Source organism: Castanea sativa, chromosome 10 (assembly GCF_040712315.1).
Source record: "Castanea sativa cultivar Marrone di Chiusa Pesio chromosome 10, ASM4071231v1".
Lineage (NCBI taxonomy): Eukaryota > Viridiplantae > Streptophyta > Magnoliopsida > Fagales > Fagaceae > Castanea > Castanea sativa.
In genome coordinates, this window is record NC_134022.1 from 15276203 (window position 1) to 15348291 (window position 72089).

Genomic DNA, 72089 nt, shown 5'->3' on the forward strand with positions numbered 1-72089 from the left:
AAGCTGCTCTAAATAGTTCCAAAGGTTCCGACAATTCTCAGTAATATAACCCACATCCTGATGATACTAGCAAAAGAGGTTCTGATTCCGTTTCGTAGTGTCCCCCGCCCTCTTACTGAGCCACTTGAAGTAGGGTTCCTTGCGGACTTTCTCCAGCAATTGGTGCACTGGTTCTCGGAATACGGTATTAACTACTTGAGGAATGGCTGAACCAGATTGCCCAGAGAAATCTCTCCTTGGCTTATTGTTATGGTACCTGTCCGACCTGAAATCCCTTCTCTCTTGAGGGATAACCTTTGCATTACCCTTACCTTGTTGTTGATCTTCCTCAACCCTTTTGTACTCGTCAATGCGATCCATGAGGCGACGTACACTCAACACAGGCTTTTTGGTTAGAGATTTCCTTAAATCGTGATCAGTTGGGAGGCCCACTTTGAAAGTGTTAATCACCACTTCGTCAAAATCACCGTCGATTTCATTAAACATTTCCCAATATCTGTCAGAATACGCTTTCAAAGTCTCACCCTCCCTCATGGCCATGGATAACAATGAGTCCAAAGGCCGAGGGACTCTGTTGCATATAATGAATCGAGATGCGAATGCCCTAGTGAGTTCCATGAAAGAATCAACAAACCCCGGCTTTAGTCCGTTAAACCATCTCATAGCAACAGGTCCTAGGCTAGAGGGAAAGACTTTGCACATCAAGGTTTCATTCTGAGAATGTACCGCCATCCTCTGATTAAAATGGCTCACGTGTTTGACTGGGTCTATCCTGCCATTATAGATGGTGAAGGTGGGCTGAGTGAACCGCCGTGGGAGCCTTCCCTTCTCGATCCTATGTGAGAAAGGTGACTTGGAGAGTTGGTGCAACGCTCGGCTCATAGCATCGTTTCCCAAGCCTCTTGAGGGAAACTTCTTATGCTTACGACTTGGAAGCTCATCCTTCTTGTAAGAGAAGGTTTTGCTAGGGGGAGTCCTGGACCTTGGACTGTAACTACTTCCTTAGGACCCCCCAGAGGAAGGATTAGACGGAGGTGAAGCCCGCCTTCGTCTGACACAGCGTAACTTTTTCTTAAGGTGGTCAATCTCCCTTTGCATGGCCTTGGCATCATCCTCATGGGTGGCCCTGCTTCCACCATGCGAATGGCTTGCATCAGGATGTACTGTATGTACACTTCCCTCTCGATCCCTCCGACACTCAAGATGTTCAAAATGATCTTCGCGCTGGGACCCCTAAGACTCTGCATGATGCGAACCTAAGTCTGCCATGATGTTCCAATTCCTTTAACACTAGATTCCCACGGACGGCACCAATTGTAAGTGCACAATTTGTACCCGGTCCAATCCCTAGATGGACTCAGGCCCAAAGAATCTTATACAATGAAATTTGTAGAGTATGAGTTTGAAACCTGGGTTAGGGATATTGGAGAATTGATAAACAGGCTAGAATACTGCAATCTATGCAAATAATAGATGAATATGACAAAAAACTCTCCTCTGACGTAAGCCGATGACCACTTGTATGGCCTTTCTTTCTCTAAGCAAAAGATTACAATTTTTTGTTTCCAAAAGAGGTCCCCCTCCTTCTTTCCTCTCTCGTTTTCTTATAACCTTCTTCTTCTTCCCTGTTTCATCCACGTGTAATACAGATTTTCCTCCTAGATACTTGTCACATCCACCACCTTCTTAAAGTCTTCAAATAATAGCTGGAAGGCTGAATATTACTGTTCAAATGTCATTTCTCCATTAATGCGTTCAGGGAGGTAGATGCAGGGCATTTAATGCGGTGGTAGCAGCTTTTTCCTCAGATATTTCTCACACGTTCCTCCTTCTAACGAGTGCTTGGATCACGCCTTTACCCAACAGATCTTCCAGAATTCTGTCTCTAAATCCTTTAGCACGTCCCATGGCCTTTACTGGGCCTGTCCGAGGAGATACTCCTCCTCGGACAACTCCTCCTCGGACAACTCTTTTGCCTCTTGTAGCGCGGAATGGCCTGTGGGCCTCGAAGACTCTGATTGAACAAACTTATACCAACTAACCAGGCACAAGGCCCAAACGTGCATTTAAGCATTTTTACCCTCTACAAAAATATTATTGATTATTATATGGCTCACTATTAACTCCATGTTATTATTTATCATTAGCAACTTATTAGTTGGACATTTGTGAAATTTTTTGTGACTTTAACTTGTTGTTTTAAGAAGAGAAATGTCATCTCCACAACACCTTTACAACAAATTTTAAATGATTTGTTATTAACTATTACGTGTGTGCAAAAAAGTAATTTAAGTGGTAGGTTCAAATTAGAACCATTACCTCTTATCACTTAGGATTTCTTATAAAAATGTTGTAAAAGTGTCACTTTGCTTTCAAAAATATCTATACAATTTGGCTTAGATTTTATTATATCATTTCTAGATAATTTTTGTATAAATATTATACGATGTCATGAGCTAATAAGATTTGATCCACTCATTTTCATATTGGATGAATAGGTTTCTGATAACTTCAAATTCTAGAGGATTATGAACTTGAGCTTTTACTTTTTATTGTGATTGAATAGCTAAATTTTTTACATTCCTAAATTTGGATCCAACGATATGGTTAAGGGATGTATGAGTTTGGTTTAAGTACAAATGTTGCCCCATAAATTAAAGAATTAAAATTTTCTATCCCACAATAAATGTTTCATTTTATATTCCATTAATCACATTCTACTACATCTTGGTTTTGTTCCTTATAAATTAACGAGAATTTAAAATAAGAAAAAAAAAATTCAAATTCATGGCATACCATTAGTGGAACATAAAATGGGATAAGGGGTTTGATTCTTTTTCTAAAATATTCTTAACTAATGCTCATTGCCTTAGTAGTTAGTAATGATATTAACACAGGGCACATGAATTTTTTTTTTTTTTTTTTATCATTTTATCAAGGCTGGGACATTTATTATAAGGGTAAATTTTAGGTATAGTTTCTTAGATGTTTTATTTTAGATTTCTCAGTTGAATCCAATCACATGATTGCATTGACTTGAACACTAAAAGGGAAAAAGTTTCATCTTTCTTAAAAAACAATTAAATTATTTTTTTTTCCTAGAAAACAATTGAATTATTCAATTGCATGTTTCATCGATCAATACAACCACATGGTTAAATTGAATTAGATAACCTAAGTTAGGGCACCTAAATATATGTATAAACAAAAACGTGTCTCTACAGCAGCATGCATGTTGTGCATGCACGCTTTAGGATGGGCTGGATCGTCTGGATGAATATGTTCATATTCAAAGGAAGCTCAGTTCCGGGTTAAGGCTTCTATTATGCCATAATGTGAAAATTTTGAGGCCCAAATTTCCAAGTCCATTTATGCTAGGCTAATTTGTTCTGGTTTGGTTTAACAAAGGTTATATTCCAATGGGAAAACCCGTTAAGACCAAGGCCTACTAGGCTGAATAAAAATTTCACAACTTTAAGCGAAAACAATGAATTAAAATTTCTGACATGTTGACCTGAATAATAAAAATGGCGCTATTAATGAGTGACTGTGAGTCATCTAAAAATGATATTACTTTAGTCACAACTTACCTTCTCATTAATCTGAAATTGGTTTGCTAAGCATTAGAATTGGCTTTCCTTACCTGTATAAATTGCTTAATTCCTTTACACTTGAGGCACCTTAAGATTCTGTTATAATGATTCTCCATCCTCCATCTTACTACCTGTTAATCTCTCTGGTCAACTTAAATCCAGGTATTCAAATTCATCGCCATCCTGCTAAAAAAACAATAAAACAATCAACTAGTACTAGACTTGTATCCCAAAAGGCTTTTAGATAAAATAAATAAGAGAAATCAAAATCCATTGTGTTCTCTTTAAGTTTAGCATCTATATAAGTTTAACATCTATATAATATCTAAAAATTGAAGTGTAACATTTATTATTATCATACTCCTATTGAGCCACATCAACATAGCATTTTGGTACATTTCAATTCAGTTCAGTTCACTTTGGTTCATTCAGTCTATTTTGATTCAATCGGTCCACTTTAGTTCATTCAATCAATTTCGATTATACTTTACACATTGGAAGTATTATCTTCTAAGATAACGAGTGCTTCTCTTGTTGTGATAAAGAAAATGTCAAATGATATGCAATATGACATAATCGACAATAGTCATATGACATTCAACTATATTCATATTAAATTTTGAGTTGTCTGAAATGCTGTGGTACTAAATTCATCATAAGCATAAAGATGATCCTAAGTTCAAATATTGACAAACAATTGAGACATTGTGGTCATAGATTTTGACAACATTTATCTCGTCTGAAAATATAAACAATTTATAGGATTCTAGCTACAAATATTTGGCATATAGTATGCATTTGAATAGAGTTTGCGTTTCAATGTTTACGTTTTCCTTTTTTATTTATTTATTGAGAACAGTATTTTCATGTGATTGTTGTTTGTCAGTGGGTCCCATGCACTGTGCATAGGACCCACTACCTCTTTGACCAACAAAGTTTGCATTGAAATGCATCACACCAGTGGGTCCTGTGCACTATTCACGGGACTCACAAACCTCTTTTTTCAGCAACTTTTTTTATTAAAAATAGGTTCCACAACACTATTCACACATTTAAAAATTATTTTGCTACAGTATTTTCAGTTTTCAGTAAAATAAGCGGTATCTAAATGGACTCATAATCTATGATGCAAAAATAATTTTGGTATCCCATATAATAGAAACTAGAGAGGACTATAAAAAATATTAGTTAGATGCATACCATTCATTTTAAAAAAATTTCTATAGTATTTGTTGTTTCAGTTTGAGACCAATATTATTTAATTATACTTTTTATGAAAAACTTGAGAGCAACCTAGGCAAAGTTTTCCTTTTTGACTAGTATTATACAATAATTGAATTTAAAATGCATTATGTTTTCTAGAAAAAAAAATAAAAAATAAAAAAAAAGCATTATGTTTTCTAGGATTTTACAAAACTTCAGCCAGAGGGCTAAACTTTAAGTCCAATCTGATTCACCTTTGTCATCTTTAATTTCATCTTTATTTGTTATCTGATTCACGTTTTATTTTTATTTTTTTGCCAAAACTTATTTGTTCATCTTTCAGCAAATCTTTTACTTTATTTGTATTTTCAGCCAATACACGTTCTTTCGTCAAACCATATATTTTTCCTTCATGGTCATCACTCCAAATTCTTCCTTTTACATTATAATGTAGAAAATGGAGCCGCTGTGTAAAACTGAGAAATTGAAATAATATCCACATCTCTTCCACTATTGATAGGGCCTTTGGGTTGGGGTGTGAGAACTAAAATGTGGTCTTTTTATATTTATGTATTAATTAAATTAAAATTTATTTAATATTTTAATATTATAATATATTTCATTTTAAATCTTATTTTCTTGCCATTTGTTATGCAAATTGACTAATTAAAATTTTGCATTCAAGTTCTTCTAATATCTCATTAAATCAATAATATAGCTAATCCACTTAATCTTTTTTGGACATTGTCGATCTTAAATATGATTAAATTTAATTTAATTTTGAAAAATTTCTTTCTACAAAAGCAACTGTATCAGGTATTGTTAGTAAAATTCTATAAGCAATACATATATTTGGAAATGAATCTAACCTTTTTATATAATTTAGTATGTCAATTTGAGTATATTCTTTTATTTGTAAAATTTCTTTTAAAACTTTTAATTCTGAAAATAAATCTAAACCATCAATATCATAATAATCATCAAGTTTGAGAAAAGATTCAAGTTTATAATAGTATTTTTGCAAACTATCATAAGCACAGAGTTCAAACGGATCACTCCTCAAATTGGAGGAAGCATGAGCCACCAACAAAAGGATTTACGAGTAGAACTAGTGGAGAGAAAAAATGAGAGAGGCGGAGAGCAAGAGCTGAGAGAGAGAAGCGGAGAGCAAAAGTGAGTGAGAGAAAAGATACGAGTAAATTTTAGGGATTTAAGATATTTTATTTGTTTTGATTTGAAATTGTTTTGTGGATAATTTTTTAGACCGGATTTACATTTTATATGTTGAATTTTGATTTGTCTAGAGGTTAAGGATAATATTTTTGAGATAATTGATTTTTTTTAGACCAAAGAATTTTTTGGGTTACTAATATTTACAAGAATATTTCAAATTTTTTGTTCTTTGGTTACAAAGATGTATCAAATTTTTTAAAGTTTCTTCTTAAACTTTTATTTTTTTTTTCTAATTTTTTTTTCAAAATTTTAGGGCCTCCTTCCTGGAAGCCTTAAACAATGACCTTGGTGGAAGGGGCGGCTTAACTAGAAAGTCAATTAACATGCATTTCGGGATACACATCAACATCAACATCTACATCTGACCAGGTGGTAAACTTTTTTTTTTTAATTATGGAGTGGTTGAGAGGAATATTACATATTGACGCCCATTACTGCCTCATCAGTTACTAGCTAACTCACAAACCACTTTTTTGATTGCGAAAACCAGCTCTGGTTTATGAAAATCATGGCTCAAACAAGTGGCACAGAAGGAACCCTTGTTTTGATTCCTATACTCCTTCTACCTCTCCTTTTTCTCATCCTCAGGCATTTCAAAATTTTATCTTCACCATTCAAGTCCCCACTAGTTCCTCCTGGTCCATATCCATGGCCAATCATAGGCAACATTCTCCTACTGGGAAGCAAGCCCCATGTCACTCTAACCCAACTTGCAAAAAACTATGGCCCACTCATCTCATTGAGGCTTGGAACTAAACTCATGGTAGTGGGATCATCACCTGTTGTTGCCAAGGAAATTCTCAAGACACATGATAGAGTCCTATCCGGCCGCCATGTTCCTAATGTGTTCTCATACATGAGGTCAGAACTCGACAATTTATCACTTGGATGGTCTCTTGAGTGCAGTGGTCGATGGAAGTTTTTACGTGCTCTTTGCCGAGCGGAACTGTTCTCAAGCAAAGCCTTGGAGTCTCAAGCACGTTTACAAGAGAAAAAGGTGATGGAAATGGTGGAACTATTAGGCACAATGGATGGTAAGGTGGTCAATATTGGAGAAGTGATATTTGCTACTGTGTTTAACATGTTAAGTAATGTTCTTTTATCAAGTGATTTTATCAGCTTGAGGGATGAAAGTGTGGGTGGAGGGTTGAAGGAACTCATAAGGAAACTCATGGAGGTGTGTTCTGCCCCAAATGTATCCGATTTTTTTCCAATTTTAGATGGATTTGATCTTCAAGGTCAAACAAAGAAGACCCTGGATTTAATTGGGAGGATCAGTTTTACATGGGCAGATATCATCAAAGAAAGAAGAGAAAGAAAAGGAAGTACTGTTTTGCAAGACCAAGACTTCTTGGATGTTATGATTGACAATAATTTTACAGACAAGCAAATCAATCAATTGCTCCTGGTTTGATCTCTCTCTCTCTCTCTCTCTCTTTATATATAAAAACTATGTGTTTATGTAATTGTGTCCATAACACATATTTCATATTATCAAAATAAAGAAATCTAACATAATCAATTTATACTTAATTACAATCAAATTAAGAGCATAATTTAAGTACATAAAGTTTAAATATGTAATTTGAATCCTCAAAATATAATGAAAAATATAAATCAATATGAAAATGTTAAAGAATATAGAAATATACATGTAAAGTTGTATACATATCTCACTTTCTTGAATGCTTTTAAAAAAATATATGTAGAATTCTACTCTTCTTCCACTCTTATTTTAAGTACCTAAATTTTGAGTTTATACAAAAACTTCGAGAGATGAGAAAGAAATGTTCACGGACACTCTAAAATTTGTAGACTTTAAGTGCTCAATGATAATATAGATCTAACTTTTTTCAGAATAAAATACACAATTGTTGGAACAGTTGACTATGAGTAATTGAGAAAAAATAATAAATTTATGAGTGTTAGTTGTGTTCACTGTTCACAATCAACTATTGCGAAACTTGTTTGTGAAAAAAGTTGCGTGCTTAAAATTAGTGTTTGTACGCGGAGTAAGTCTAGTATTATAACTAATTTCACAACTTTACTACAATTTTGACATGTGATAACTAGTAGGTGATGGAATCATGATTCACGTGAACTCGCTATTTTATTTCTACCATTTACAAGTCGCGACGTAAATAAATTGTGGTAAAAATTATGAAATTTGATGTAATAGAAGACTGTATACAAAAATATTGCAGTTTTTTTTTTTTATAATTATATTGTGTGCCCTGCTAATACTTCCACAAAAGAGAGTCAAGGCAACACAAACACTTAAATTTTTTTTTTATATGAAAAAAATATAGCCTTACGTCGGACCCACAGATCACTATCATTTGTTTAGGAAAAGAAATGCGGTTGTTAAGTGATTGCTACCTGCACTTAAAAATGTGTGCTTCGTTGTTTGAAAATATACGTAAATATATGTGTGAAAAAAAAAGTATAAAAATACGAAAATGTTGTTTAAAAACTTTTTTTTTTTTTTGAAATTGTGTGCCAAACATAACCTAAGTTACTTTATTTTATGGAAGTGAACTCATTACTGCCAGAGGGGGCAAAATAGTAAAATGGTTCTAATACGCACCAGCTCCCCCCAGTGCTTCCAAGTTCCAAGTATCAGGACACATTGAGTCCTTGATTTTGGTCTCTTTCTTAACCTACCTTTTGCCTTTTCTAATTTGTTTGTGGAAATTTATTAGGTAGTTTGGGGGATATTTCCTCTCTCTCTCTCTCTCTCTCTCTCTCTCTCTCTCTCTCTCTCTCTCTCTCGTATGGAGGTGAGCACCATGATGGGTGAGATTTATTTCTATGCGAGAGAGAAAAAATATATTTTTGAAGTATTTAATAATAATCTATTATTTGTTACAGTGCACATAATTTAAGGATTATTTATGGTCAATATCATAATTAACTAGGCATTTTTCTTATTCTCTTTCTTGAGTCTGCTAGGTTATTCACTAGCTTTGCTTATTTATTTGCATTGACAAACCAATTGATAATTTTTTAGTTGTGTTCACTGTTCACAATCAACTATTGTGAAACTTGTTTGTGAAAAAAGTTGCGTGCTTAAAATTAGTGTTTGTATGTAGAATAATTCTAGTACTACAATTAGTTTCACAACTTTACTACAATTAGTTTCACAATTTTACTACAATTTTGACACGTAATAACTAGTAAGTGGTGGAATTATGGACTCACGTGAACCCACCATTTTATATCCACCATTTACAAGTCTTACTTTAATAAATTGTGACAAAAATTATGAAATTTAATGTAATAAAAGACTTACTCTTGTATAAAAAAATATAACAGTTTTTTTTTATAATTATATTGTGGGCCCTGCTAATACTTCCGCGAGAGAGAGTCAAGTCAACACAAACACTAATTGTTTTTATATGAAAAAATATAGCTTTACGTCGGACCCACAGATCACCATCATTCGTTTATTCATTAGTGTCAGAGGGGGCAAAATAGTAAAATGGTTCTAATACCCACCGGCTCTGCCAGTGCTTCCAAGTATCAGGACACATTGAGTCCTTGATTTTGGTCTCTTTCTTAACCTACCTCTTGCCTTTTCTAATTTGTTTGTGGAAATTTATTGGTAGTTTGGGGGATATTGCCTCTCTCTCTCTCGTATGGAGGTGGGCAGATAGTGGGTGAGACCCATTAGAAAAAAATATATATATTTACGGAGTATCTAATAATAATCCGTTATTTGTGGTCAATATCATAATTAACTAGGCATTTTACTTGGTCTCTTTCTTGAGTCTCTACTATGTTATTCACTAGCTTTGCTTCTTTATTTGCATTGACAAACCAATTGATAAGCATACATATGTTCTTAAGATAGCACTTAATTTTATCATGTATTGGCAGGAGCTCTTTTCTGCTGGTACAGACACTAGTAGTTCAACAATTGAATGGGCAATGGCAGAACTAATTAAGAATCCAGAATCCAGGAAAAAAGTTCAAGAGGAACTTGCGACAGAAATCAAACAAGATGTGGTAAAGGAATTCCACCTACCTCAGCTAAACTATCTACAAGCATCTATTAAAGAAACCCTTAGGTTGCACCCTCCGGCACCACTACTTCTACCTCATCGTGCTATTGAGTCATACCAAGTGACAAGCTACACTATTCCAAAGGATTCTCAAGTTCTAGTGAATGTTTGGGCGATTGGGCGGGACCCCATGTACTGGGAAGACCCTTTAGTGTTCAAACCAGAGCGCTTCCTCACTACAGCTCTGGATTTCAAAGGGAACGATTTTGAATTTTTACCCTTTAGTGCAGGAAGGAGAATCTGCCCTGGTCTACCAATGGCTGCGAAAGTAGTACCCTTAGTTCTTGCTTCATTAATTCACAACTTTGATTGGTCTCTTCCTCATGGATATGATCCTAAGAAACTAGACATGAGTGAGAAATTTGGAGTAACTTTGCAAAAAGAACAGCCTTTACACCTCATTCTTAAAGTTAGAAAGTAAAGAAAACTGTTATTCCAGTTTCCTCATCATGTGTACTCTTCAACTTTCTCTGGTAATAAACATGTAATCTATGTGACTTGGGTCATATGTTACTAAGTTATCATTTGACTGTATCTTTATAAAGCTGGTTTATTTTGTTTCAAGTTATTTAAAAGTTGAAAATTAATTTATGTTTTCAATGAGTTGCCTTAATGCACTTCCTCATATAGGGATGTAAATGAATCAAGTTGATCATGAACAACTCGGACTTGGCTCGATAAAAAGCTTGTTCATGTTTGTTTGTTTATAAATAAGTCAAACTTAAGCCTTAGTTTTAGGATTGTTTAATAAACAAGCCGAGCTCAAGCAAAAAAATTTGTTCACAAACAAATTTGGGAGCTATTAAACTTGATACATAACAATTCAAGCAAAAGCTTATTTATAAGTTTATATGTGTTAACTGAATATACTTATTATATATATCTTAATAATGACATAGCCAACATGGGACCACTACCCACTACCTTAATTTGGGTTTGACTTACTTCTAGTACTTTTTTAACTGGAATCTCCTTTTATTTTAATAAAAAACTGTCACATCACCCACTAACTAAATAAAATGTGGAGATTAAAGCCCACTACCCCTTACTATTGTGTATTTAAAATAAAAGGAAACCCCCAGTTAAAAAAGTACTGAAGGTAAGCCATACCCTTTTTCTTTCCCTCTAAATTGACTAAAAACCATTTTAGACTATAGTTACATTTAAAAATTAATTAATTAATTAAGTGAGTCACATATGATCCTTCCCTAACTATCAATCATCTAAAATAAAGTTATGAAACATGTTAGTATTTTCTCATCATAATAGTTACAAACAAATATTTTTCTAGTTCATCACCATCTAACGTGAATGTAAAAATTGTATTTTGAACAATTTCTGAAGCTATAATCAAGGAATGATGAATGAATGAATTTAATTATGTAAAATTTTAATTCAAATAATCCCTAATCATAAATAAGACTAGATACATAATAAAATGAGTATGATATTATTTTTTCTCTTAATTTTAGAGATTTAAACATTTAATAATGTAGTTTTTTTAAATCTCAAGCTCAAAATCTTGACTTGAACTCAAGTTTGAGGTTGATATTAAGCTTAAGTTTGGCTTGTCTAATTAATCAAGCCACTCAAGTTTGAGCTTAATATTAAACTTAAGCTTGGCTTGACTAATTAATCAAGCCAAGCCAAGCCAAGCTCAAGATTTTTGGCTTTCCCACGACCTCAAGTTCAAACACTACTTTTAGACTTGTCACAAACTCAAGTCAAGCTTGAACATGCATTACTCGACAAAGTTCGGCTCGTTTACTGTCATAAACCTGATGAGATCCTTATGCGCTGCAAACAATGCTAATAAACTGCTAAAATAATTCCCATCAGCACCTATTATGCTGTTGGATTGACTGTATAATGTGAATGATTATTGCATCACATTTTCACTAATACAATCTTCCTTTTACTCCCTCTCTTGTCTATCTAAAATACTCATTTTAAGAGGCCTTCTGAGAACCGTTGCCATAAGGTAGAATTCAAAAACTGAACTGCAAGCAATCTTGAACCTCATGTAACATCAACCTGACTCAAACCCAGATAGCACATAGCCATTAACTAATAAATTTTTTATTTTATTTTTATTTTTTGATAATTAAAAAGAAAAATATTCACCTATTAAGATGGTGGATTGAAGAATAATGAGTTGTAACTAAACACAAATCAATGAAATCATATCATATCATATATAACAACCCAGTTTCCGACTACGTACATCGTTCGTGAGTAACCCTCCAAGTCCAACCAAAACAATAGAATGGAAAATGACTGATAAAAAATTTCAGCTTACATAAAAAATTAAAGAATAAATACAAATTGACTCCAATACGGTTTTCGTTGATTAAAAATTATAACACGTATTTTCACAACACTTTTTTACTCACACGTATTTCTATAGCACTTAAACAATGTAATTAGAAATCTCTTACCAGACGCAAATCTAAGCTGCAACAACTGAAATCAAGAACGGGATGTATGAAGAAAAGAAAAGCTGCAGCAATCAAGTTCGCGGGGAATAAGAGGATGAACTGACTACAAGTCTACAACATCAATGGGTGCCCTTGCGGAGACTGTAAAAAGTTGAACCAATGAATGTGATTTGCAGAGAAGTGAAAATGGAAGTTGATCCATTATCTTAGAAGCAATAAATTCCGGTGATGGGTTGTAGCACAAACAACAATCTCGTTCTCGTTTACTCCACTTATTGCCAGTTGCCCTGACTTTGTCACATTCATCTATTCATTATGACAAGTATATTAGATTTTATTACATCATTAATTAATTTAGATAGATACATTGATGATGTCATGAGTTAATAAAATTTGATCTACTCTTCTTCAAATTGGATGAATAGATTTATAATAACTTCAAACTCTAGAGCTTTTAGTTTTTATTGTGATTGGATAATGATTACATTTTTTACATTCGTAAATTTGGCTCAAATGATATGGTTAAGGGATTTATGACTTTGGTTTAAGTACTAAAATTTCCCCATCATAAATCAAAGAATAAAAATTCTTTATCACAAAATAAGAGTCTCATTTTATATTTCACCAATCACATTATGATATATCCTGTTTTTATTCTTTAAAGTAATCAAAGTTTAAGACAGCATATGAGAATAAATGATATTAACACATAGCATATGAGAATTTTTGTAAAACACTTTATCAGGTTTGGGGCATCTATATATATAATAATAGATGAAGCTAAGAGAAACTCAAATTAAAACTCCAAATTAGAGTTCCAATTTTGCACCATGTATCCTAAATTATTTACTCTTAAAGAATTTTATTTCTTAATTTTAGAATTAAATGTGGAACCACATCATAAATATTCATTTAAGTGAGTTATTAAGTACAAAAATTAAAAAGTATAGAATAAATAAATCGTAATAAATAAATAAATAAGTCTTTCACAATAATTAAAAAAAAATTATGGACAATTTACCTTTTATACCTAATAATATCCTTACAAAATGACTATCAATAGCATTTAAATTATATATATATATATATGAATTATGTTATGCATCTTATTGTATATCTTTAAGTGTATCTATGTTTATGCATAGGATTATAAGCTAGTTTATCATAAAGGCAAACTTTAAATATAATTCCTTAGATATTATATTATAGATTTCTCAATTGAATCCAACCATGTGACGGTTCCAGGAATAATTTTCAAGGGGGTCAATTAAATTTGTGTTGAAGAAGTTGACAAGAACTTCTCTATAGATAATATTTTCTTATTTCATCTTAATCAATAAGAAGATAAGATTAGATATTTTGAAGTTAACAAAAGTTCTGTTAGGTAGGAGATAAATCTTGTGATACATTGATTTCCTTATCATAAATTTAGTAAGAGAATAAATGAGAAACTATAAGTTCATTGGACATATTTTTTCTTATTATAATGAAGATATTTTATTTCTTAGAATACTCTAATTTATTATTTATTAGTTATTGTTTTTACTCTTTTCAATTCTTTTATTTGATAATTCAACTCAATTTTGGCAACTTATTGGTTTTTGTAATTCATTAAGAAGAATTTTTGTTGTGTTTTTTTTGCATTACTCTATTAAGAATTCAATAAAACAATACAATAAAAAAAATTGTCATCACTCCCCACTGTCCCACACCCTATTTCTACTACCTCACACTTAATTGTTTTTAAGTGTTTACACTTTATTACTCACTTAATAAAGATTTAAGATGAATAAATTACTAATTTTTGTTGTTGGACCTTTTTTTCTTCTTCTATATTATAGATCAAATTGGTTTGTTGTTGGTTTTTTTTTTTTTTTTTTTTTTTGGGTCTAAAAATGCCAAGATAAAGGTTAGTGTTGAATTGGTTCGTTGTTGGGCTTCTATTAGGAGGTTTAAAATTTTATTTCATTGGGCCAAAACAAAAAATTACTAAAAGTCAAGGGATTCATTTGAATCCCTAAAAGCAATGTGGCGCCGCCACTAATCCAACCATATGATTGTACTGACTATAACACTTAAAAAAAAAAAAAAAGTGTCATCTTATTTCAATAACAACTAAATTTAACAATACATTTCATTGATCGATATAGCCACAACCACATGGTTAAATTGAATTGAAGAACCTAAGTTAGGAACCTAAATATATGTATAAACAGAAACAAGTCTCTACAGCAACATGCATGTGGTGCATGCACGCTTTAGGATGGGCTGGATCCTCTGGATGAAAATGTTTATATTCACAGGAAGCCCAGTTCTGGGTTAAGGCCTCTCTTATGCCATTATGTGAAAATTTCCAACTCCATTGGTGCTGGTCTAATTTGTTCTGGTTTGGTTTGGTTTGGTTTGACAAAGTTTGTATTCCAAGGGAAAACCCGTTAAGACCAAATCCTACTAGGCTGAATAAAAATTTCACAACTTTAAAAAAAAAAGAATAAAAATTTCAGATATGTTGACCTGAATAATAAAAATGGTGCTACAGTGTTAAACTGAGAAATTGAAATAATATCCCCATTTCCACACAAAACTTCTACTATTGATAGTCAATCAACTTGCATTTTTGGATTGACATCAACATCTAGACCACCGGGTCAATTTTTTTTTTTTTAATTTTATTATGCAGTGGTTGAGAAAAATATCACACATATTGACTCCCCCATTCCTGCCCCATCAGTATCGGAAACAACTTTTTTAATTGCAAAAACCAGCTCTGGTTCATGGAAAACCCTCAGACAAGTGGCACAGAAGAAATGCTTGTTTTGATTCCTATACTTCTTCTCCTGCCTCTCCTCCTTTTCATCCTCAGGCATTTCAAAATTTTATCTTCACCACTCAAGCCCCCACTAGTTCCACCAGGTCCATATTCATGGCCAATCATTGGCAACGTTCTCCAACTGGGAAAGAAGCCTCATGTCACTCTAACCCAACTTGCACTAAACTATGGTCCACTAATCTCATTGAGGCTTGGAACTACACTCATGGTAGTGGGGTCATCACCCGTTGTTGCCAAGGAAATTCTCAAGACACATGATAGAGTCTTATCTGGCCGCCATGTTCCCAATGTGTTCTCATACATGAGGTCAGAACTCAACAATCTATCACTCGGATGGTCTCTTGAGTGCAGTGGTCGATGGAAGTTTTTACGTACTCTCTGCCGAGCTGAACTGTTCTCAGGCAAAGCCTTGGAGTCTCAAGCATGTTTACAAGAGAAAAAGGTGATGGACATGGTGGAACTATTAGGCACAATGGAAGGTAAGGTGGTCAATATTGGAGAAGTGATATTTGCTACTGTGTTTAACATGTTAAGTAATGTTCTTTTATCTAGAGATTTTATCAGCTTGAAGGATGAAAGTGTGGGTGGAGGGTTGAAGGGACTCATAAGGAAACTAATGGAGGTGATCTCTGCCCCAGATGTATCCGATTTTTTTCCAATTTTAGGTAGATTTGATCTTCAAGGTCAAAAAAAGAAGACCCTGGACTTAATTGGGAGTATCAGTTTTGCATGGGCAGATATCATCAAAGAAAGAAGAGAAAGAAAAGGAATTGTTGTTTTGCAAGAACAAGACTTCTTGGATGTTATGATTGACAATAATTTTACAGACAACCAAATCAATGAATTGCTCCTGGTTTGATCTCTCTCTCTCTATGTGTGTGTGTGTGTGTGTGTGTGTGTGTGAAATTAGGAGATGAACAAGCTCAAGAGCTGGAAGAGCATTTCTTGGGCTCAAGTTTACAAACTTGATTCAAGTTAGCCAAGCTGAGCTCTAAGTATCAGGACACATTGAGTCCTTGATTTTGGTCTCTATTTTAACATCCTCTCCAATTTGTTTGTTACAGTGCGTATAATTTAGGGACTTTATATGGTCAATATCATAATTAGGCATTTTACTTTATATGGTCAATATCATAATTAGGCATTTTACTTTATATGGTCAACTTATAAGCATACTTGTTCTTGAGATAGCATTTTTATCATGTATGCAGGAGCTCTTCTCTGCTGGTACAGAAACTAGTAGTTCAACAATTGTATGGGCAATGGCAGAACTAATAAAGAATCTAGAATCCATGAAAAAAGTTCGAGAAGAACTTGCAAGAGAAATCAAACAAGATGTGGTAAAGGAATTCCACCTTCCTCAGCTAAACTATCTACATGCATCTGTTAAAGAAACGCTTAGGCTGCACCCTCCTGCACCACTGCTACTACCTCACCGTGCTATTGAATCATACCAAGTGACAAGCTACACTATTCCAAAGGATTCTCAAGTTCTAGTGAATGTTTGGGCAATTGGACGGGATCCCCTGTACTGGGAAGACCCTTTAGTGTTCAAACCAGAGCGCTTCCTCAACTCAGCACTGGATTTCAAAGGGAACGATTTTGAATTTCTACCCTTCAGTGCAGGAAGGAGAATCTGCCCTGGTCTACCAATGGCTGCGAAAGTAGTACCCTTAGTTCTTGCTTCATTAATTCACTTCTTTGATTGGTCTCTTCCTCATGGATATGATCCTGAGAAGCTAGACATGAGCGAGAAATTTGGTGTAACTTTGAAGAAAGAACAGCCTTTATACCTCATTCCAAAAGTTAGAAAGTAAAGAAAACTGGCAATAAACATGTAGTCTGTGATTTGGGTCATATGTTACCAAGTTATTATTTGGCTGTATCTTTATAAAGCTGGTTTATTTTATTTCCAATGCTTTAAAGTTAAAAATTAGTTTCTGGTTTTAAAGAACAGGTCTGAAGCCGCACTGCAAACAATGCTTATATACTGCCAAAATAATTCCCATCAGCTAATAATTTTTGTATCACATTTTCACTTTTATATTTCTTGTGAGAACCATAGCCATTATTTAGAATTCATAAACTACTCTCTTTTTCTTTTTTGATAAGTAAAAAGAAAAATAGCCACCTATTGGCTATTACGGGAATGAAGGATTGAAGAATGAGTTATAACTAAACACAAATCAATGAAATCATATCATATATAACAAATCCAGTTTCTGACTACATGGATGAGTAACCCTCCAACAAAGACAATAGAATGAAAAATGACTAACAAAGAATTTCAGCTTACATAAAGAATTAAAGAATAAACACAAATTGACTCCAAATACTAGTGTCTGAAATCTAGGAATCTGACCTGCAAGAACTCAGTATCAACCTACAGTATTCATACAAATAATTCTGACACTATGGACTGACAATCTTATCTGCAACAAAAGAATGAAAGAATGATGACAGGTTTCCTACCTACAAAGAATTCTGTATCCCTCCCTTTCTGTATGCAAGAACGGAATGAAATGTAATAGAATGTATGAAGAAAAGAAAACCTGCAGCAATCAAGTTGGATGGGAATAAGAGGATGAACTGCCTGCAACATCAATGGGCGCCCATGCCGAGACAGTGTAAAGAGGCTGATCTAGCCAACCTAAAGTAAGTGCCACTCCATCTTGCCCTTGCTTCTTAACACTAAAGTTCTCACAAGAGTACATCTTCAACAGCATTTGGCTCTGAAGCATTTCCCTCTCAGTAATTCCCAAGCATCGAAATCCTCCTTGCTCTATCAACTTCCTCCACTTCTCAAACCTCTCATGCCTCTCAAACCTGTCCCTTCCTTCACAAGCAACAATGTTCCTAATTTCACGCCCAAATATCTCCTCTATCTTTAGCCTCACCGAGCTGTCCAAGGGAAGGCTAGAACCAATAGAGTCAAATATGGCAGAGTAGTATTTCAGTGAATTGGACACTCTTGTTTCCAACCTGGGGTCATTGTGTTCAGCTTCTTGCTCTGCCATAAGGACTATCGTGGGGTTTGTGCTTCGAATCAGTCCCAAAAAGTCCCTGAGCGCTCCTCCAGTTCCATCATAAAGCGTCTTGTGCATTTGGAAAATACAATTCACAGCCACACTCTCTTGCTCCTTCACATGAAGCATCCACAGTCTCACATCTTCCAACCTGTCCACCACCGGATGAAACTCGAAAGGCAGGTTCAATGCCTCAGCAAATCCAGCAAGCCTATCTCCTGTTTCATTTAGCTCTTGTTTGGACTCACCAATACCCGTGATTCTAACATGGCTTGGAGGATTAGTCCTAGAAGCTAAGCTCTGGAACAAACTAGGCCACTGAAGCCCTTGCTTAATGTCGAAATCTATAATGTGAACCCTGTCTTTCCCTTCAAAAGCCCTCAACAATATTTCATTTGAAGTGAAATGAAGAAACTTCGGAATTGGGCTCACCTGGTTTAAAAGCCTTAATGCAGTTCCAGATTCATCATCCACCCGATCAAGCTCCCGAGGTGCATTAATATGGAAAAATTGAGGCCAGAGCCTTGTGACTCGTATTGCTAAAGCTTCAGTATAATAAGTAGACAAACGGCTTATAGGGCTTCCTTTGGGCGAAGCAAGCTCACCCAATTTAGCTATAAAATGGTGAATAGCTGCAGTATTCCTTACTCCAATTGCTTCAACACAAGCTATAAGTAAGCTGACAAGCTCAAACCCCTGGTGCTCCACTTGGTTGTTGTTGTCCTCCTCCCTAGCCTCCACTTCATTGACATCATATGAATAAGGATTCCTATTAGACCCATTTCCCACTTCTTGTTCTGAGACATTCTCATGTAACCTAAGGCCCAAGCTTTGGCTCTCTGATGAAGTACTCGAACCTGAGGCTTCCTTCACTGGCCCATGGCTTGTCTCACCATCCTTCTCACCAAGGTCTGTGACTGTAATCTCAGTCACAACTGAGTTCACCCAAGGATTGTTTGACAAAGGTTGTTGAATCACTTCACCAGGCACATAACAAACCCTCTCTTCATCCCCTGAACATGTCAGAGTAAAAGGAACTTGAGGGGGGTTAATAAGGCCTGTGAAATTTCGCGACACCTCAAAACTTGGTTGAAACCAAAAGTTCCCAGCACCCAATTGACCTAAACTCAAACTATCACCTCCACCTTCAAGAATGTCATTGCTTTTCCCATTATCACTGCTACCCCTTTTCCTCTTGGCCCTGCTAATGCATGACTCGTCAACTGATCCTTGCTCTGCAAACCTCTTCTTCTTCAAGCTCTTTCCTTTCTCCCCCCAAAACTCATCTTTAATCTCTCTCTTGGCAGCTTCAATAAATGCAGTCTGAGCATTGGTTGTTTGAGCACTTGTAGCCAAAGGAGGAAGCCGGATGTTCTGCTTAAGAGAACAAGTGCTGGTCTTGGATTCAATTGGCTTCTCAACCGAGAGCCCAACCGGCCTAATGGGCTGCGAGCGTGAAGTGTCTTTGCGAGAGAAAGTACATGGTAAGTCCAATCTCTGTGTGCTCATTGAAGGCAGCTGGAAATGGCAAGCTTGGAACTGTGCAGGTGCTTCACTCCTCAATCTATGCCTCGGTGACAGCAATGTGGAACTAGAACACCCAGCCAACATCCTCTCTATAAACTTCCTCTATTTTTTTTCTTTGTTTTGTTAACTTCAAATTCACTCACCCTATATATGTTTGCTTTCTATTTCTCTCTCACTATCTCTCTTTGTTTCTATAAATTTGTTTTTTGAAGAATGAAATAATTGGGTTTTTTTTTTCCTGTACGAATTCTATGGATTTATATGAAACTCTTGAGTGTATATTTTGAAAAGAGAAATTCAGAGAGACAGACTATATGTGAGTGTGTGAATTTTTAAGAAATAAAAACAATAGGAATCCGATGAAAAACAAAAGCTTTCACAAATTCGAGTGTTCCTATATAAAATATATATATATGAGAGTATGCAATGAATAACACAAGTATAGAATATGCAAATACCCCACCCCTAAAAGAATTAAAGAATTGATAAACTAATTTAAAGACCTACCAGAAAATGATCATCGGATTCCAAAATGTTCAGAGAAAACTCATTGGGAAAAGCTATGATTTTTCTTCTCAACGGAACTCACAATATGAAGGGAAATATAGAAACATACTTGCTCATGGAGGAAATCCTGAGAAATTATGAGACCCAGTTCAGCATTTGAAAAAACCATGAAGTACACCATAGCTAGAACTGAATGAGAAAAAAAAAACCCAGAATTCCAAGCTCTGAAAAGACCCTTTAAACATGCATGGAGAAGAAGAAGAAGTTATTAACAGCACAAATACAGACCTCTCAGCAGCACTCAGTACCCAAAAAAACCATAACCAATAAGACACTTGTGCTTTTATATACTGACACCCACCTTTCTTCTACTATATCCCCTACTCACTTACTCTACCACTATACAGCAATAACTACTAGTAGCACTACCGCTGCCATGGCCGTCTCTATCGTTTGCTTTTCTTTCTGTGTTTGTAAATGACTACTGATTTGATTTTACAAGCATTGATGGACAAAAGGAAAGAAAAAAATGATGGTTGCGTGAAAAGGATGTTGGAGGAAACTTCGTTTTGTGGCCGTTGGATAGAGAGATCACACGGTGAAGAGTGAGAGTCTATGTGACCGTTGGAGGGTTGTCGGTGAAATATGACCGTTGGGGGAGGAGAGAGAGAGAGGTGTGCTTAGTGTGTACGGACAGTAAGGGTTCTTGGAATTTTATTCCTCTTTTGGGTTCAAGACTTGTTGGTGTTTTTGGGTATCTTACTGTCTTTGGTGTCAGTCACGTGGCCCACACGTGCTTGTTCCCCCAACTTGACCGTTGGGTTTACATCATCGTTTGGCTTTTTGTTTATTACTATTATTTTTTTATTTTTTATTTTTTTTAAATCTTTCGGGGGGATTTTCATGGCTAAAGATAAGCTAAGCTGACACGTGGTCGATAACAAACCGCCATTAAAGATTTTACCTAACTTTTATAAAAGTGAGTTTTGACAAAATTAGCTTCGGTCCAGTTTTTCTTTTTTATTTGTCAAAATATTTTTTATTGTTTTTGTAATTGTTGTTGTTATTGAGTTTTGTACTTCGCTTTAAGCATCTATAATGTGCGGCGTCACTTTCGGCAGGGGATTGATACTATCTATACTATTGTAATAATTGAGTTTCATACCATAGAAAATAAATAAATAAATAAATACACACGTTAATTGGCCCACACGTGACACACGAAGTCTGGGTCTCATATGTGTCAGTGTGATATTAAGTAGTGGTACAAATAAAGCAGTTAACCTATATAAAAAATGGGAAATGTTAATAAGTACTGTTTTTGTTTAGATTTTCCATTATAAAACTCATTTTTAAAAAAAAAGATAAAAATTGTCAAAAAAGACTGTTATTACTGCCAAAAAAAAAAAATGGTTGTTAACGGGCAACTAACACAACCCATAAAAGATAAAGATACATCTTAGACCCTTACTATTCAACTCATCTAGCTTTCATCTCAAAAAAAAAAAAAAAAAGGTCATCTAACACATTTTGATGGTTTTAACAGAAATTTCCGGTTTCTCTCTCTATCACATTATTATAACTATGAAAAAAGAGGGAGAGAAAATAAAAATATTAATTGCTCTAATACCAAAAAAGAAAACAGACAGAGTAATTGCTCAGAAGAAATGGTCATCCAATTGTAGTTAAATGAGACATGCAGTTGCATTTTGCAGTAGCCTCAAACAATATTCTGGAACCCCATCATATGAGCAAAGCCTAAGCCCTACGAAGGACTAAGGGTCATAGTCTCATAGACTACTACTAGCTAACGTTCTTTGACGAAAGTGATCGTCCTATTTGATGAGCATGCAAGAATAATAGGTGTTGAGTGGTAATCCGTTGAGCTCGGGCCCACACGAGCATGAAGAATTTGCCATTATGGGTTGTCACTTGGCAAAGATTTATAACGAACGGTTATACGAGGACTGAAAATAAATAAAAATGACAAATTACCTTTTGACGAGACGACAATGCCAAAGCCAAATGCAATCCATTTTTACATTTAGCTCTCCTCTCACTCAACCTTCTAAGACTTTTAGGGAAAGGAAAAATTAAAAACTACACACACACACACACACTAGTTCAATGGGTAAAAACAAAAAAGTCCCAAGGAATATGTATAAAAATGGGACACCATGCATCGGTACTGTCTGTCTATGTACTAGATGTTGGGCTCACATCCAGCAATAAGCATCACCGTCCCGGTCCCACCAAGAGCTTGTTGGGCTAATAAACCCAAATCATATTCTTAGTATATATGTCCCCCCCACGGAACCCACAATTTTACCACAGCCCCACCCAATTCTAGATTGTTGGGCTAATAAACCCAAATCATTTTCTTAGTCACAAGTCTCTATCCGGCCGTACAACTATAATTTTTCCACAATTTAACTAAATTAGTTATTTCTTTTTTAATCATCCATACATGGTAACATCTATAGCTCACAAACAATTAAACAAGTTAACCTTCTCAGCCATGGTAAGTCGCAAAAACAGAACATACCACTGCTGCAATTTTGAAGACAGATACTGACAATGATTGTTCTTCTGCCCATTCTGTTAAGGAATAATTATGTTCATCTCCTCAAATTTCATGTATTTCACCCAAACACCACAACCAAAATGAAATCCCATACTTCTTGTATGACTTCATATTTTAATAGAACAAAATATTCAAGTGACTAGTTTTCTATAATTTTGGAGTTTGTTTGCTAAATCAACTCCAAAAACAAGGCTTCTTGTTTGCTGGTTAGCCCAAGTTCATTTAGCGTCAAAGCACTCTCCCCATCACTAAAAGCACGCCTAGGGTATGGCCTCACCTGTACCACCAATGACATTATAACACACACAATAAGTGACAATTCATATAAAATCATCTTTAATTCATTTTCCAAGATTTCAGCACACATAAACGAGTAGTGAACATTATTTTGCACTACGAGAAAGTAACCATGTATCCAGCATAAACTGCAGTAATTAGAAAGCATAGGGTTCACTCCCAGGACTCAAAAGGCATATAGTATAGTACAGGGTGTACTTACCAGTCTGTAAGTGCCAGGTTTGACCCCTCTACCAACATCTATGAAATCAAAAAGAAACTGCAAAGCAAACAACAGTGCATGTTCAGCAAAGAGATAATAAGTAATGAAGCAAAACAATCATGCCATCACAGAATTTACCTGTAGCTTGTCAGACTTGAGAAATCGGCGTCCATGGCGGCTACCATCTGGCATCCGTACTAGAAGCGTAATAGCACTTTCATCATCCGATGCTGGTTCCTGAGGCAGAGAAGCTTCTTTTGCAGCTAACTGTCTCTCCAACTCCTGACAACAAGAATCATAAACACTGCAGCAATAAACAACTTGGAAAGCAATATTCACTTCAATGTCTTTTTTTTTGTTTTTATAAATAAGTATTCACTTCATATTGTTTACTGTCCAGAAAATAGCACAAACCAACAGTCAGGTGTAATTTGTTTCTTAAAAAAACTGGGATGTACTGATGAACAAACAAGCAGGGTATGCATATATTCCATTAAAATCCGATAATTGTAAGCACAACATTATGAATAACAACCTTAAACCATCTGAAAGAAAAAAAGGGGTATTGACAAACTAAACACATTCCTGCTATCTAACATAATTGAAACTAAATTCAAAAACATTTATCACCAAGGATAACCTCCCAAACCATAACTTAAACAGAGAACTTCCTATCTTATTGAAAGCTTTTGCTTCTGCAGTCACTTCCTATATGAAAGGAGAACAAAAAATTATAAATATATTATTAATTTCAAAGACAACATGTTACTCTTAATAAAGTATAATTCAAATCTCAGTTTACCTACAAAATAAAAATCAATGTAACCACAGTCAAGTATCATTAATAGAAACGTCTACCAAAAAAAAAAAAAAAAAGAAAGAAAGATGGTCACATTTCTAGCTAAGTTCACCAAATATAACAGATATTGCTTATTCCAATATATGACACAAACGAAATGGATGTACTCTACCTAAATTACATACACAACCAAAATCAAGTTGTATTACAAAACTCTAACAAAACATAAATAACATTACCTGCTCCTCCTCCAATTTCCTGCGAGATTCTTCCTCCCTTTGTCTTTCTTCTTCACAAGCAGCTTGTCTAGCTGCTTCCTCTTCTAAACGACGAGCTTCGGATTCCTCCCTGGCCTTCAATTCTTTTTCTCTGTCAGCTTGCAAAGCTGCAAGATATTCATCATCCTGCACGCATCAGACCAACATAGAACCAATGAAAGTTAAATCGCATTGCTTTTGGTGGCACAAATTTCAAACCTTTATTTACAGTCAGAGCCCCAAAGTAAAACCTGTTGTTCCCGTATCAAGCGCTGAGCAGCCAGAGAGGGTGATGGAGGACGAGGTATCCGATGGGGATAGTGACTCTCAGCATGCATAAACTGATGAGGTCCATATCCAAAATGATATCCAGTCCCTTCAGGAATTCCACCAAACATGGCAGCCTCCAGCATGACTGCTTCATCATGCTCCTCAGAAGAAATCCCTCCCCACTTCAATTTTGGGGGAAAAAAAGGGTCAAAAACTAGTTGTAGCAAAACATTTGAGTAACTATGAATGATAAACTGAAAGCCGGAATTCTTATTGAGGTTTAATAGTAAAACCAATGTTATATTAAGATACCTCATCGGAAGGGAAGGCATTTCTATTGTGCTGTGGATGATTACCCACATCATGTCGTCCAGGACTTGATGGTGGGCTAGCCTCAATTACTTCAACATCGTCAGAGCCAAAAGACACACGCCGGGACCTATGCCTGACAAGAGGTTGGTCCTCCACATCTTCAGCATCCTCTTGGATGGATGAGCTTCCAGGCTCCAACCTAGATTGATCACAATACCAGCATCATATTCCTCCTCCCAACAGTATAAATCAAATATCATGAATTAAGGAATGGTTCACCACCATTGTGGCTGGTAGAGAGAGAATCCATACACATTGTCAGGGCAAGAAACCATATATTGCCCTATGAGACAATGGATGCTTTCATCCCTCTTTCATCCTTTCCTTTTCTATGGTTACCCAACATCAATACCAAATTAACTAGAACCGGAATCAGTGTACCAGGTAAAGCCAATTTTAAGTTAAGCTTTAAAAGAATGACTTTTTACTCTTGATGGAACATAATGAATGATTGTTTCAATGCCACCTATAGGCAAAGGGGTGAAAGCCAGACAAAGGTTTATAATAAAGTAAGAAAGAAAGTGTGTGAACAACTACTGAGCAGCAACAAAGGACAGATACCTCCCATTCGATGCAGCAAATTCTCCTAGCTCAACCTCAGCTGGCTTAGAAGGCCCCACATTTGAAGCTACAGAAATTTCTCCTTGCTCACGCAATGCTTTCTCTTGCTGTGCTGTCTGAAATCATTCTATGTTAAAGGGGACCAAGATTCCATTTTAAATTCAAAGACAGACACAGTGTAAAAGAACACACCTTCAGGGACAATGAAACAACATGTGCAAGTTCAGCATCCTCCATGTGAGATTGGCTTTGTGTTGGAACTGGGTCAGCTAAGTCCTGCGTCAACATAGGTATGAATTTAGTACCGACAGAGAACATGGAGGCCATGCTTGGGGGCAGTGAAGGTTAGCGTCACATACATTGTGTGCACCCTCAACCTCTCGTCTTGAAGCCTCAATGGCAGCTCGAACCATCTCTTCTTCTATGTCATTACTATAGTCAGGCAAATTTTCATATTCGGGAGCACTTGGCCCAATATTTCTGTCATGAGAACCATCACCTAGAATATCATCCTTTCGTTCACCCCGCTGTGCAGTTGAGGCAGCTGAAACATCCTCATTGTCTTCATCATCAATTATAACAGTCCCATGAGTATCTGGGCCATGTGCATGCACAGTTCCAGTGACATCCTCAATGGTAGGAGCAGGTCCAGAGTGACCAGCTGGCTGATTGTTATCTTTTACCTCTATGGGAATCTCCCTAACCTCTCTCGGATGCGTCACAATGGGTGCACGGTTTGGAAATTCAGAACCAATATCGAAAAAATTTCTACGGAACTGTGGATCAAGACGAGAAAATGAATTTGTGTTTATAGGTGCAGAAAGAAGTGGTAAACGAGGTCCCTGTGGTTCAATTTCATCGACATCCATTAAGTCATCTTGAGGAGCAGCAACTGAGGTTCCGTGTATGCTGTACATGAAAGAATGAATTTTGACATCAACGCTAAGGTAGGAAGCATGAACCATTGCAAAATGCAGTGTGTAATTATTGAAGAACCAAATTTGATACTCATTGTCTTCTAACAAAAAAAAAAGATACTTTTTGAAATGATAAATAACAGGAAATAAAACTTACTTTGCTGGTGTGTTTCTATCTCCTTCAGTAAAATGTGCATTCACGGCTTCGTTGAGATTGCCACCATGCTCCTATTTGTAAGCAAGATAGCAGATATTGCAGACGTGTAAAAATTAAGAACTTAATTGCTAAACAATTAGAGTTAGTCAAAAACTTGGTTGTATAAAACATAAAAATCTCATTCCAGGCTGTGGGCAGGGGCGGCGGCACTTGAAGGCCAGGGTGGTCACAGGACCACCCTGACCTGAAATTTTTTTTTTTTTTATATATATAATAATTTAAAATTTTATATTTGTCTACCCTTCAAAAAAATATTTTGGGAACACCCTCATTTTTTTTTATGCCAATAAAATTAAACTTTGCTCCATAATTTGTTCTACTTAACAATATATTGGGGCTTCCAAGCAAAAAAAAAGCCCAAAAAAAATTATAACATAGCAAGCCCAAATGCCCAATAGACCCCAAGAAAAAAGCCAAAGATCAATCTCTTTTATTAGATTGTGTAATTTATGCTTCTTAAGGAACACCTGAGAAAAATTCTTGGAGCCGCCACTGGCTGTGGGAGTAAGTTTCGTTTCTTACTTTCAAGTATTTACAATTATTCAAGTACAGCATACACTAATTGAGTTGCTTTGTAATTATGTTGGTCAAGCACTTGGGGGTAAGGTTGTTTGTGAAACACCTCTCCCAGAACCCAGACCCCCACAAAAGTGGGAGCTTCGTACACTGGGTACAACACCACTTATGCTTCATAATTTTATTGAGTATATCAATATAACAAGTCATAAAAAATACAAATTTAAATCCAACACCATTAGAAGAAACCTTAATACATTTATCTTCCACCATACAAAATTTTCGTAAGCCCATTTCTTTAATAACACTCAAATGCATAAATCACCATTAAAACGAAATTCATCAAGGACACCAAGGTCAGCCCAATACTAAAAACCAATCAAATATTTTTCTGGCTCCACTCTCTAAAATTGACCAAAATACCTCAAGTCAATTATCATCAACAATAATACCATACCATCCCAAACAAACTAAAATCCCAACCCAATAAACCATACACACGCAAAAATGTCAAATATAAACAAATTACCAAACTAAATTGCCACGAAATGGAGACAGAAACCCTAATCAAAGTCTGGGCTCAACATTAACGAAAATTTTCAAACACTTATATACGTCAAATTGGGAATCGAATTTTCCAAGCTTAAGAAAATAAATTTCGATATATCTGACAAAATTAATCCCAAAAAATTCATCGGTAAAACAATTTACAAAATTATAGGGAACAAAAAAAAAAACCACCTCGAGTTTTTGAATAGCGATGGCTTCCGTCGCGCCTGTGATGTTTATGAAGGTATCGATTGCTTCCTGATTAGGCGTCGCCATTAAAGGTAAGACTTTCTCGGAACTCAGAAATTTTTACTGTTTCGGTGAGGAATTTTCTTTCGGTTTCTTGGAGAAGAAAGAAAGGAAATGCTTGTACTTTAGGGGAAGGAACTTTATATATGTGTGTAGTGTGGGAGTTTATAAAAATAAGATAAAATTGTTAATATTTTTTTTTTAAGAGAAATTGTTAATATTAATACTATTTGGTAGTAGGGAGTGGTGAAAAATAGTAAATACTTGTTCTAGATACATGCTAAGGTGAAGCGTGAACGACTGAAAGTGCTTGGGTGCTTCTAGTAGTAACTTGTGAAGTGTTCTCACCTTCTACAATCTTCTATGGAATAGAAAATAAAATAAAAGGATTTTATGTCACTAATATACATGCAACTATACTCATATAGTGTGTCGATATATGTGTAACGGTAGAGATGGTATTTTGTGTCACAAGAAGTGTGGGATCTATCTCACGTGAACCGAGTATTAAATATGGAAGAATATGCGTGGATTGGATTCATAACGGTGATACTAAATATTGTATCCTTTTATAAAGAGATGTGCATGAATTGGATTGGGTCAAACTAATATATTCTGAATCTAATCTATTATGTGTGTAGAAACCAACCCAACTCAACCTACAAGGTCGAGTTGGATTGGGTTGGGTTTGTGAATTATGCTTATATATTTTTATGCACCCTAAAATAAAGGTATTCATGAATTATTAAAGCATTTTTTTTTAAAAAAATTTATTGCAAAATAAAGATGTTCACTTTCATATATCAAATTGTATGGACTCTCTTATTATTACTCCTATATAAGTAATAAAATCCCCGTTTTACCAAAATAATAATAATAATGTATAGCAACTTTCGTGTGTGATTTATCTAAAATTGTGCAATTCTTAAATTCTGTAGTCCCAAGAAATGTGGCCAAACACCTATCGCATTTGATAGGATTGAGTGATTGACTCAACCTTGGATCCCTTTTATTCTTTTCTCAGATTTCCCAACGTGAGGAAGTGGTTAACCCACGTGACTACCAACCCACCACCTCGCCAATTCAAGAACAAAGTTTGGTATTTATTCCATGTCCAAAACGAGCCCCTCCTCATTTTCTATTTTTACTGCCAATGATTTGGGTTTTAATGTGCTGTCTCTATACAAAATCATGTGAGTTTGGTTTATAATTAGTAGTGTGTTTTATTACCAATTAAAATTTCGCACGATAGATGCATGGGAATAGAATCATTTCCCCCAAAATGAAAAAATCTTGTTTAAATTATTCATCTCTTTTGGTTATCATGTCTATTTTCAATCTTGTTGGCAACATTGAGGAAATAAGCACAGAAAAATGGAATTCCATTCAATCATTTTCGTGGTAATTTTTGTTGGTAAATAGGATTGGAAACTAGTTGAGTTGCGTAATAAAAGTTCAAGTATGTTCTTTTTTATCTTTTTCTTTTTTGAGAATGTTCATTTCATTTTATTTAAACATAAGTTAAGCTAAAGCTTATCATCAAATAAGATTAGATATTCAAACTTGGTTCATTTTCTTGTCAAACAAACTTCTGACTCTTTTTTTTTTCATATATAGTATAATAATGACTAAATTTCTTACCCCTTCACAAATATGAATTTTACAACAAATGAAATCTATATTATCCATAAACTATAATTACTAATTTGATATTATTTAAACTTATTTACAAAATTACATAATTCATTCTTAAGTTTATGTAAAATTATAAATACACTTTTAGACAAGTATACAATTAAATCAAGCTTGCATGTTCACTAACATATTATTATATTTGAAATTGGTTTGTTTGCTAAACAAATGAACATAAGGTCTTTTCCCGAATCGAGTTCAAGTTGCTCATAGATAGATTGGTTCACTAACAGCCCTAGGAAGTCTCAATTTGAAATAATTACTAAGTTCACTTGTCCACATCGGTTGGAGAAAATATATTGCTAAGAAATTTTCAGTTGAAAAGGAGAAAATATTTTGCTAAGAAAATTTTAGTTGAAAAGGCTTTAAATAGAGTTTGTTTTATTTTGAAGCGGTTCTTAGACCATTTAGATCACCCCAAAAAAACGAAAATAACAAATAATAATTTTGAAAATGATATTTGTCAAACTTGATTACTTGAGTTGATATTTTTAAGAAAGTTAATTTTAAAATCAAAATTCAATCCAATTCAAGATACCTATAGAAAAGGTTTTTACCTGTTAAGGATCTAGAAATGCAAATATGCTTGGATTTATTAGTTATAAGACAATACTATTAGCTTAGATTTCATTTTAAAAAAAATTACTAGTAGCTTAGACAGTCAGACCACAATTTTATCCTTACAATATATATTTTTTTAAGAGTTAACAAAAATTTAAAAATTAATATTGATAATGTTAAATTCAGATAGGCGTGTTTATTGTGTGTTGTGTGTGTATTTCATCTTATAAAAAATAAAAAATAAAAATTAAAGGAAATTTGGAAGGATCAAGTTTGAGTTCATAACCTCTACCTATGCTCTAATAGAACCTTGATCTCATAGCCTCCTTGAGTACTTGTATGCTAGTTGGGGGGCATTCTATGAGAGAGAGAGAGAGAGTAGTTTCCATTTCTAGATTCATTGTATGATTCACATTAAATTTTACAAATTTAAAGGTGTGCACTATCATTTCATTTAATAACACTCTCTACGTCATTAAATATATGAAATTAATGAAATGAGAACAATCCTATAATTGGGTGACACTTGTATCTAGTGCCTTTTTGCACTAGACATGATATGATTTGGATGTGTCCCTTGTAATTATGCAATCTACAATATCTCTTACGCTTTATTTGTTTCGCTAGATAACCTTTTGTAAATATAATTTTTCACATTTTCTAGTGTTTGGTAGCACAAAAAAAAAAACCAGTTAACAAAAAACAATCTTTAGTCAACAAAAAACCCTAATAAAAATATGGCTTATTTTCTATAGATTGTTTGCCAAAAAACTTTTTTGGAAAACAATCTCTCTTTCACTCATTGCATCTCTTTTAAATATTATATTCTTTTGTAACTGCAGGAAACATAATTTTTTGGCGCATTCTCTCTCTCACGGTAAGCTCTCTCACTTTTTCTCTCCTCTTCGCTTTTTCTTCAATCATATATTCTTTGCTTTGAATTTTAAGCTTTTTTTTTCTTTAAGAAATTTTCATGGATTCAAAGTAGAAGTTACTTCTTTTTCGCACATAAAAGTGCCAAAAAAGAAAAAAGAAAAAGAAAAAGTAGAAAGAATGAATGAAGTAAAGGACACAAATTTTAAACATAGTGCCTATATTGCTCTAAATTGCTTTTACATGGGACAAGCTTTATGGTAAATTAACAATATTGTTATAAAATGAATGATAATTGTTTAGAGAAATTGCATTGTTGACAGATACATTATATAGAGCGATAATATATTATGCAGATTCATTATACATTATATAGATATCTATATAAGGATGAGACCCATTGTTTTTCATGCGCTATGTATGCAGGGGCGGCTTAATATATTTGAGGGCTTTAGATGAAAAGTGAAATTAAGGCCTTTTATATATATATATATATATATATATATATATATATATATATATATATATATATATATATATATAAATATGATTTTTTAAAAAGAATTAAATTAAATATTACTTAAATTTTATTAACTTGTTTTAGATGCAAAAATTACTACTAATTAACATGAACTATATAGATTTTTTTTTTTACAAAGTCTATACACCAAAAAAAATTGACAAAACTTTTCTCACCTGTTAATGTGGTAGATTAACAGTGGTAAGTAAAAAAGTAATGTTATTAATAGAATTAGATAAGAACCGGGAAAAGTTTGTCAATTCAACTTGTGAAAAATGTTGTGAATTTTTTGTGTATTGCTTCTTTTTCTTATTTGAGAAATGCTCCATTCACAATATTTTCACAACAACTTATAGGTGTTAAGTTGTTACTGATTCTAATTTGAATTCATCATTGAAATTAATTTTTTGTCATAAATAATAGCTTGTAACAACCTATTACTTAAGATTTATTGTGAAAGTGTTATGAAAAATGTTGTGGACGTACTAATTTGTTTTTCTTGTTTCTCATTTGAAAAAAAATATTATTTTATTTATTGAATAATATTTAAGCTTAATTAATATTATTATAATGAAAAAAAATAACACTATTGATTAAAATTTGGGAGCCCTTTTTCTACTTAGGGCCCTAAGAAACTCCAACATTTGCTTCTAGTATAGAGTTGGCTTTGTATGTATGTACGGTTCATATATATATGTGTGTGTGTGTGTACATGTTACCATCTATATATATGAGCAAAATTAGTAGTAGAGATTATGAAAATTTGACAACTAATTTTGATTGTATCTGTTGTCAAAATTTTAGTATGAAAACCAAATTTATTCTTGGTTATATATTTATTTATATTGATTACATTAGTTGGTTTGCATAATACACATATTTTAAATTATACAAGAAATATAAAAAAAAAATTGCATACGAAGTACCAGAAAACATACTCAAGCTCATTTTTAAAGCCATTACCAAAGACTATAAAATAAAATAGTTTTCTAGAAAATGTTCTTTAGAAAATGAGCAATTTTCCAAAAAAGTGTTAGTATAACAATGCATTACTTAAAAATATATTTTATCATTTTATTTTATATGCAATCTACAACTATCTTAATATAGTAACCTATCACTTAAATAAATTTGTATTATTTTATTTTATAAAAAATATCAGTATTGTTTCATATTCAATCATACCGTTTAATGAAAGTCTCTACATTACTAGATTCAGGAAATTAATGAAATGAGAACAATCTTGTAATGTAATCTACAACATTCTTAGTATCATTTAAAAAAAACATTTAGAACATTTAGAGTCCGTTTGGATATCGCTTATTTTGTTAAAAATTGAAAATTGAAAACACTATAACAAAATAATTTTAAAATATGTGAATAGTATCACGAGACCCATTTTTAATGAAAAATGGGTTAAAAAAAAGTTTATAAGTCCTGTAAACAGTGCACGGAACTCACTGACAGGTCTATGTTCACTGTTCACGTGCTTCTCAAAAAAAAAGAAAAAAGAAAAGAGGCGTGAAACGGCAAAGACGAAAATGCAGGGCAGAATAATTTCTACCCAAAAACGCACACTTAATAATAAACTATTTTACGAAAGTTTTGATAACACATTTTTTGAGAGAAATATAAATTATAAAAAAAGAAAAAGTGAGAAAAAAAAAAAGAAAAAAGAAGAAGAAGAAGAAGAAAGAGTATTTGTTAACTTTTTCCAAAAAATAAAAATAGAAAAACTATTGGTCTACGACACCGTTTCACACAGATAGATCCCTTTCCCTTTGAAGTTAAAACTGAAAAAGTAAAAGTTAAGAGTTGGGACTTGCTCCCTCGCCGGAAGTGAGGTCAGGTCAGGGTCCGAGAAGAGAAAGGCAAAAGGAAATGGAAGCCAAAGAGCAAAGCAAGAAGAAGGAGTCATGTTATTGGAATTGGTTGATAGGGTCAGTAGCGTTGAGACTAATACTCATATACTTTTCCAATAACCTCAATCTCGCTTCTCGCCCCGAAATCTCCACTCCGCTCACCAGCCTTCGCCGACGTACTCTCTCTCTCTCTCTCCCTCCCTCTTTCACTGTTAATTCCAATCTTAGATCTTTAATTTACTTAATTTTTGTTTTGCAGTGGCCGAGGGTTACTGGTTGAAGCAGTCATCAATGTCTCCCTATGCAGGTCCTCTATTTTTAATTTCTGTAATTTTCTCTCTTTGGTTTATTTTGATTGTTTGATTTGAGAATTTTTGTTGTTGACAGGATCTATGTACCATGGTTCTCCATTGCTACTATCACTTCTTGGCCCACTCACTGCCAAAAGGTTACCACATTGCCCTTGCTTACACCATTCATTAGCTTTAACTAATTCATCTCTTTTTTTTCATTATTAATTTAATGCATACTTTATTTTTAACTATTTTATTGGATGGTGCAGAATTGAAGGGCAACCTGATCATATTTTGTGCAGGTAACTAACATGTGTCTCTATCTCTCTCTCTCTTTATTTTTTTTTGTTTGCTGTTTGGTTCCTGTATTTATTTTATTATCTTTATATCTCGCGGTATTCGTTTTAAATTTTAATTATCTGAAATTTAGTCATAATTGTCACTCATTTGAAATGAATACATTATGTGTTACATTTTTGAGTGCTTGCATACACAGACGCCTGTGCGCGCACACTGATTTTCAGGGTTTTGGTGCTCTTGGTTTTGCTTACTGGTGTTTTTGTGTTTTGTATTTGCTTTCAAATATGTTAACCAACACCCAAGGATGTAAACTTGGCGCTCATCTATCCTAATTAAATTGGACTGTGTTGCCTGTCAATTAAAGTGGAGCAATATGGTAATTCTATTATGATTGTCAATTACCAACTTGAGCCTTTGCAGTTGTGATTGAAATGTGGGCAGCAAGCATTGACTTCTATCTGACTTGTTTGTTGCATGTACTATTCCAAGCAACTTGGATGTTACTCCCTTTTCTTTGTTCCTTATTTAGCCTATATTTAACATACGATGACGTAGTTAATATCAACACACCTTTGGATACAGTTTGGTTTTTGTGATTGCAGATGTTGCGAGTGCCATGTTCATTCGTGCTACTGGTCGGAATCTTCAGATTGCATATAGTCAGAGTTTGAAATTTCTAGACCTTGTTAAATTATCGGAAAAGTCAGGTAATTATAATAGTAAAAGGGTTTTCCAAAAATTATTTTAGATAAAGAATATTGATACGAGAAGCACACTAGAGAAGAATAGACAATTGAATCAAGCTATTTAACTTACAAACTGTAGGGCAGCAAAAAAAAAAAAGGCACATTTGATAGATTTAGTAACTGAGTTGTTGATGTTGAGAATTGAGATGCCAGATCAAAAATATTTGTGCATTTGACAGATATAATGGTTACCCTATTAACTCATAATTAAGTTTCAACAGTAGTGTTGGCTTAGATATGTCAAAGAGGAAAATTACGTCCAGGGCTGTTGTGTATATGATTTGAGTCGTGTTCAGATGAAATGGTATAGGAAGATATGTGCTAGTGAAGACTTTTGAGTAGAGTATGGTAAAATTTCATCATAATGCGCTGTTTATGTTACTTAGTCCCCATCCACTTGCAATCTCTTTTAAATTGCTGGGAGGATAGAGAAAAGGAAAGAAAATTGGAACCTTCTAAGAAACTTTATTTATTTATTTTTAATGCCATCTATATAAGTGACTATATTCATTCAAATTGCCCCCTTCTCGTCTTTCACAGGCTGATGAACTGCAGTGTTCATGTTGTTTTCAGATATCCTTCCTTCTGGAGATATTGCTGCTCTTGTCTACTTATGGAATCCTTTCACAATATTTGCATGTGTCGGTTTGTCCACATCCCCAGTTGAGAACCTGGCCATCATTTTGTCCCTTTACGGAGCATGCAGACGTAAGATGCTAACAATAGTTGTATTGTACTTAAGTTCCTCATTGTGTGTGTAGTAATTTTTGCTTTCAAGTTTGTTCATGAGAAGTGAAATATATTTCCTCAAATGATCATAATAGTGACCTCAAAGGGAACCACAAACAAACAGACAAAAAAGGAATTAAAAAAGAGAAAAAACCAAATCTCTTCTTGTGGTGATGATCCTAATGTTTTATGTTTTTCATGTTTGTATTTTCTAGTAGTAGCTGATTTATTTTGATTTACGACTTGTGTTGCACTCAAAACATTTTGAGTTTGGTCTTTGCTTAACATTTTTTTATATGCATCTTTTGATATTTGCCTGCATTTTTTGCATTTTGCACTAAAATCATTTATGCTGACTAAAATTAGCTCAAGTAGCAATTTAAATTTGCCTGGCTGGAGATGTCTTTAATTCACTCAAAATCATGTAGGCATTGAATTGATAGGCATTTCCTATGCAAGAGGCTGCCACCTAGGTACTGTTTCTGTGACATGAAGTTATAGAAAATATTATTTTCTTATTACAAAAGGTGTGTCTTACTGTGCTAATGAGCTCTAGCTCAAATGGCAGTGGCACTTCCTCCTCACAATAATGGGGTGGAGGAAAAGGTTGTTGGTTCAAGAGCCTAACTTACCAATAATAATAAAAAGATGAAGAAGTGTCTCTACTTCCTAGTAGTTCATACTGAATGTTTACAATGGTGGAATCATACACACAATTATCACTGGATTGAACTCTCTTATGACTACATAGAATTTTCAATTGCCTCTGGTATTGTAATCCCTACTGAGGAAGTAATGATCAATTGGTTCATCACTTCATTGTAAAGATTTGAGGTGCCATGTCATGTGGTGATTGTACCATGCAAGAACATCCTCACATGCACTAAGTGCATTTTTTTTCATGATAGTATTATTTATTGATTGTCCTTTTATGAAACATCTTCACGATAAATTTTTTTCCTAATGGTATTATTAGCATGACATATAGATGGATGGAGATGTCTTTGAGGCATCTTTCTTTGGAAACTTTTTGCTTGCTTTTAAATGTTGTTTATCTGATGGACCAGGAATAGCTCCTTTGGCAGCTTTTGGATGGGTCATGGCGACACATCTGTCCTTGTATCCTGTGATTCTGATTATTCCGGTATCCCTTTCTTTGCCTTATAGTGTTTGATGGAAACAGTAAAGCCTTTAAAAGACTTATGAACATGTTCTTTAAATTTCCAATACATGCAAATTGGTTCTTTATCATTCAGTTTTGTTCCAGATGATTCTTTTATTAGGATATGGTCCAGATACTCCTCCCAGGAAATTGTTCCTGCAAAGAAAATATTTTGAAGTTGGAGATACTCCCTCAAATGATAGATGTCAGCAAGAGGAAGCAGTTGATCAACCTGAACTCCCATATGTTTTCTCATGGAGACCAGTGATACATTTCTTATTCTGGACTTCTTTGTGGTTGGTCTATGTGTTAGTTCTATGTGGTGTATCTGTTAAGCACTATGGTGGTCTCTGGGAGTTGTTTAAAAGGTATATGTTGTATGGTATAATAATCTTTTTAGGTGCTTTTCATTGTCATATAATCATACTGCCTTGTTTTCGCAGCAAGTAGCTAAGTACAGAGCAGTATGTGCAATTTATTTTACTGTGTTTTTAATGATGCATAGTAGATTATGTAGATGGCACTTGAGGATGTGACTTCTTTTCTGGGTCAAGAATGGAATAGCAGGTGCATTGCTATGGTAGCTGGCAAATCTGAGTTTAATAATGAATCAAGCACTTAACTTGGCTGCTCAAGATATCTCAGAGATGCCTTGCTGATGATGTTATCTTGAGAAATTTCTGGTGTAAATGAGCACAAGTAGTTCTAATTTCTGGTTTATATGCCTCATACTGTTCTTGAGTTGTTTGAGGCTTGGAAATGAAAGTTTGCTTGACATCGTAACATACATGTTTGGAGATTAGTGCCTCATTGCTTGATCTAGTGCATTTGGCGTGAAAGGAATGCTAGAAGCTTTGAGGGCTGTGAACGTTCTTTTCTAGAGATTAAATCTTTTTTCTTGCACACTCTCTTTGAATGGAGTGTAGTCTTTTCTCATTTTTCTTATTCTTCTTTTCCTATTTTTCTTGATCGTTGTACTTTTGGTTCCTAATTTGTGCCCCCATAGTACATCCCAGTGTACTCGGCTTGGCACTTTTTCTATTATTTATAATATTTTTACGTTACTTATCAAAAAAAAAAAAAAAAAAAAACTTAGTGAAGATCATAGAATACTGAGGCAAGAACTGCTGCATAGAAAAATAAAATCATGCACTAGGAGTCTTGTTCATCTATTGTCTGTTGCCTTAAAATTGTGCTATAGACGATTTGTGTACCATAATCTTTTGGCTTCTGTTAAATTGCTTGGGATAGAAGATTTTTGTACCATAAAGATTTTCACTTTATGGTGTAGTATTCTGTCTTAGTTTTCCTTATACGCATTGCTGGTTTTTTCAGAACGTATGGGTTCATGCTCACCGTGCAAGATCTATCTCCTAATATGGGTGTCTTATGGTGAGCCTGAAAATATCTCTAATTTAATGTGGTCTAATTTAATCCTTTCTTTAAGTATTCGGACTTATAAATTCTTTTCTCTGATGTTCTACTGCAGGTATTTCTTTGCAGAAGTTTTTGACTTTTTCAGAAATTTCTTTCTGATAGTTTTCCACGGGAATATTCTATTTATGATACTGCCATTAGCCATACGGCTGAAACACCGCCCATTCTTTCTAGCTTTTGTGTACATTGTGATCTCCTCGATGCTTAAGTCTTATCCTTCTGTGAGTTCTTCCTTATTTGAATTATTTACCAGGATTAAATATTTTTTTGTGTTCAATTTGACGCATAGATATGGGAAACTTTGTTCTTTCAGGACACTTAACAAAAAATGAGGTTACTCAATAGATATGTAATTGTTTTTTTCCTGCTTTTTCTGAATTATGTTAGGAATCTAAATGGCTCTTCCCTTGCCCCTTTTATGTTCAAATTTTGATTAGGTTGGAGATTCAGCTCTGTACTTGGGATTGTTGGGGTTGTTTGTTAATGAACTTGCAGGCAAGTTAGCAGGTTCTCTTTTGTTACTGACCTATTTAGACATGGTTTGGTATCTTTAACTTTCTACACTCCTTGACATGCAGATATGAAATTCTCTTTCTTCCTGTTCTGTGGTTACATCGGGGTTTCTCTCCTTAGCCCTGTGATGCACAACCTATGGATCTGGAGGGTATGGCTCTTTGAAGCTGATCTCAATGTTCAAATGTATAAATATTTTTCTTTTAGATGGTGACTTGTTTAATTGAATTTGCAGGGCACTGGCAATGCGAACTTCTACTTTGCAACTGCAATGGCTTATGCTTGCTTGCAGGTTTGTTTATTTGTAGTGAATTATATTCTTTACTTGATGTAAACCTGATAGTATCTGTAGGAAAGTATAAGATAATTCAGAATCGCAGCTTTACTTATTAAAATCAAAACAGAGTTGCAGTTGTCATGTAGGAAAAAAGCTGACATTTGGTTTATTTCATAATGGTAATTTATAGCGGAGTTGAGCCTTGAGAGGAAGTCAGCCATCAACATCGTGGTTCTATATATCAACCAAGCTTTGAGCAATTAGTTTTTTATTTTTTATAATTCAATAATCACAATGGAGGTGGGGGACATGAACTCTGGATGTCTCTGATAGAAACACTAGGAAGTGTCAGTTGAGCTACATGGCTCTTGGCAACCAAGCTTTGAGCCATTAGTCTTCTAGCAAGATCATGTCTAGAAGTTTTGCAACTTTCCAGCTGACTTTTGACCATTTAATTGTTTATCTATGTCATAGTGAGTTTTAGGCTTTTAGGTGAATCTTCAAATTAAAATTATTGAAGTCTATATTAAGACAATTTTCCACCAAACCAGTTTGGAGGGGAGTTATCCCAATCCACTAAGGCTGTGTTTGGCAATATGTAAAATGTTTTCCAAGTGTAAAATATTTTCAGTTGAAAATATTTTACGTAAAGGAAAACATTTTCTACTGTTTGACTGTGTTGTGGAAATTACATCAGAAAATTATTTCTTGTGTTTGGTCTTGGATGTAATAAATCTATTTTCAGAGAATTTAAGCTCAAGCCAGGCACCACCACCAAGGACAAGCACAACCCATCGCCACCCACACAAAATCCAGATCAGGAAGAGTGAAAAAACCGCCACCACTGCTCCATTGCCACCACCACCACAGAAAATCCATCACCACCCATACAAAACCCACCACCATCATCACAAAACCCATCACCACCCACACAATATCTCGACCACTACCCACACAAAACCCACCAAAACACCACCACCCACACCACACAAAAACCACCAAAACACCACCACCCGCACCACCACAACAACAACAAAATCAGAGATCAAACAAAATGAAAATCAGACACAAAAATAAGTGGGGGTATGGTTCGGGTTAGAGAGAAAAAGTGAGATGAGAGAGAGAAGTCCACTGTGGAGTGGTGTTGCCTGGGGTTTGCTGTGGAGTGAGGGTGAGACCAATCCAGATCGAGAGTGCCGTGAGTGAGTGGAAGAGAGGGTGTGGTTCTTGAGTGAAGGAACTGGATCGGTGACATGCAGTGTCCGATCCGGCCTTGATTGGTTGGAGGGAAGAGAGAGAAGGCAGATCGGCGTGGGCACGGGCTTGACCATGGGTAGCACTCTCCCTAGTTCATTTGGCTTGGTGTGAGTCAGCGAGGAGAGTGGAAATTGGTTGAAGGTAAAATCAATGTGTAAAACAATTTCCGGGTCTAAGGGCCTTAATTTATGGTCAACTGAAATATATTTTCAGTTTGACTGTATGTTCATGTGCACCCAAACACACTCAAGGGTGTGAAATATTTTCCATATTTCCTTTTCACCCAAAACAAACACAGCCCAAGTGGCAATGAAGTGAGCATCCACATGCTTTGAGGAAAATCTGTCCTTAGAAGAAATTAATTTCAAATAAGTTGAAATTATGTTGATTTAATCTTCAGAATTCAAATATCAGGCACCTACATGGGATTGAACCCATAAACTCACTCTCCACCCCTTACTTATGTGGGGAGGTTAGGAGATCCATTTGGTCAAAGGGCCGTTAGCAAAATTATCAAGTTAGTGTTGTTATGAGTTCTACACGTCAAAGTTCTTGACTGCTTTTGCCTTGAATTTTTCAAGAAACCTAAGCTGTTCTGTTGCTATTTGACTCCAAACAGAAGATAGCTAATGAAATAATCTCTTAATCATGGAATGGAGACGCCAAAGGGCTGAGCATCAAAGTTGATGATTACTCTGTCCCAATTCATTATGGGTGTACAAATCCTTCTTTCCCCCTCAAGACTTGCAAATATACGTCAAACTTACCGACGCCTAGATTAGTTGTAGGAACAATAAAGGTCAATAAAAAATGTAAATTGATGGATGGTGCACGTAAACCGTACTTTACTCTCATATCTGCTTCAATTTTAAAATTTGAGGATTGTTGATCGAAAGAAAGAACTAAAGCATTTGCCTACAAATTTATTTATTTATTTTTTTAAGCATTTGGGTACAGCTCAAGTAAAATGTGCCACTCCTGTTGAATATAGTAAAACCTGCTTAGGATATGAAATTTGAATAAATTAATGCCTGATTCTCAAGAGTTATCCATAAAACACTTTGGTTCATTCTTCTCTAATAATGAATGTTCTGGGGTTCTCTGCAGATTATTTTGGTGGTCGAGAGTGTAAGTGCCATGCTCAATCATGACAGGAAGCTGAGAAAGCTATCTGCAACAAAGGTGCTGGATGGTAAAACTTAAGCACTTCTTGCCACTGCATGCGTATCTCTGGTCACTTGGTATTGGTGCTTGGAGTTCTAGAGCCACAAAAATTGCAGTGGTATAGCTGCAATGGCCTTCCTTGTTTTATACTCACAAAGATGCAATTGCAAAGCACTCTTCTGATGGATCGGGCAGTATAGACATTCTTTTAAATCAGATTTTGGATGTGTAAGATTATTGTAGTCTGTAAAATGATATTTTTTACAAGAGAAGTAGATACATATTTTTACTCCATATATATTTTTTCTTCCACTGTAAAATGAAACTTTGTTTTATTTACAAAAGAAGTAGATAGTTGATGGACCATCAATATTCCTGGCCTTATTGATGGTGTTGTGTTATTGGATTCTTGTTCAAATTAGGCCATTCTTGAACACCAGTAATTCATGAAAAGTTGAGTTTCTGTGTGGAGATGACAATTGACCAGAAAGAATGCTAGTTTTTTTTTTTTTAATAAAAAAATATTTTTATCCTTTATTCTATTTTATTTAATATTCCAAAAAGGTACGGGGTGTTTAGTCTTTGGAAGTCCTTGTTTGGATGTGATTGTAACACTTGTTGATGAACAGTAGTAAGGGTTGCTCGTGCAAGGCACGCCCTGCCCTTAAGTGAGAAAATTTAAGATATAATTTTTTTTGAAGTAATATCAAACTATGTATTTAAATTTAGAATAGTTATTTAATATATGACTATCTATTTAGGATGATAATTTTTTAGGAGAATGTATTTGATATCAAATGATACCATGTCAGCGATATCAAAATCTAATAAGTGTGAGATATATCAGTAAAAAATAACTAACCTACTAACAATTGAAACACATGTGTTAGTAGATAGTTATTTTTGCATATATGTTTCTCGTTTATTAGATTTTGATATGAATGACATGGTATTATTTGATACAAAATACTTTTTCATTTCTTAAAACCTATTTACTAAAGATAGTATCTACTCACAAAAAAAGAAAAGAAAAATTTACTAAGAATGATAACAAATACCGTCATCTTCCAATAATTAACAACTAAGTTTTGATAAAACATTGTCATAGTACTTAAATTTTCTCAATAAATGATGATATATGCTACAATTGAAACTCTCATCAAATTAAATACCTACAACCATTTGCAATGAATATTTTGTTATTCATAGTTCCTTCTTTATCATTTTATTTTATGAGCCTAACTACGATGCTTAGCTTACTTAATCTTTAATGAACACATCTTTAAAAAAGAAAAAAAAAAAAAAAAACAAAAAACAAAAGACATATGTCATTGAAGTTTCTATTAGATAAAATTATAAATCCAGAAAATTTAAATTACTAATAAATTAGTGTTATAGAGATAAAAGGTCCAAGATGCGTTTTTGGGCCATGGGCTTAGTCCGATGATGTTTACCTATCCGAGAACGGATTGATGGTAATAAGGATGTTAAACTTAGAGACCCACAAGCAAATGTGGCGGAAGAAATTGATGGAAGTAATCCGAGGAAGGGTATCTTCTCGACTAAGTGAAGTAAGGGTCAGATGGTACGTCATGTTGACTAGAATGATATTTTAGGAGGTTTTGTGGATGTAGATATATTTCACAGGGGCACAGAGAGCAAGAACAATTGAGAAATATCTTAGAGGAAGCTGCTACCACCGCATTGAATTCTCTGTACCTAAGTCTCTGGCCGCATTAATAAGGAAGTTATATCTGAACAGTGATTTTTAGCCTTACAACTATTACCTAAAGACTTCAAGAAGGTGTTGACGGGACAAGTATCAAGGGGAGCAGTCTAGATCTACACGTGGAGAGTAAAAATGAAGGAGAAAAAAGAAGAATAAGAAGGAAGAAGGTCCCGGAGAAGTGGGGGATTAGAGAGAGGAAGAGAAAACACTGTAGACTGGATATTTGTAATTAATCTTTAAGAGATAAGAAATATAAGAATCTGTTCCTCGGCTTGAGTTCGAGGACAAGTTTCATCATATAAATCCATCCATCATTATCATTTTGTAATCTTGGGCCATTGTTGTTACCGTTTAAACTCATTAGAAACAAGATTTCTGGTCCACTCTCTATAAATTTATTGTATTGGGCTCTTTGGGCCTATACCTTTCCTCTTGGTGAGCTTAGGTACAAATTGCGACCTTACAAGTGTTTTCTAGGTAACAAATATAATATCATACATTACCATTTTTACTTTCTAAGTATGACTAACACATAAAACTCAAAGAGCAAGACTTAGGTACAGAATTTAGGTGTTTCTCTTAAAATTCTGCCATGTGACTTTTTTCTCATTGATGGAAGTGTATTTTTTAAGTTAAGTAACAACATGATAAAATCTTAAGAGGGGAACCTAAAAAACAGCACGTAAGATACTGTACATAAATTTTGTCCAAACTCAAAATATACGAAGAAAATTTTTGGGACATTAAAATTTAATGAGTCATTTTAGTTATTTCACAATGAAATATTCTAGGAATCATAAAATTTTCTTAGGGTTTAACTAAGAGAGTAATAGTAGGGACTATATACTTATCTACAAAATATAGAGGAGAAAATTATTCAACTTTAAAATTGGAGGGGATGAAACTACCCAAAGGAAAGTACTTTTTTCCATAATTCTTTTTTGTTGGTCAAACTATGTGTTTTTTACTTTAAGCAATATGTTAAAAAAAAAATGTTAGCCTAAGAAAACTATTCATAAAATTATGAATTTTGGCTCAACAAATTGGCTATAAAAAAAAAAAAAAGTCAAAAACACAATAAATGTCACGATATTTTTTCAATGCCTTTATTTTAACTATGGTGGGTCTTGGTATGATATTTTATGATTTTATTTTAAAGTAATGCTACATCCACAATATTTTCACAACAAATTCTAAGTGGTAAATTATTATTGGTTTTTAATTGGGACAACCACTTTAAACTATGCATTAAAAAAAAAAAAAAACAAACAAAAAACCAACAAAAGAAAATTGTGCATAAAACAGTGAATTTTTACTCACCAAATTTGACTAAACCAAAAAAGAAGTCTAAGAACACAACAAATTATCACAATGTTATCACAATACCTTTATTTCCAGCCATAGTAAGTTTCATAATAAATGCTAGTTGGCAAGTTGTTACTGATTTTAAAATGGATCTACGACTGACATCATTTTTTATCTATCAATAGTGACTTACCTATGTTTGTTATGAAATTAATGTGAAAATGTTGTGGACTAACATTTTTTTTATTTGATCTATATAAGAAACTGGGATCTCAATAATTGTGAAAATATTGTGATAATAACAAATGTTACAACTTTCACAAAACATTTATTTTTAGTTGTGGTTGGTCATAATATCATATTTTATTATATTCTTTCGACCCATAAGAAGTTGACACTTCAAGAATTGTGAAAATATTGTGAAATTTGTTGTGTTAGTATAACAATATATATTAAAGAGCACAAACTGATACTGGAAAAAAAAAAAGAAAAAAAAAAAGATGAACGGTACATATTGAACAAACCAAAAAGTACTGTAACTTTTATACATTCACCCAACAAGTATTACAATATTTTCACAAAAAATTTATTATTAGTTGTTGTTGGTCACAGTCTCATATTTTATTATTTCGATCTATAAGAAATTGACACCTCAATAATTGTGAAACTTGGTGTGTCAGTATAACAATATATATGTTAGCTCATATAAATATTTAAAAGAAAAAAAGCACAAACGGAACTGATGATCGAAAAGAAGAAAAAAAAAAAGCATTATAGCTATAGTGCCAATTAAACAAACCAAAGTGGCACTGTTTGCATATTGGAGCTTTTTATATATAAAAATATTGTGAAATTTTCTGTATAACAATATATATGCCAGCTCATATAAATATTTAAAAGGAAAAAAAGAAAAAGGAAAAGCACAAACGGAACAGATGACTGAAAAGAAAAAAGGGGGAAAAAAAAATACTGTAGCTACTGTAGCTATAGTACCAATTGAACAAACCAAAGTGGCACTATTTGCACATTGGCATTTTTTTATATATAGACTAGTTAGGGCAGTATGTACTTGCCATGAAAATAGAGTAGCGATTAAGATCTAGATTTTATTTGTCTCACAAAACAAATATATAAATCATTTGATTTTTAAAATATAGATTTACATTAATCAAAAGAGACATTAATTTCAATAATTTTAATAATTATATCATAAAAAATTAATCTCATTTGTATAAGAATTTTGATCAACCACAAAGTTGGGTAGCTATTTAACATATAAATATCTATTTTATTATAATAGTTTTTTAGTACCTATTTGTTAAAGGCAATATATCCACTTACTAGAAACTTCTAAGAATGATAACGAATATCATCTTCCAACAATAAATAATAAACAGTTGACTACACCTACAAAATTTTTTCTAAAAACACAACAAAATGACACAACATTTTCGTAATACATTTACAATTTTGTTATATTTTATTTTAACTTATAAAGAATTGACAACTCAGCAGTTTTGAAAATATTGTGACGATAACGAGATGTCTTAACGTTTTCACAAAAAAAATGTTATGTCCATGACATTTTCACAACACATCTTAAGTATTAGGTTGCTACATGTTATTATTGGTAGAAAAAAAAAGTAGTTTCATTGGTAACTTTAGATTAGAACCAATAACACTTTGCCACCTATGATTTGTAATGAAATTGTTGTGAAAAATATTGTGAATGTAGCACTTCTTTTTTTATAATATCTTTATTTTTAGTTGTAGTTGGTTCCAGTATGATATTTTATTATTTTATTTCAACATATAAGGAATTAACACGGTCCTCAACAATTGTAAAAATATTGTACCAATTTGTTATGTTAACATTTTATTATAATGTGAAATAGTGCAAATCGGACAAACAAAAAATAATGTAGCAAATCTACTGCAGCTTTACACATTCACAAAGACAAAAAAACCGGCCAGTGAAACAGTGAAAATTGAACAAACTAAAACCACTGTAGCAAAGCTAATGTACTTTTTCCCATTCACTCTTTTTTTTTTTACATAGATTTTGACCCCATAAAGAATTGACATATGTGTCACAACATTTTCACAATATCTCTATGTATTCATTATACTTACAATGTAAATTTATATTGTAGACACATAAAATTGGCAAATTTTGTACACATTTGCAAAATTTATATAATATTTACCTTTATATTTTTTTTTTTGTAAATGTGTATAATATTTGTTACTTTTTATATATCTACAATTTAAGCTTACAAAGTAAACATATAAAGATCCTTAAAAATACAAAAACAAAAACAAAGCTCAAACTAACCTGGGGTACTTGAAGGGGAAAAAAGAAAAGAAAAAGGATAGCTCACTAATTGAATAAACTAAAGACACTATTCATGAGCCTATTGACTCTTATTATAATGTGAAACAGTGCGAATTAGACAAACAAAAAATAACGTAGCAAATCTACTACAGTTTTATGCATTCCAAAAAAAAAAAAAAAAAACCAGTGAAATAGTGAAAATTAAACAAACCAAGACTATTGTAGCAAAACTACTGTAACTTTTCTCATTCACTTTTTTTTATATATATAAATTTTAACCCAAAAAGAATTGACACATACGTCACAACATTTTCACAATATCTCTATTTATACATTGGCAAATTGTGTACATATTTGCAAAATTTGTATAATATTTACTTTTTTTTTTGTTTTGTTTTTTGCAAATGTGTATAATATTTACCATTTTTTGCATGTCTACATCATAAGCCTACAAAGTAAACATATAAAAATCCTTAAAAACAAAAAAACAAAAACAAGAATCAAACTAAACTGGGGTACTTGAAAGAAAAGGACAACTCACCTATTGAATAAACCAAAGATACTGTTTATTGCCCATTGACGCTTTTTATATATAGACTAGTAAGGGTTGCACGTGCAAGGCACGTGCTGCCCCTTAAGCAAGAAAATTTAAGATAGGATTGTTTTTCGAAGTAGTATCAAACCATGTATTTAATTTAGAATAGTTATTTAATATATGACTATCTATTTAATATGATAATTTATTAGGAGAAGGTATTTGGTATTAAATGATACCATGTCAGCGGTATCAAAATCAAATAAGTGTGAGACATGTCAGTAAAAAATAACTAACCTACTAATAATTGAAAGACATGTGTTAGTGGGTAGTTATTTTTACACACGTCTCTCGGTTATTGGATTTTGATGTGGATGATGTGGTATCATTTGATACAAAATACTTTTTAATTTCTTAGAAACTATTTACTAAAGATAGTATCTACTCACAAAAAAATTCAACTAATTAAGAGTGATAACAAATGTCATCATCTTCCAACAATAAACAACTAAGTTTTGATAAAATATTGTGATAATATTTAAATTTTCGCAATAAATAATGACATATGCTACAATTGAAACTCTTCATCAAATTAAATATTTACAACTATTTGCAATGAATATTTTGGTTATTCATACTTCCTTCTTTATCATTTTATTTATTGAGCCTAACTACAATGCTTAGCTTACTTAATTTTTAGGGATAATTACAATAAATCCACCTGTGGTATGACCCATTTTCACTTTGCCTACTTGTGGTTCAATCATTTACACTTTGCCCACCTGAACTTTAATCCGTTACCCATCCGTTTCCCACCTCTGTTAAAATTAGGGGTAAAAATATATTTTATCTTCACTTTTATGTCTCTCTCCTCTAAAAACAAAAAATAACAAAAAAAAAAACTCAAACAAACAAGATCAAAGAGGGGGGTTTTGTAGCTTGGATTCAAGAACACACTTGCTTTTGGTATGAACAATCTTGAGCCAATCAATCCAAATAAAATTTTCATATTCGCATAAATCATAAAAAACATTTACAAAAATCCTACACTTGAAAGTGCTCTACTCTAATTTCACAAAAACCCTTTCAGACTATTTCAGTTATTTACAAAAATCATACACGGCTTTACCTTAGTTCTCTCTCAAATCTCAAACCAAAACCAAAGCAAACCCGTCTTCAAAACCTAGACCCACCACACCTAGCAACACAAACACAGACCCACTACACCCACAACAAAGAAAATAAGATAGCAGAGAGAGAGAGGCGGATAGAAGTCACAATTAGAGCCAAACTCAACGCGAAGGAGCCCATGGCCAAAGCTAGAACTTGCACTACTGCAATATTCGTTTGTCATTGCTCCGTTCACCGCCACCATTGCTTTGGTTCCTTGCTGCTACATTGGTCCGATTCGTTCGTCTTCCTCGACTAGTCGCTCACACTCACCCAAGCTCTCTATTCGGTCAGCCATCTTTGTTCCTTCTCGCCGACCCATATCTCTCTTAGTCACCCTCTCACCAAGCCATCTTGCCCACAACGCAATCTTTGAACTCGACAGAGAGGAACGAAATTGAAATTGAAATTTTTGCTGCTGCCACCAACTACGACGACGTTGTTTTTGGTTGATGGTGGATTGTGGATGATGCCATGAGTGGGTTGGGTTTGAAGAGAGGGAGAAGTTAGAGAGATAGAGATGAAGAGGGAGAAAAAATAATAAATAAATGAAGGAGCTGGGTCCGGAAGCTATTAGATTTTATTATTATTTATATTTGATTTGTATTCCTCCAATTTATTCTCCTAGAAGTTCTTCAGCAATCAAAAATCCTAACTTTTTTATTCTTGTTATATTTGTTTTTGCCTAAAAATATGTTTTTCTAACGGCAATACAATACAATACAATACATCACTATTTTTACTTTTTAAGTATGACTAACACATAAAACTCAAAATATACAAAGAAAAATTTTGGAACATTAAAATTTAGTGAGGCATTTTAGATATTGCGCAATAAAATATTTTAGGAATCATAAGATTTTGTTAGGGTTTAACTAAGAGAGTAACAGCAGGGACTATATACTTGTCTACAAAATATAAATGTGGAAATTATTCAACTTTATTGTTGGGGGATGAAACTACCCCAAACATAAATGGGGAAAGTACTTTTTTCCATAATTCTTTTTTGTTGGTAAAACTGTATTTTTTACTTTAAAAAATGTGTTAAAAAAAAGTCAGCTCAAAAAAACTGTACGTAAAACTATGAATTTTACTCAACAAATTGGCTAAAAAATAAAAGTCAGGAACATAATAAATGTCGCGATATATTCTCAATACCTTTATTTTAGCTATGGTGGGTCCTGGTATGATATTTTATAATTTTATTTTAGAGTAATACCACATCCACAATATTTTCACAACAAATCCTAGGTGGTAAATTTTTATTGGGTTTTAATTGGGACAAGCACTTTAAACTATGCATTAAAAAGAAAAAAAACAAAAAACCAACAGAAGAAATTTGTGCGTGAAACAGTGAATTTATGCTCACCAAATTTGACTAAACCAAAAAACAAGGCTTAGGAACACAACAAAATGTCACAAAATTTTCACAATACCTTTATTTTCAGTCGTGGTAAGTTTCAGTCTGATATATTATTATTTATTTTTATAGAAATGTTATCCCCATAATATTTTCATAACAAATTCTAAATGGTAAGTTGTTACTGATTTTAAAATGGATCCACAACTGATATCACTTTTTTTATCCATCAATAGTAGCTTACCTATGATTTGTTGTGAAATTAATGATAAAATGTTGTGGACTTAGCATTTTTTTATTTGATCTATAAGAAATTGAGATCTCAACAATTGTGAAAATATTGTGATAACAACAAGTGTTATAACATTTTCTCAATACATTTATTTTTAGTTATAGTTGGTCACAATCTTATATTTTATTATTTTATTTCGATTGGTAAGAAATTGACATCTCAATAATTATGAAAATATTGTAAAATTTGTTATATCAGTATAACAATATATGTCAGCTCATATAAATATTCAAAAGAAAAAAGAAAAAACAGAAACCGATTATTGAAAGAGGGGAAAAAAAAAAAAACAATTAAACAAACCAAAAGAGCACGGTAACTACAGTACATCAGCACATTTGCGCTTTTTATGCATAGAGAAATGTTTAGAGGGGACAGAGATGGGGAGGATATATGGGATTCATGGGAAGCCACATTAGCTCTGTCAGGTGGGGTTCGGTTATGATAATCTTAATCCTATTAAGGTCCAATAGCGTCAGTTGGTGGGCTACTTTGTTTTACTATTTACAAATAGGATGTCAAAACTCAAAGAAGAAGCAGTGTGATGGTTCAGGGCAGAAGTTAGATCAGAAGTCAGAGGAGAAGCAATGCGATGGTTCAGAGCAGAAGTCAGAATTAGAACATAGTGGTTAAACGACTTGTATTTTGTACATAGCATAAAACTGTAAGTAGTTTTAATTCATTGTACATAGTTTTAGTGTTGCACGTGAGAGAGCACGTGGAAATTAGTTAGAGTGTTAGTTACTTAGCTAAGTTAGTTACTGTAGAAACTAATTCTCTGTTTTGTATATAAAGGACCTGATGTGTAACAGTAAGCTTAATGAAAATCAGTTTCTTCATTTCAACAAAATCTCATATGGTATCAGAGCTTTTATTTTCTCTAGAAAATTCCCAAATTTTAGGGTTTTGTTCTTAGAAGCTTGGAGCTCCTTCAATGGCTTTCTGATTCGTTTTTCTTCTTCTTGATTCAACTCGTTTTCACCATTGTTGGTTGATCTTCGTTTTTTATTCTTTCTGATTCGTTTCTTCTTCTTGATTCAACTTAGTTTTTTTTTTGTTCTTGATCTTCATAGAAATCTTACTCTGAGGTTCTTGAAGTTTCTGTAACCAAATTCAAGCTTTCCTTGAACTTCAATGGCTTCCACAGTTTCTGCATCAAATCCTTCTTCTTCCTCAACTGAGCAAGATCCAGCGCTGGTAGAGGATGTTCGTAATCCTCTGTATCTTCATCATGCTGAAAGCCCTGGAGCTATGCTCGTATCAGAGGTCTTGAATGGTGAAAATTACCACGCTTGGGCTCGATCAATGAAGAAGGCCTTAATAGCAAAGAATAAGTTTGGTTTTGTTGATGGCACGATCACTCTGTCTTCTCCATTGTTGAAGACACCAGCAGCTGTTGATGCTTGGATTCGTTGTGACAATATGGTTGGTTCATGGTTGATGAAAGCAGTTTCACCACAGATCAGAGTAAGCATTACCTATAGAGACACAGCCTTAGAAATCTGGAATGATCTCAGAGACACGCACTCTCAAGGTAATGGACCTAGGATTTTTGAGTTGCAGAAGGATGTTGCTTCAATCAATCAAGGTGATTCCTCAATTACTGCTTATTTCACTCAATTAAAGATGTATTGGGATCAACTCAAGAATTTCAGACCGGCTTTAACCTGTTCCTGTGGAAAATGTACTTGTAATCTTTCACAAAGAATTGAGAGTGCTCATTTTCAAGACTCAGTGATGCAATTTTTAATGGGACTCAATGATTCCTATTCTCAGATCAAAGGACAAATTTTGTTAATGGAACCACTTCCATCCATTAACAAAGTTTATTCCTTGTTGATTCAAGAAGAAAGGCAGAGACGTGTGGGAAGTTCTAACAATCACATTGAGTCTACTGCACTTGCTGTGAAAGGTTTTAATTCCACTACTGCTCCTTCTGGAAGTAAGAATTTCAAGAGCAAGGATAGGCCTATGTGCACCCATTGTGGGAAGCTTGGTCACACTGTGGAAAAATGCTTCAAACTGCATGGGTTTCCACCTGGATTCAAGTTTAAAGGGAAGACTCCAATGGTGAATCAAGTAGGAATTCAAGAAGATATTGTAGAGATCAATCAACCAGTCACCAATAGTAATCAATTCCCTTTCACTAAAGAACAATGTCAGCAATTTTTGGCTATGTTGGGTAATCAGATGCAAGCTGCTCAATTCAATATGGGCAATAAGGAGGTTCATATGGCTAGTAGTGTCATCAAGCCTTCTTCAGATCCTCAGCCATCACAAGCAAAGTCTAGTGATGTTTTCAACATGGCAGGTATGGCTTCTTTTAAAGGTTGTAATTTGAAGCATTCTGTGTTTTCTGCTCAAGTAGTGAATAAGAAAGCTTTTAATGGAGATACTTGGGTCATTGACACTGGGGCAACAGACCATATTGTGCATTCTGTTCATTTATTCACAAATTTTACTGCCATTAGTAGTAATGTTGAACTTCCAAATGGTGAAACAGCTGTGGTAACTCATATAGGTTCTATTTCCCTTTCAGATACCTTAATTCTTCATAATGTTCTTTGTGTTCCTTCCTTTTCTTTTAACCTTTTGTCAGTCAGTCAGCTCACAAATTTTTCTTCTTGTTGTCTCATTTTCTTGGCAAATCTTTGTTTCATACAGGACCTTATTTGCTGGAGGACGATTGGTGTGGGTGAAGTCCATGATGGGTTGTATTTGTTGCAGCACAGCCCTGATGCTTCTACCTCTCCAATCAACTCTGGTTCATTCTCATCATTCCAATCCCTTTTTAATTCAGTTTTCAAGTCTGTTCAGAATAAGTCACAATCTCATGTAATCAATAATGTTGTTGTACCTTCTTCCTTATGGCATCTTAGGTTAGGACATCCCTCTGATGCAAAACTTTCATCTTTGAAGAATGTAATTCCTGATATTGTTTGTACCTTTAATAAAGATTGTGAAATTTGTCCACTTGCCAAACACAAAAGATTGCCATTTCCTTTCCTCAATCACATTTCTGAATCTCCATTTGATATTGTGCATTGTGATATTTGGGGTCCATATTCAGTTCCTACTGTTGATGGACACAAATACTTCTTAACTATTGTTGATGATTGTACTAGATCAACTTGGGTTTATCTTATGAAGTCCAAGTCTGACACTAGGTCTCTTTTACAATCATTTTATCTCATGGTCAAAAATCAGTTCAACAAATCCATTAAAATTTTCAGAACTGACAATGGTCTTGAGTTTCAAATAATTGATTTCTTTAAGGCTCATGGTATCATACACCAACATAGTTGTGTTGCTACTCCTCAACAAAATTCTGTTGTGGAGAGAAAACATCAACATATCTTGTGTGTTGCAAGGGCTTTAAGAATTCAGTCTAATATCCCTATTGCCTATTGGGGTGACTGCATTCTCACTGCAGTTCATCTCATTAATAGGCTTCCTTCTCCTCTTCTTCATGATAAAACCCCTTTTGAATTGCTTTATGGTAAACTTCCTGATTATAGCTCTCTTAGGGTGTTTGGTTGTCTTTGTTTTGCCTTTACCTTGGCTCATAACAGACTTAAATTTGATCCTAGAGCCATCAAATGTGTCTTCTTGGGTTATCCTTTTGCTGTTAAAGGTTACAAATTGCTTGATTTACATTCTAAAAGGGTGTTTGTTTCAAGGGATGTAATTTTCCATGAGTCAGTTTTTCCTTTTCAATCTCTTTCATCTTCCACTTTACCTTCTTTATATGATCCTTTATCTCAGATTTGTACTCCAAATGCTCCGTCTTTACCTATTGATGATCTTATTCATCATTCTAAGGCTATTTCTCCTGATGCTACTCCAGAAACTCATATTCTTGAGCAACATTTTTCTGATCTTCCAGAAGACTTGTCTATCTATTTACCTCATGACATTGTTGATGCTCCTATTCTACATCCTGATCCTCTTCCTTCACCCTTACCTACTGTTTCAGCTCCCTCTCTAAGAAGGTCCACTAGAGTGTCCAAACCTCCTCCTTACCTTCAATCCTATCAGTGCAGTACACTTTCTACTAGATATCCCATTGCTAATTTTGTTTCTTCTCAACTTCTATCTCCTAGTTATTCTCACTTCTGCAATAGTATCTCTGCCCTTAAGGAACCTCAGTTTTATCATCAAGCTGTTGGTGATCCTAATTGGGAGGCTGCTATGGCAACTGAAATTGATGCACTAGAACAGAATCATACATGGTCTGTGGTTCCTTTACCTCCAATTAAAAGGGTTGTTGGTTGTAAGTGGGTGTTTAGGATTAAGTACAAAGCTGATGGTAGCATAGAAAGGTACAAGGCAAGCCTTGTTGCCAAGGGTTATACACAACAAGAGGGGTTAGACTATACTGAGACGTTCTCCCCTGTGGCTAAAATGGTCACTGTCAAACTGTTCTTGGCATTGGCTGCTGTGCAAGGTTGGGTTCTTCACCAATTAGATGTGAATAATGCCTTCTTAAATGGTGATCTATATGAGGAAGTCTACATGTCTCTTCCTCCTGGTTTGCACAGCAAGGGGGAGTTGTTGGATTGTAAAAGGGAGTTGGATGGCAAGGGGGAGTCAAAAAGGGAATTGGTTTGCAAGTTGCATAAGTCACTGTATGGCCTTAAGCAAGCTTCAAGGCAGTGGTTCTCCAAGTTTTCATCCACTTTATTGCAACATGGTTTTGTTCAATCCAAAGCCGATTATTCTTTATTCATCAAACAAGATGGTAAGATGTTCATTGCTCTTCTAGTTTATGTTGATGATATTCTCATTGGTAGTAATGACCCTAAGGCTGTGGAAGATCTCAAAGTATTTTTGGACAAACATTTCAAGCTGAAAGATTTGGGCAATTTGAAATATTTTCTGGGGTTAGAGGTTGCAAGATCACAGAAGGGTATTTCTTTGTGTCAGAGAAAATATGCCCTTGAAATTGTTCATGATGCAGGAATGCTTGGTTGCAAACCTGCTAGAACTCCCATGGAAGCTAGTATAAAATTGAGTAAAGATGATGGTGAGTTATTACATGATGCTGGAATATATAGAAGGCTGATAGGTAGGCTGTTATTTCTGACAATAACTAGGCCAGGCATCACTTACTCTATGCACAGATTGAGTCAATTCATGTCTAAGCCTAGGAAGCCTCATTTGAAGGCAGCATATAGAATCATTCAGTACATTAAAGGTACGGCAGGTCAAGGACTATTTTTTCCATCAAACACTTCACTGCACCTAAAGGCTTTTGTAGATGCAGATTGGGCAGCTTGCCCGGATTCTAGAAGATCCATTACAGGTTTTTGTGTTTTCCTTGGTGATTCATTGGTTTCTTGGAAGTCTAAGAAACAAAATACAGTTTCTAGATCAACTGCAGAGGCTGAATATAGGTCAATGGCTGTGGCTGTGTGTGAAGTGACTTGGATTCTATATTTGTTGAAGGATTTGAATGTAAAACATGATAGAGCTGCCTTGTTGTTCAGTGATAGTGAAGTAGCAATTCACATAGGGTCCAACCCTGTGTTCCATGAACGAACAAAACACATAGAAATAGATTGTCACATTGTGAGAGATAAGGTGCAAGATGGAATTATAAGATTGATGAATATTAGGAGTTGTTCTCAGTTGGCAGATTTGTTGACAAAGGCATTGAACTTAAACCAGTTTACAACTTTGATTGTCAAGATGGGAATTCTAAACATTCATTCAAGTGGTGTCCATCTTGAGGGGGAGTGTCAAAACTCAAAGAAGAAGCAGTGTGATGGTTCAGGGCAGAAGTTAGATCAGAAGTCAGAGGAGAAGCAATGCGATGGTTCAGAGCAGAAGTCAGAATTAGAACATAGTGGTTAAACGACTTGTATTTTGTACATAGCATAAAACTGTAAGTAGTTTTAATTCATTGTACATAGTTTTAGTGTTGCACGTGAGAGAGCACGTGGAAATTAGTTAGAGTGTTAGTTACTTAGCTAAGTTAGTTACTGTAGAAACTAATTCTCTGTTTTGTATATAAAGGACCTGATGTGTAACAGTAAGCTTAATGAAAATCAGTTTCTTCATTTCAACAAAATCTCATATAGGAGGTACTGCTCGATCAAAGAAGAAACAAAAAGAAAGGAAAAAGAGAAAAATCTTGTAGTTAATAAACTTAGAGATATCAGAAAGCCCAATCTTGGCGCTCTGACTTTGTGGTTGATAGACTCTTCTCCTCTCAAAATAGGACCAACGTATGATTTTAAACGTAAATGTCCATACCATAAGATGCTAGTTTTCAGACAAATTATAATTAATTTGGTCATTACCGGCAAGAGCATCGTAACTAAACTATTCTCAGTGTTTCTAAAAGAGACATCTAGGATTCGAATCCCTCGTATTCCAACTATCAAATAATTAAAACAAAATAAAACTCAGTCATTAAGAGAGGGTTCTAATTCAGTGTTGACATCATGGCAGGCTAGCTTTCCACTATACATTAGTTGACATTTGTTGCTTTCCTTTATTCAGTAGTTGACATTTGTTGGTGAGTCAGACGAAAAGCCGTTGTAACAAGAGGCCTGCTGGGTCCAAAGTCCACTCATTAACTTGGCCATTCACTTTTGTAGTTGTTATGATCTCTCTGGCTAGCATGCTAAGCAACCAACAAGCCTAAAGAAGCATCACACCCTGTCTTGTTCCCTTATTTTTCAAAAAAAAAAAAAAAACCCTCCAACTTGTTTTCCTAACTCTCAATATCATGTTACTAACCCTTCCCATGTCACTGCAATTGCAAGTTGCGACTAACAAAACATTGCATTGAAGTCATGCCTATACATACTTACGTGGCGTCGAGCAATATTTCGTTGACATGCATATATTTTTTGACAATTTATAGAGAAAATAATCATATAAATGAGCGAGCTCTAGTTCTATATTTAAGATGGATTGACTGTCATGAGTCACAACTCTCTTGAAAAATAAAATGTTACAACTTTGATGGTCAAAAATGGTTGTGTCCCAATTAATATTTGACCCTTTTAACATAAGGAATCGGTATTCTGACATTAGGTTATTAGGGTCATGTGCCCTACAGTGCGACCGAAAGAACAATACTTGCGCATGACTGCATTTGCATACATGAATCTGATTCGGACTTGATTTTTTGACAAGGTAGGCTTTGTCTTTGTATATACATAAGCTTCCAGGTGGGTCATGTTTCCGAGGCCCAAGAGTTAATGACTATCCCAGGTCATGGATGACCACATTTACAGCTTGCTTTTCTCAATAGTTTTGTTTCTTTATTCAAAGTTCAAACAATTATTTTATATTATTATTATATAATTCTAATACCAGCAGTCAAATGAAAGTGAAGTAAGGTACTGTTTGGATTTAAGTGAAGAGAAAGGCTAGAAAATGGTTTCATTGTCTTCCTCAATTCTTGGATGAGATGTACGTGTAATAACTATATGAATAGGATTACCTAAACCAATGCTTATTGGTTTCAAATGCTAATCTAACAATACTTAAAAGATTATTCTGTTTAATAAGATTATTTTAATTGACTAACGCGTCTTTATGTATGCATGTAGCCTTCATTGACATCCCTCTAGTCCAAGTTTCTCTTCTCTCTACCCCTAAATTCTAAAGTCAAAGTTGGGGTCGAGAGGAAAAGTATGATGAAAGATTAAATGTTGGCTAAATGTTTGAATTTGAATATATTATATAAACCCTTTACTCAAAGAATAAAAAAATAAAAAATTATATAAATCCACAATAACTAGGGGTCTTAATGAAGCGAGGAAAAAAGCAGGAAATAAATGAATAAAGCTTTAATAAAATATAGTATTTCAACATTTGTTTTTTAGAAACACTTTAAATGTTTATAACACTAGTTGAGATGATGTACACATCTAAATTTCCAAATCTAAAATTTTTTGTTTGAAATAATAAACATAAAATGAAAATGTGAATATGAAGAAGTGATTCTATTTCTTTGAAAATAGGGATTGTTCTTGAGAGAAAAAAAAGAAAAGAAAGAAGAGGCATTATTATACATTCCCATAACCAGTGTGTCTAGCTTATATTCCACTGATGTTTCTCCACTGTACCATCTCTAGATCTAGCAAAATTGGACTCGGGCCCGATAACTTGATTCAAACCCAAAGGAAAATACCCAACTTGAATCCAAGATTTTTTACTTGAAGTAAAAACATATTGACTGATGACTCAATCTATTTTCTAAACTTTTTTTTTTTTTTTTTAAATCATACCATGTGAAATTGTAAACTAGTAAATCAATTCAAATGTTAAACCAAGTAAAGGTAACATGACGTCAACCATCCAAAGTTAATGATTACATTGAATCAATTATCAAATAACATCCACTAAAAAGTAAAAAGTCTTCTTTTTAATTTGACCATGGGACAACAAGATTAAGAGAAATTGAGTTTACAATATAAATTTTGAGAGCATCAAAGTAGCATAGATTGAAAACAATATCTTTACATTCTTTGGTGTGATAAAAGGCTCTAAGCAATATTGGTCTAAGCTCAAAATTTCTACAAAAAACCTCATAATATTCTTGCCATTGTCAATCTCATTTGCTACAAGTGAACAAACTTATCTTATTGTTCCTTTTTTTTTCCCCAATACACACACACACACACATAATTTTATGGACTTTTTTAATGTAATAATTTAAAAAAAAAAAAAAATCAAACCTGGGTCTTTTTTGGGCATTTAATGGCAAATTACTTCATTTTTATGGTGATGATATTACTAGTAAACTTTGAATATTGTAAACTTACGAATATATGTATTTTCAGTATTTATTTAGTATTTTTATTTCATTTATTTATCTTTTTTTGCATGTGAAAAATACGGATAGACCCAAAATCCAATCTACCAAAGCCGCTTACAACACATTTATGCATGATAACCTGTTTTGACACGAACCCGATTAGCACGACCAGTTTGCCAGGTCAACACCTCTGACAAAGCATGCATAATTGCATAATGTCATAACTCAAATAACTCGGGTCATATGAATTTTTATTTGATTACTAACTTCACTAATTAATCTAGCAGGCTTTAATTTGTCAACTTCGTTATTCCCGCTTCTTAATAAGAAGAAGAAAAAAATCCTGCGCTTTGCATTTCTATAATCATAGAATGAGTTTTAGTTGGTTCTATAACCTGTTTATTAAATGTTTAATCATCTAGGTGTTACAAATTGAGCGGCTAATCAGAGTATCAAACGTGAACGTGCGACCTCGACTAACCACCAATATGAGTATTACAACATTTATTTTTCTTCAATTTCAATAGCATTATCTTCCTGTTAACTTAATCTAGCCTCTGAGAGAGAGAGAGAGAGAGAGATTAATAATATAAACTTTGATGGACTGGCTTGCATTGCAACTAAAGGTCAACCCTCACACTCAGTCAATACAAGAAAACGAACTATTGCTCTGTGTGTAATATCTAAATAAGAAAGAAAAAAAAAAAATATATATATATATAGATATAGTTATTGACTACCTGAAGGTGACCCAATATACTTAAGAAACCTATATATATAAACTTCTAAATTTGGAAAGACAACATGGCAATTAGCGAGAATAATAGTGTCATTATTATAATACTGTTCTTGGATTTAAACCATATATGGGAGCGTCTTAGTAATGGATTCAAGTCTTAATCACTATTATAGTGTATAATATTCACCTAATCATCAGCCTTAAAGTTCTTCACTTTCTTTCCTACCAAAGAAACCTGGTTGCATGTACATGTTAGCTTCACTTCCTCTAAAAAGTTTCCGGCACTGCAAGCACACACCAAATAGTTTTGCACCTATTGTAGTAGAAGAACATAAATATTTGTTCAGAGCATGCGTTTGGAGAGTTTTTTTTTTTTAATAGTCAGTTTCTTTGTTTATATACAGATTTTAAAACCTCAATTTTCTAAATATAAATATATGTTTCTAACTTTCAACAAATAAATAAGTTTATATAGCAAAAAGCTAATCTAAATGCACATATAACCCAAAATCAAGTTTCTTTTCTCTTAAACTATATTGTCATTCTTGCTACTTAAAATCCCAACACAAACTAGCTAGCATCTTTCTTAATTAGTTTAATTTAAAGTTTAAACAACATATTTGTAACCGCACAATTGTACCCGGACCCAAAAACAAGTGTTGGGCTCAGGTCCAATGAACCTTATGAAATAAAATTTGTAGAGTATGGATTTGAAATCTAGGTTCGGGATGTTGGAAGTTTGATTAACAGGCTAGAGTGCCACTATCTGTGCAAATGATAAACGAATATGACAAAGAGACCTCCTCGGACGTAAGCCGAGGACGAGTTGTATAAATATTCTCTTTCTATGCCAAAATTTACAATCCTTAGTTCCTATTTTTCTCAGCAGAAGGTGCAGATCCCCCATCTCTTTCCTCTCTCTTCTCCTTATATACTTCTTCTTCTTCACTGGTTTATCCACGTGTCGTACAAATCTTTCCCTTGGATACTTGTTCCATCCACCGCCTTCTTGAAGTCTTCAAACAATAGCAGGGAGGCTGAATTCTACTGTTCATAGGTCACTTCCCCATTAATGCGGTCAGGGAGGTAGATGCAGGGTCTTTAATGTGGAGGTAGCAGCCTTTTCCTTAAATATTCCTCACACATCCTTGCTTCTAAAGGGTGCTTGGATCACCCTTTTACCCATTAGTTTTTGCAGAATTCTGTCTCTAACCCATTTAGCAAGCCCCAGGGTCATTGCTGGGCCTGTCCGAGGAGACATTCCTCCTCGGACAACTCCTCGGACTTTTACAGTGCGGACTGACTTGTGGGCCTAGAGGCTCTGATCAAAACAAACTGGTACCAGCCAATCAGGCCCAAAGCCCAAATGTTTATTTAAGAGTTTTTACCCCCCACAATAGCCCCTCAAAACTTTATTTTGCTCTTCCTATCCGAGGAGAGAAATAGAGTTTTGATCTGACCAACATACCTCCCACACGCTTTGTAAACCGCCACGCGTGTATGGGTCCTTTCGTTCCCTGAAAACGCTTCTGACGCTTCGAAACCCAGAACGTGCGCATTTATGACCGCAAGTTACATCTTGTTCCCCACGTTCAACGGTGAGATGAACATCCAACGGTCCAGGTTGGCTCTGAAAATTTGAGTTGGAGAACTTTAATTTCGAGGCCGCCTCCCGTACGTCAAAACGCCTGGGAACCTGTACCTTCATTCATTCTTTCAGAGATCTATCGCATCTAAGTGTCAATCATCATCTTTTCTCTCCAGAAGCTCGTGAAGAATCGCATAACCAACTCCCGTAAGTTTTCGCTTTTCTTTATTCATTCCTTCTCGGCTTCTGTCTTCGGCCACCATTTAAACTCCTTTTCTTCCTTTAACTTTCATTTTCGCTCTCGCCAAATGGGTAGATTTAAGTGTTTGGTGGATTCTAACGCCGGTATGGAGGGTTTTAGGGCCAAGTACCAAATTCCCAATGACATAGGCTTGAGATACTGCCCAGTAGAAGCCGTAGGTAGCGCTAGGAGAGACGGAGAAGTCATCATTCCCATGATTGCCTTCATAGAAGGTGGGATGACTCTCCCTATGAGAAATGTGACCAGTGAATACTTTCGCAACCATAGGTTATGCCCAGACCAGCACGCGTCAAACGTGTTTAGGGTCCTAGGTAGTGTCGACGCTCTGAATGAGCAAATGGGCCTAAACCTCACATGGCACGACGTTGCCTATATGTACGAGTGCCACAAACTCAAAAATGTAGGATATTACATTAAATCCCGGTCTAGCATAGTTAGACTGATTTCCTGTCTTCCTAAATCTAACAAAGGCATAAAGGACGACTACCTCATCGCCTCAGGAAACTGGTATGACGGTTCTCATTGCCCAGTCGAATGGGGAGAGCCAGGTGTGACTCCTTAAGAGTTAAATTTCTTAACCTGTGATTCAATCCCGTTACCTTTACCGTTTTAATTCATATTGCACACTATTACTTCTTGTCTTTATGTTTATCACTAATCTGACCATGTTTGTTTTCTCGGATGCCTTTTTTTCTCACAAATAAACAACACGTACGTCCACGCCTCAGCCTTTGCAACGTTGTTGACTTGAACCGTGTCCTCCGCTCTGAAGTATTTGTCAGCGAGGACCTATAAGTGAGGGTTGCCCACCTGATACTGGGATACGACCCCATATCAGTGGACTTCCAAGAAATTGAAAACGCAATCATCGCGGGTGATAGGCGACGCAAAAGGATAGACGTGGCAAGACCAGGCTTCCTTTCCAATTGCGAACTTCCCGAAAATCCCACCACCATTCTATACACACGCCCTATCGCAGCGATTCCCCTCTCGGTGCACTCCCAGACAACCGTTGTCCGAGAAGAGCAAGTGTCCTCACAACACTCGTTGGACGAAGAGATAGACCAATTTCAACTCGAGGACGTCGAAAGGCCTCGAGGAGAACCACTTGTTATTCTATCAAACGACGAGCATGCGCCCGCCGAGACTTCGGGGATACAAGGTCTGGTGATTGCCCAGCCTGACTCCAACTCTGAAGAAGAAGAAGAGATGGACGCTTTAAAGCAATTGATGCACAAAAGGGGCGCGAGAGTCTCCCAAAAGGGAGCAGGTGGGTCGCAAGTCCCTCCATCACTGCCCTTACCCCCTCCTCCCTCCGATCCTAAGCCTCCCGTGGCGGAGCCTAAAAAGAAGAGGAAGAGCGAGGCCGAGGATACAGATGCGGAGGGGAAGAAGAAGTTGAAACAACAACAACAACAATCAAAACCTAGCAAGGGAGTGGGACGTGCCTCCTCAGTGGAAAGCGGGGAGAACAGAGACCTTGCCAAGGTGCGCCGTGCACCGGCTAACTGGTCTCCCGAGCTTAAGCTGAACGGGGCACCAATCTCTTGCCAGTCTAACATTAGGGCGTTCCAACAAGGCCATGCTTTCCACCTGGCCGATGCCTTGGAACGTCCCCTTCTTTTGCCCAAGGACATGGAAGCCTTGGACAAGATGAACCAGCCCTATCTGTTCCTTTTGCTAAAAGGGACTTGGCCCTAGTAAGTATTTGAGTCTTATCCTCGCCTTATTTTTCATTACACCTTATTGTAAGAAACATTCTTATGTACTGGAGACTTGTGTTACTAATAGTGCATTCATTTTGATATTTCACCACAGGCCATCCAGGAAGTCTTTGCTGCTGAGAAGTGGGTGGAGGATTCTCGGAAGAAGGCTGGACTTGAACTAGAGCTTAGGCAGGAGATCGAGAAGTCCTTAGGCCAGGCCCTTGCGCAGAATGAGAAGCTAACCATGCAGTTGGCGGAGCTAAAAAGGGAAAAGGATGGTGCCGAGACCAGCCTGAGGACAATGAGAACCCAGGTGGAGGGGCAACGCAAGCTTCTTCGTCAAAAGGATGAAGAGTTATCAAAAGCTCAACAGGAACACTCCGACTTGAAGAAGGAGCTTGCCAGGATGAAGGACGAGGCTTGTACCTTCAAGGACTCCATGAAGGCCACAAAGAAGGCTGCTTACAAGGAAAGGGTAGTGACGATGGAAAATCAGCTAACTAGGAGTTCGCCGGCCTGTGCCGAGAGTATTACCTGCAAGTTTGGGAGGAAGCCTTAAATGTGGCAGGAATTCCCTCGACTTCCGAGTTGAGGAAGCCCTAAAACGTTTGGCTTCCCCTAGACATCCAGGAGATAGAAGAACTTCCTCCTGTCGCCCCTGCCCCTGAGACAGCACCTTCCATGCTCCCTCCTAAGATCCCAGAGCCCATTCCTACTTCTACAGAACCTACGAGTTCCAATAAAGAGAAGAAACAGGGTGAAGGTGTCGAGAAGGCTACGAGCCAAAGCGCCGAGCCTAATGTCCCTCCACCTGTGGCAATAGACAAGGGAAAACAAGCACAGTCCTCATTCGAAGTAGAGTTGAAACACACAGAGGCTGCCAGCACTTCGGAGCAGAACCTCCCTTCAAAAGCTTAGGGTCTAGGCTAGCTAGGACTTCTCCCTTTTCTTGCTATGTAACAAATTTTTAAATTTTTTTCTTGGAATGTACATTAACAGAAATTAATGACAAACTGTTTGGTTTGATTTTCATTTGCCTTCCAATTTTTTAGTATAATAATGCTCATCAGCACAAAAATGAATGAATGGAACAATTAACACCACTTGCAATATTTTAATTTGTCATGACTTTAAATTGAAGCACACATACTTCGCTTATACTTTGCAAATCATGATCCACGAACAAAACATATGTGAAACAACAATATACAATCAAAAACTTAACTTAGAATTTAACTTGGGACGTAAAGCAATCCAAGTGTTTCATCAACTCCTCAGCACTAATGTGATATGGTTTTTTGCTAATGTTCTCAAAGTAAAGGGTTCAAAGACCCGACATAACCAAACTTCCTTTCTAGAACAAGTAGGATGCCAATTTTTACAAGGCATGTGGTCCGAGGACCATACATGTCCAAGTTTTTATCTAATACTTAGAAATTGCAACTTGAGATGTTAATTTCCCTAAAGTAGAAGGTCTGTGGACCCGACATAACTAAGGTTCTGTTTAACACATGATAAAATATCAATTTCCACAAGGTATGTGATCCGAGGACCATGCATGACCAAGTTTCTGTTTGATACTTAAAAATTGTAACTTGAAATGTTAATTTCCCCAAAGTAAAAGGTCTGTGGACCCGACATAACTAAGGTTCTGTTTAACACATGATAAGATATCAATTTCCACAAGGTATGTGGTCCGAGGACCATCCATGACCAAGTTTCTGTTTAATACTTAGAAATTGTAACTTGAAATGTTAATTTTTCCAAAGTAGAAGGTCTGTGGACCCGACATAACTAAGGTTCTGTTTAACACATGATAAGATATCAATTTTCACAAGGTATGTGGTCCGAGGACCATCCATGACCAAGTTTCTGTTTGATACTTAAAAACTGTAACTTGAAATGTTAATTTCCCCAAAGTAGAAGGTCTGTGGACCCGACATAACTAAGGTTCTGTTTAACACATGATAAGATATCAATTTTCACAAGGTATGTGGTCCGAGGACCATCCATGACCAAGTTTCTGTTTGATATTTAGAAATTATAACTTGAAATGTTAATTTTCCCAAAGTAGAAGGTCTGTGGACCCGACACAACTAAGGTTCTGTTTAACACATGATAAGATATCAATTTTCACAAGGTATGTGGTCCAAGGACCATCCATGACCAAGTTTCTGTTTAATACTTAGAAATTGTAACTTGAAATGTTAATTTCCCCAAAGTAGAAGGTCTGTGGACCTAACATAACTAAGGTTCTGTATAACACATGATAAAATATCAATTTCCACAAGGTATGTGGTCCGAGGACCATCCATGACCAAGTTTCTGTTTGATACTTAGAAATTGTAACTTGAAATGTTAATTTTCCCAAAGTAGAAGGTCTGTGGACCTGACATAACTAAGGTTCTGTTTAACACATGATAAGATATCAATTTCCACAAGGTATGTGGTCCGAGGACCATCCATGACCAAGTTTCTGTTTGATACTTAGAAATTGTAACTTGAAATGTTAATTTTCCCAAAGTAGAAGGTCTGTGGACCCGACATAACTAAGGTTCTGTTTAACACATGATAAGATATCAATTTCCACAAGGTATGTGGTCCGAGGACCATCTATGACCAAGTTTCTGTTTAATACTTAGAAATTGTAACTTGAAATGTTAATTTTCCCAAAGTAGAAGGTTTGTGGACCTAACATAACTAAGGTTCTGTTTAAGACATGATAAGATATCAATTTTCACAAGGTATGTGGTCCGAGGGCCATCCATGACCAAGTTTCTGTTTGATACTTAAAAATTGTAACTTGAAATGTTAATTTCCCCAAAGTAGAAGGTCTGTGGACCCGACATAACTAAGATTCTGTTTAACACATGATAAGATATCAATTTCCACAAGGTATGTGGTCCGAGGACCATCCATGACCAAGTTTCTGTTTGATATTTAGAAATTGTAACTTGAAATGTTAATTTCCCCAAAGTAGAAGGTCTGTGGACTCGACATAACTAAGGTTCTGTTTAACACATGATAAGATATCAATTTCCACAAGGTATGTGGTCTGAGGACCATCCATGACCAAGTTTCTATTTAATACTTAGAAATTGTAACTTGAAATGTTAATTTCCCCAAATTAGAAGGTCTGTGGACCCGACATAACTAAGGTTCTGTTTAACACATGATAAGATATCAATTTCCACAAGGTATGTGGTCCGAGGACCATCCATGACCAAGTTTCTGTTTGATACTTAGAAATTGTAACTTGAAATGTTAATTTTCCCAAAGTAGAAGGTCTGTGGACCTGACATAACTAAGGTTCTGTTTAAGATATGATAAGATATCAATTTTCACAAGGTATGTGGTCCGAGGACCATGCATGACCAAGTTTCTGTTTGATACTTAGAAATTGTAACTTGAAATGTTAATTTTCCCAAAGTAGAAGGTCTGTGGACCCGACATAACTAAGGTTCTGTTTAACACATGATAAGATATCAATTTCCACAAGGTATGTGGTCCGAGGACCATCCATGACCAAGTTTCTGTTTGATACTTAGAAATTGTAACTTGAAATGTTAATTTTCCCAAAGTAGAAGGTCTGTGGACCCGATATAACTAAGATTCTGTTTAACACATGATAAGATTTCAATTTCCACAAGGTATGTGGTTCAAGGACCATCCATGACCAAGTTTCTGTTTGATACTTAGAAATTGTAACTTGAAATGTTAATTTCCCCAAAGTAGAAGGTCTATGGACCTGACATAACTAAGGTTCTGTTTAACACATGATAAGATATCAATTTCCACAAGGTATGTGGTCCGAGGACCATCCATGACCAAGTTTCTGTTTGATACTTAGAAATTGTAACTTGAAATGTTAATTTTCCCAAAGTAGAAGGTCTGTATACCCGACATAACTAAGGTTCTGTTTAACACATGATAAGATATTAATTTTCACAAGGTATGTGGTCCGAGGACCATCCATTACCAAGTTTCTGTTTGATACTTAAAAATTGTAACTTGAAATGTTAATTTCCCTAAAGTATAAGGTCTGTGGACCCGACATAACTAAGGTTCTGTTTAACACATGATAATATATCAATTTCCACAAGGTATGTGGTCCGAGGACCATCCATGACCAAGTTTCTATTTGATATTTAGAAATTGTAACTTGAAATGTTAATTTCCCCAAAGTAGAAGGTCTGTGGACCCGACATAACTAAGGTTCTGTTTAACACATGATAAGATATCAATTTCCACAAGGTATGTGGTCCGAGGACCATCCTTGACAAAGTTTCTGTTTAATACTTAGAAATTGTAACTTGAAATGTTAATTTCCCCAAAGTAGAAGGTCTGTGGACCCGACATAACTAAGGTTCTGTTTAACACATGATAAGATATCAATTTCCACAAGGTATGTGGTCCGAGGACCATCCATGACCAAGTTTCTGTTTAATACTTAGAAATTGTAACTTGAAATGTTAATTTTCCCAAAGTAGAAGGTCTGTGGACCCGACATAACTAAGGTTCTGTTTAAAATATGATAAGATATCAATTCTCACAATGTATGTGGTCCGAGGACCATCCATGATCAAGTTTCTGTTTGATACTTAGAAATTGTAAGAGATAAACCCAAGTACATATTGATAATTTGAATCACGAACAATAAAAGTGCTTTTTATTAATAATAATACATTCGTAGGTTGTTTACATTCCAGGGGCGTTGTACAATTTTTTCATCTAGATCAGCTAGTCGATATGATCCTATGCCTGCTACAGAGATGATCCGATAGGGTCTTTCCCAATTTGGTCCTAGCTTTCCCCATGCTGGGTTTTTGGCAGTACCCACAACTTTTCTCAACACCAGATCCCTAGGCGCTAGTGGCCTTAGCTTCACATGGACATCATACCCTCGTTTAAGCTTCTGCTGATAATAAGCCATTTGGACCATAGTGGCCTCCTACCATTCCTCAACCAAATCCAGGCTTTTCTCCAAGAGACCATCGTTATTTTCTAGGTTAAAGGAACTCGTCCTTAGCGTGGGGAAACCAGATTCTAAAGGTATCACCGCCTCGGCCCCATAAGTCATAGAGAGTGGTGTTTCTCCAGTAAATCTGCGCGGCGTAGTCCGATACGTCCATAAAACATGTGGTAGCTCCTCTACCCATCTACCCTTCGCGTCATTCAGCCTCTTCTTGAGTCCACTGACTATGAATTTGTTAAAGGCTTCAGCTTGCCCATTTTCCTGAGGATAAGCTGGGGTGGAGTATCTGTTTGTGATGCCCATGTCACTACAATACTTCCTGAAAGCTCTACTATCAAATTGAACGCCATTATTTGAAATAAGTGTGTGGGGTATCCCAAATCTAGTGATAATATTCTTCCAGATAAACTTCTTGGAGTCGATATCCCTAATATTTGCTAAGGGCTCAGCTTCGACCCACTTGGTGAAGTAGTCGGTTCCCATGAGTTGCCACCTTTTGTTTCCCACAACCCTCGAAAAATGCCCTACTATATCCAATCCCTATTGAGCGAAAGGCCAAGGACTGGACAAAGGGTTAAGGACTCCCCTAGGCTGATGAATGTTGGAAGCGGACCTTTAGCATTGGTCACACTTTCTCACGTAGTCTTGAGCTTCCCTCTGCATATTGGGCCACCAATATTCCTGAGTCAGAGCCCTATGGGCTAAGGACCTTCCCCCAGTATAGCTTCCGCAAATTCCCTCATGCAATTCTTCCAAAAGTGCCTCCGTTGACTCAGGGTGCACACATAACAAGTATGGTCCGGAGAAGGAGGGTTTATACAATTTTCGATCCTCGGACAGCCAGAAACGAGGTTCTTTTAGACGAATCTTATCTGCTTCAGACTTGTCCTCGGGAAGAATGTCGCTTTTTAGAAAAGATACCACAGGGTCGATCCAACTAGGTCCGGGCCTTATCAGATGGATATGGACGGCACTTGCAGTGGTCAGAGTTGGTTCTAGCAAGTCTTCAACGAGGATAATCCTAGGCAAAAACTGACCTGAGGATGTCGCCAAAGTGGCCAACGAGTCCGCATGTGTGTTTCCACTTCTAGAAACGTGAGAAAGGATAAAAGAATCAAACTCAGATTGTAAACAATTGACCTGGGTCAAGTACTCTTGCATTCTTGGGTCCCTAGCCTCCATGGTCCCCGTTACTTGGCCCACAACTAACTGAGAATCTGAGAACATATGAACTTCCTTTCCCCCCATTCTACGTACCATATTCATACCAACCAAGACCACTTCGTACTCGGCCTCGTTATTAGTGGCCGAGAATGCCAATCTCAAAGATTTTTCAAAAACGATTCCCTCAAGGGATACCAAAACAAGTCCAACCCCAGACCCCCTTTGGTTGGCTGCCCCATCAACATACACTTTCCAAATCGGTGGTCCTTTGCTCGTGATCATGCCAACTGACTTTTCATCCATGTGTGATTCCTTCACAGTTTCTTCTAATGATGGTTCAGCGAACTCTGCCACCAGATCCGCGAAAACTTGGCCCTTCACCGAGGTGCGTGCCATGTATTTGATATCAAAAGCTCCTAGAATAATCCCCCACTTGGCTACCCTCCCCGAATAGTCAGCACTTCGCAATACTGACTTGAGAGGCAGTTGGGTCAAAACCACCACAGTGTGGGACTGGAAATAGTGAGGAAGCTTCTGCGTGGCATGGACTACAGCCAGAATTGCCTTCTCTAAAGGCAAATAACGCACTTCAGCTTCATTCAAAGATTTGCTGACGTAATAGGCCGATCTCTGTACCCCGCCGTTGTCCCTTATAAGGACCAGGTGACGGCATGGACGGCCACAGCTAGGTATGCAAACAAGATTTCATCAACCTCCGACCGAGACATAATGGGTGGCTGGGAAAGATACTCCTTAAGTTGCTGGAAAGCTAAAGCACACTTCTCGGTCCACTGGAATCCTTTCCATTTATTCAACAGTTGAAAAAAATGTCTGCACCTGTTAGCTGAGCGAGAGATAAACCTGCTAAGGGCGGCGGTCATCCCGGGCAACTTCTGAACTTCCTTTGGATTCTGAGGTGGTTGTAAGCCTTGGATGGCTCTAACCTGCACCGGATTCACCTCTATCCCTCTATGAGTCACCATGTAGCCCAGAAACTTTCCGGAACCCACCCCAAAAGAACACTTTGAGGCGTTAAGGCGCAGCTTGTACTTCCTAAGTATTTGAAAGGTGTCGTCGAGATCTTTTACATGCATAGGCATTGCCTTACTCTTTACTACCATATCATCCACATATACCTCAATGGTCTTTCCAAGTTGCGATTCAAACATTCTGGTCATCATCCTTTAGTAAGTAGCCTCAGCGTTTTTCATCCCGAACGGCATTACTTTATAATGATAGTTCCCTGTTGGAGTAATGAAAGCAGTCTTCTCCTGATCACCCGCCGCCAATGGAATTTGGTGATAACCCTGGAAGGCATCTAAAAAGCTCATCCGAGGATGCCCGATCGTGGCATCCACAAGCTGATCGATGCGTGGCATTGGGAACGAGTCCTTTGGACATGCTTTGTTTAGGTTTGTAAAGTCCACGCATGCCCTCCACTTCCCATTCTTCTTTTTCACCATGATTGTGTGTGCCAACCATTCTGGGTAGAAAACTTCTTTAATAGCACCAGCCCTTTTGAGCTTAAGCACCTCTTCTTTGACAGCCTCGGAATGCTCTTTGAAGGATCGCCGAGGTGGTTGCCTCCTAGGAAAAACAGCAGAGTTGACGTTCAAATGATGACAAATGAAGCTCGGGTCAACCCTCGGGGCCTCATAAGGATCCCAGGCAAAGACATCTATATTGTCTTTCAAAAACTTGACTAATTCCATTTTCTCCTAGTGTGGTAACCGTATCCCCACTTGAAAGAACCTTTCGGGATCATCGACTATTAGAAACCTCTCCAAATCTTCACACATGGCTTCCTCTGCTGTCACCGCATCGGGCGCATCCAGAGTTGTTAATTGCTATAAGTCCTTCACAACTGAGGCCGAGGACTCTGATTTGGCTTGATGCAGTACTGCAGCCGATATGCATTGCCTTGCCACTGCTTGGTTGCCAAGAATTTCTTCGATGAGTCCCCCCAAAGAGAATTTTACTTTAACATGCAAAGTTGAGGAGACAGCACCCAAAGCGTGCAACCAAGGCCTGGCAAGGATGGCCGTGTATGGGGAATATGCGTCAACCACAATAAAATCCACCTCGACCATTTTCGAGCCAGACTGTACAGGCAATCGAATCTGTCCCTTTGGTATGACAACCCTCCCTTCGAAGCTTATCAGTGGGGAGTCATAAGGAGTGAGATCCTCTAGTTTTAACCTTAGCCCCTTGAATAAGTCAGGTTACATAATATCTGCGCCGCTGCCTTGATCAATCATCACCCTTTTGATGTTGTAATTCCTTATCCTTAAAGTGACCACCAGGGCATCATCATAGGGTTGGATAGTCCCAACCTTATCCTCCTCCGAGAACCCCAAGACAGGCACAGTCCCTCTAATTCTCTTCGACTTCGAGCCTGACTCCTCAGCTTGGGAGTGTGACACTGCCATCACCCTGGTAGGACATGAACCGGTCTTGCCAGGTGCAGCGAAGATGACATTAATCGTTCCCAAGGGCGGCCGAGATGAGTTGTTCTTCTAATTATTTGAACCTGACTGACTGCCTTGCCCGTTAGGT

The 72089-nt window shown here is 35.4% G+C and overlaps 5 protein-coding genes across 6 annotated transcripts; 3 read left to right on the forward strand and 2 right to left on the reverse strand.

Moving 5' to 3' along the window:
* The first annotated feature begins 6479 nt into the window (after positions 1 to 6479).
* LOC142612871 ((S)-N-methylcoclaurine 3'-hydroxylase isozyme 1-like) lies at positions 6480 to 10644 on the forward strand. Its single transcript, XM_075785046.1, has 2 exons — positions 6480 to 7437; positions 9909 to 10644. Exons 1-2 carry the CDS (start codon positions 6529 to 6531, stop codon positions 10512 to 10514), a joined length of 1515 nt encoding a protein of 504 aa, XP_075641161.1. The 5' UTR covers positions 6480 to 6528; the 3' UTR covers positions 10515 to 10644.
* A 4587-nt stretch (positions 10645 to 15231) lies between these two features.
* Positions 15232 to 17277, forward strand: LOC142612883 ((S)-N-methylcoclaurine 3'-hydroxylase isozyme 1-like). Its single transcript, XM_075785058.1, has 2 exons — positions 15232 to 16214; positions 16573 to 17277. Exons 1-2 carry the CDS (start codon positions 15306 to 15308, stop codon positions 17176 to 17178), a joined length of 1515 nt encoding a protein of 504 aa, XP_075641173.1. The 5' UTR covers positions 15232 to 15305; the 3' UTR covers positions 17179 to 17277.
* Positions 17278 to 17537: 260 nt separating this feature from the next.
* On the reverse strand, positions 17538 to 21163 carry LOC142614098 (scarecrow-like protein 28). The gene has a single exon (XM_075786644.1). The coding sequence runs from the start codon at positions 19996 to 19998 to the stop codon at positions 17923 to 17925; it is 2076 nt and encodes a 691-aa protein (XP_075642759.1). The 5' UTR covers positions 19999 to 21163; the 3' UTR covers positions 17538 to 17922.
* Positions 21164 to 22901: 1738 nt separating this feature from the next.
* On the reverse strand, positions 22902 to 28335 carry LOC142613489 (plant UBX domain-containing protein 8). The gene is made up of 11 exons (XM_075785852.1): positions 28155 to 28335; positions 26838 to 26908; positions 26123 to 26672; positions 25956 to 26039; positions 25764 to 25879; positions 25143 to 25341; positions 24812 to 25012; positions 24543 to 24707; positions 23643 to 23786; positions 23505 to 23561; positions 22902 to 23282 (listed from the first exon to the last, which is right to left on the reverse strand). The coding sequence occupies exons 1-11, from the start codon at positions 28236 to 28238 to the stop codon at positions 23175 to 23177; spliced, it is 1779 nt and encodes a 592-aa protein (XP_075641967.1). The 5' UTR covers positions 28239 to 28335; the 3' UTR covers positions 22902 to 23174.
* A 5264-nt stretch (positions 28336 to 33599) lies between these two features.
* Positions 33600 to 41998, forward strand: LOC142613634 (uncharacterized). 2 transcript variants are annotated; one of them, XM_075786070.1, is made up of 14 exons: positions 33600 to 33895; positions 33979 to 34026; positions 34107 to 34167; positions 34282 to 34314; positions 34895 to 35019; positions 35632 to 35766; positions 36855 to 36931; positions 37055 to 37317; positions 38285 to 38341; positions 38439 to 38607; positions 38824 to 38881; positions 38965 to 39050; positions 39135 to 39191; positions 41541 to 41998. In XM_075786070.1, the coding sequence occupies exons 1-14, from the start codon at positions 33739 to 33741 to the stop codon at positions 41634 to 41636; spliced, it is 1422 nt and encodes a 473-aa protein (XP_075642185.1). In that variant the 5' UTR covers positions 33600 to 33738; the 3' UTR covers positions 41637 to 41998. The 2 variants fall into 2 exon arrangements, with proteins under 2 accessions (XP_075642185.1, XP_075642186.1); XM_075786071.1 differs by having other exon boundaries at positions 33676 to 33895; positions 34915 to 35019.
* Positions 41999 to 72089: the final 30091 nt, after the last annotated feature.

Bases quoted from the DNA above. Each gene is read 5' to 3' on its own strand.
- LOC142614098 (XM_075786644.1), bottom strand. From the start codon at position 19,998: ATGTTGGCTGGGTGTTCTAGTTCCACATTGCTGTCACCGAGGCATAGA.
- LOC142612871 (XM_075785046.1), top strand. From the start codon at position 6,529: ATGAAAATCATGGCTCAAACAAGTGGCACAGAAGGAACCCTTGTTTTG. The intron at 7,438-9,908 runs GTTTGATCTCTC...ATGTATTGGCAG, and splicing joins AAATCAATCAATTGCTCCTG to GAGCTCTTTTCTGCTGGTAC.
- LOC142613634 (XM_075786070.1), top strand. From the start codon at position 33,739: ATGGAAGCCAAAGAGCAAAGCAAGAAGAAGGAGTCATGTTATTGGAAT. The intron at 35,767-36,854 runs GTAAGATGCTAA...CTGATGGACCAG, and splicing joins CCTTTACGGAGCATGCAGAC to GAATAGCTCCTTTGGCAGCT. The intron at 36,932-37,054 runs GTATCCCTTTCT...GTTTTGTTCCAG, and splicing joins CTGTGATTCTGATTATTCCG to ATGATTCTTTTATTAGGATA.
- LOC142612883 (XM_075785058.1), top strand. From the start codon at position 15,306: ATGGAAAACCCTCAGACAAGTGGCACAGAAGAAATGCTTGTTTTGATT. The intron at 16,215-16,572 runs GTTTGATCTCTC...TCATGTATGCAG, and splicing joins AAATCAATGAATTGCTCCTG to GAGCTCTTCTCTGCTGGTAC.
- LOC142613489 (XM_075785852.1), bottom strand. From the start codon at position 28,238: ATGGCGACGCCTAATCAGGAAGCAATCGATACCTTCATAAACATCACA. The intron at 23,787-24,542 runs GTAATGTTATTT...TCTTGTTGTCAG, and splicing joins GGAAATTGGAGGAGGAGCAG to GAGTTGGAGAGACAGTTAGC. The intron at 23,562-23,642 runs GTAAATTCTGTG...TTTGCTTTGCAG, and splicing joins TCAAGTCTGACAAGCTACAG to TTTCTTTTTGATTTCATAGA.